Here is a 71,370-nt window from a genome sequence, read left to right as displayed (position 1 = left end):
TCTCCTCTAAGGGTCAGCTGCTCTTTTAGGGCTCTTCTCACCCCTCTCCACCCTCAGTGAAATGGATTTTAAAACAGAAGATATAACCACTCAGTAATTTTTCTTGCTTGTATGAGTAAAATTATCCTCCAACATAAACACACAGGTACGCTAAATACAAGTTGAATGTGGCCAGAAGGGATGAAGACCAAGGAAATAATTAAAATAAAAGCAAATGGAAAAATGGAAAGCTAGCGAACATAACTTTTCAAATAGCTCCTGTGGTGATTGAAAACCACTTGAATACAGCCAGAATGTTTATCACCTCGGAAGAAGCAAGGCTGTGAAACCCAGGTCTGGTAGTTTTTCAATAGCAGATTGCTAAGTTTTTTAAATATCAGTTCAGTAATTAAAGGTCCAGTTGTTTTATATAGGAACAGATTAAGAGCGTTTCCATACTTGTGCTTTGCTTCTAAAGCCAGAAGAATGACAACACTGTCAAAACCAGGTGCTACTGCAACAATCTTCCTAGATTTCACTTTGATTTAAAAATTTACATGTTTATGTTAATATTATGTTAATAATTTCTCAGTTTTGCTAAAGACATGTAAAATTTATACGTGATTTCCCAACACATACAAATGTGTTGAAGTGATCCCAAGGCTGAAATTCTGTGTAATTGCCTTCGCGGCAGAGTTCATCCTTCTTATTTAAGCACTATATCTAATTTATTACGTGTGTCTTATGTCTGAGCTTGTGAGCACTTAATTATATCCTACAGACGGGACGAACTACTGCTCTCCATGTTGCTGTTCTTACTGGGACACAGAACACTTGTAGCTTGACATTATATCACCGGTAATGCTACAACAACCCAGCTGGGGATGGACTGCAGCCTCCCCCAGCCAGAGCTGTGCCATCTAAATGGAGCATGAGGTTTGGTCTCCGCAGCCACCTTCAGCGTTCCCGAATAACAGGAGCAGCTGGGACCGGAACCCCGGGCTTCGGCAACCGCTCAGCTAGCCAGGCAACCTCACCCACCGACCGGCAGCCTGGAAGCTGTATCCACACAGGTATTTACAGGCATGTTTAAAACATTCAGACTCACCACAGCTCACGTAGTTTAAGGCCAGTATATACCTTTAAGTAGCTTTAGGTGATCTTTTAAAACCAGACAGTTATGTTTCAGCCACTTACCTTACATACTTGATCCCAGTAACTTGTGTTTGGCTAAAGCACGTCTTTCCAGAAAGATGAGATTCACAACAAAGGGCCAGCTTTGGGACCTTGAGAATCAGTACAAGGCAACTTCATTGGAACAACGTTCAATTCTCAGTGGCTGCAACAATGCAGTTTAAAATGTATGTGCTGTTTTGCAGAATTATTCTGGTTTGTTTTGTTTAAGCTAATCAACAGTAACTGTTTTACTTCACTTTTGGCAGTTTTGGTTTATACGTAGAGATAGAGTCAGTCTGTCCATTACAAGTGGTTCACTTTAAATTAGACACAGTAAAGCTCTCAGTCCAGGGCAGGACTACTTAAATTATTAATTGCTAAATATATTTTCTCCCATTCACATTTTTTTTTAAACATTTATTAATTTAGCTTTAACAATGTCATGCCACTGCTACTATGGACACTCCACTTTTCCATTTTCATCAGAAACAGACCCACCCTTTGCTTGAAGAGCTGCTCCCTGTAATGCCACATTTTCCATGCCACTGTCTTCCAAAGGAGCAGGCCACGCACATGCAGGAAGAGACACTGCTTTGTCACACAAACTTCTACTCGCAGCAGCACTGAACCTTTGAATAGTTCACACAGCCTGAAAGTGGCTTGGAGAAAGCATTTCTGGAGAGTTTAACGTCTATGCCAATAAAGCCATTGGCTGAGCTGGTCTTTTTAATGCTTTGTGTGCCTTGGAACACACTTTTACTACATGCAGTAGTGTATCTTTGAAGGCAGCAAAGCTTTTGAATTGGCACAGTTATAGCGCTGGGTGAATTGTAACATCCTGGAAAATCCCTTTTAAATGCCAGACTAGGACTTGGAGCATATCCAAGCGTTTGCAGCAGGCACAGCAAAACAGCTTTTGGAATTTAGCTCCCATACTATGCAGACACTTAAAACGGTATAGACACGTTCAGTAAAGCTATGAGCACTTGAAGTCAAGCAGCATGAAATAACCCGAGACACTGGATTAACTGGTGTAAGGTTCTGTATGGGGAAATTAAGTGCTTGCCTTCTGGGTGAACAGGGGAGGGGGAGATCGCTTAGGAAGCTAAGCCTCAGGTTCATAATAAACATACTTACTGCAACACCAATTCTTCTGCAGTGGCTGCACAGGGATTTCTGAAGGAAGACTTTTCAACTAGGAGAAGTTCCAGCTGTTTGCAGGGACTAATGGTCTGAGTATCCCAGGTGCTAATTGGTAATGATCTCATTCCACAATGTGCTGCTTCTCACGCTAGCGAGAGCACCCTCCTTTCTGGCTGCCGTCAGCTGGCTGCTCGGCAGAGGAGCCATTTCAGCTTCAGGCTGCCAGCTGGTAGGAAACTTTCGGATGATCCCCTGCCATCAGCCACGGCCTGGGCAGGAACCCCTACAGCTATGAACTCATTTGGGATCTTCCCCAAAATCAATAAGCCTGTAGATAAACCTATAGCTGTGGATCTCCAGAGCCCTAAACCAGATCTGGCTGCGTATTAGTAGCTCATTTTCTTTTAGGTGAAGAGCAGCTATAAAACTTCAAGTCAAGTCCCTCAATTACCTTTCCAAAATTAGCTTGTTTACAGAAATCAAAACTAATCTGATTTTATATTATATTTCTGGGTTCTGCAAATCAGTGGTCAAGCTGTGGGCACTAAAAAGCAAGCTCAGTTTTCCTTAAGAATAGCTCTACACCTCTGAAGCAGTCTTTGCTCTAGGAATACTTCACCCTTGCTGCTACACACTGAGTTACGCCATCATTAGACAGCTCGGTGCTTTGAAGGGATATGAGCTGGTATGCTTGGGAAACACTGGCAGGTTTTACCAGTGCCTTGCATGTCAGTTTTTGTAAACCTTTCTGAACCTCACTGTTTGAAAAACTGTCTTTGTAAGTGCTAAGGTATGGGATTATAACAAGGAGTGAATCTGAATTTAAAGCACTGCTACTGCCACGCTTATTGCAATGCCAGTTTGGTTGTAAGAATGTGTGCTCTGGTTTCAGACTCTTTCCTGATCTTCTGATGTCTCCTTTACTTGATGTTATCTTTGCAAGATGAGCCAATATTAAAGTGTATTCATGTTCTTTTCATTCCACCATCCCCTCCTCAATAGGTACAGCAGGATCCTCAGGCACATCCCAGTCACTTCTCATTGGTTCCTTTTGGCGACTTAAGGTACCAATTACAGATCATTTTCTAAGTCATCATAGAAAAACTTCCACTTTTTCTCTTCGATTAGACTAACAAATGTTAGACAGGCCTAGAAATATTTGAGAGTGTGTTTCTTTAGATGGCGTAGATCAGAGCTGTTTGTGATTTGAGCCTTTCCCATGCTAAGGACTTCAGCATAGCTCCGAGCCTGTTCACCTGGGGCTCCTGTTGCTCATCTGAGATACCATCAAAAAAGACGGACTGCTTTAAGGTAGGGTGGCACAAACAAACGGACATGAGGAAACCACAGACTTTTACAGAGTTTTGAGAGCTTCGCTTAATACTGATTCACAAGAAGATCACTAGCTAGGAAGCCTTAGTGGTTTGTGATATTGGTACAGGAATACATTTTTTGAAACATCTATTTCATCATCCAGGACAAAGTAACCTAAGAATAACACTACAGAAAAAAGGGAGTAGTTATATAAACTAAAGGACATTGCTGCGCTCACCAGAAGTTTTATGCAAACTGTCTATGGAACATCTAGTATGATGCAAGCTTGTATTTAATGCAGTGTTAACTGATTTAGGGTTGCATCTTGTGCAATTCTCATGTCCCTAAAAGGCTAAAATGCCAGGGTTTCAGCAGCATGTAAGGAAAAAAAAGAAAAGCAAGCATGGATGTGACAATGAGGATGAAAAACTGATGACAAATTGAGTGGTGTAAACCAGATTTTTACTGTGTTCTGAAAAATTTAAAGTTCAGAACAGGAACAACTCTAGTTTTCCCAGCTCCTGGAAGAGTTTGTTTTCCTATATAACTCTAGAACAGTTTTATGCCACTGGGATGGTGAGATTCTGTGATATCCTATAAAGATGATGCCCAGTGGCTAAGGCATAACGTGAGCCATGTTGAATGAGAAAGAAACCTTGGGCTCTTCTAGTGAACCTGGGAAATCAACTCAGCAAGGCAGTGAGATGCTGTCTCGGCAGATAAATGGATGCTTCTTATACACAAGGCATAAACCGAAGGTCACAAATGCATGTGTCAAACCTCCCTTTGTTGTGACACATCCTTTTGCCCACTTGCAACTTAAATTTTTGTGGCATTTATAGCTATTGGTAATGTGAAAGACGAGACAGTAGGCAGAGCAATAGTACTCCAATACACAGAGATGAATCCCAGACTTACAGGAAACCACAGGTCACAAAAGATGAAAAAGAAAACTTGATGTGGTGATACAGTATCCACCTGCTCTCTTTCACCTGGTCCCATGTACAATACTCCTAGGTGGCCTGTTTTGCTACAATTTCTGCTCATGGGGTAGACGTTTTTTAATTAAATATTTACACAGATTGCTCATTATTTCCTTAGGGGATTATGGGAAGCTTGAAGTCCATCAGCATACTACAAAAAAAAAAAAGTGTACATTATTTTTGCCCGCGTGTAGTACTTGACACGTAGCCAAATGAAATTTCATCTACTGCAGTAACGATTGTCCCAGTGATTTACTTATCTTTACATGGACATTACAAGCTCCAGAGCTTTTATCCACAAATTTTGAAAGCTTATGGTCCATTTTTTCCAGGTCATTAATAAATTTAAGATGTTCATCTCAACAGCAAACCCTAGAATGCTCAAATATTATTTTTGTTTCACTTCAAGCTGCAGTCATTCCTAACAACTATTTTCCTTAATACTGCATTTTGTGTTGGAACCACACATTTAACCTTAGTGCTATCATACAGGTGTCATCTTTATGTCAGAACAGTGAAGATTCCAGACAAGGTGTAAATTCGTATTACAGAGTCCTCCTCGGTATTTGTTGAGGTTCTGGCTCCAAGAGGCCATCTGAAGACGATTTCACACAAAACTACCGTTGGTAGTTTTACCGTTGGTAAACCCTGAAATACCGAGGGTTTTATCTAACGAGGGAGGATTAGCAGGAAATTTCTGTGGAAAATAACACATTGAGCGGTTTGCTGTAGCCTTCTTACATCAGAGCATCTCCATTGCATGTGGTTAGAAACAGGATGTTTGCAATTGCTTATGTGACAGGAAAACTCCAAACAACTCTCCGAGGCTGCTTAGCATTCCCTCTGGACCTTGTAAGGGAGCCTTGAACTGAATGTCTGCCAGGGTCAGATTATGCTGCGAAGTCAGAATTAAGGACCTAGTTGGCCACAGAAGAGACAACCTTCCAGACTGGCAGTCTCTCTTGGTTTTATGCCACTGTGCAGCCAATTGATAGTTACTTTACGGGGTTTTTGGCTTTAACTGGAAGCATTTACTTTTGAAGTAACAAAGCAAAGCCTCCAGAGTTTTTCCCCTTTCCATCCAAGAGGATTTTTAGGTCTTGACTAGCATATACAAACAAAAGATGATTGATGAGAATACTCATTCTCTGCTGCTTGTTTCATTTACTAAGCACTTGGGAAGCAGAGTAAAAATGTAAACCAAAACCAATTCCTAATATTTCATGTGCAAGAGAGGAAAATTTTTCTGTAGAATGCTCTGAAAGCCCTATAAAAATGTTGTATCTGGAAAATAACAGCAGCTCTTTGGGAAAGGGATTTGTTGAGATGACTGACTTCCCAAATCCTTCCTCTAAGTTCATGATTCATATCCGTGAGCCCTCAGTCAGACAGCAAAGACGTTCAGACAACTCACTATGTTACCAGCACACCACTAAAAGGACATTATCAAGGTGTTTCGCAGAGCACGCTCGGCCTGCTGATGGCAGAGGTTAGCACGTGCTGACGGACAGTACTTCACTTCTTTCTCCACATCGCTAAGAGAGACATTCCTACTAGGAAACTCTTGATGCCTGATGCCATGCAGACACAAGTAAACAATAACTTTTTACAACCAAAAAAATCAATTTACTTCTCTTATAGTCCATCACCCTAAGCTGTCAATGCTGCCCCATGCACAGGTGCTCTACAGCCACCCACTCACCCAGAAGAGCAGTATCTAAGGCACAGTTTTTGCTGATGGACGGAGTTAACTACCTTAGCAGTAGGACAAAATGTAAACTTATTTCCACCAAATACCACGTCGTTCTGAAAGACGCAATCCTGTTTACTCTTACTGCACTGGCAGCCAAGCTCCAACTGCCCCAGATGGAGCAGATTAATTCTGATGCATTCCTCCTCTCAATGTCATTCACTGATCATAGCTCTGCAGTCCAAAATCTTCACTCGTAACTCTATCAAGTGGCAGATATTACTGTATTTATTAAATCTCATTCTACATTTAAGAATGGTGATAGCCTAAAGAGTAGGGTAATATCTGTCACAAGGTCAAAGAGACTCATAAACCAGTATATACAATAAATGAGGCTGGCTGTGTTAATCATGAATCATGTGCCACCGGGGAAAAAGTGTCCACCAGAAGGGAAGCACAAACCAAGTGTGGGGAAGGCAGAATTGGAAAGACCACCGCAGAACAAGCATATTCCATTTTCCCTTTAGAGGCCTCCCATCTGGAACAGTAAGGGGAAGAGGAACAGCTCATCTTGTTGTGGCCCATTGCTAGCAGTAGTCTGCCATCTGCTGATCCAGGCAGCTGTGTTTATAGCCTTCAAGGTAAAGCAGCCATCCATCTTTTCCCACAGCCTGCTCCGACTCCAGTACACGCCGGTGCATGAGAATACGAAATGCAGTGTCTACTCATCTATGCTAGTCAAGCAGAAGCCAAAGCCAAAACAACAGGATAGCAAAGTGCAGCTGACCATGACATTAAGACGCTTGGATCTCTGTCAAAAAGCCATTCCCTGGACTTGCAGCTTTGAACCACGAGAAAAAAAGAAAACAGACAGTTTACCCTAAAGTAGCTTCCTGCAAGCAAGAGAAAGTGGTTCTTGATACAGGCCAGTAAATTGCTGCCTCTGAGTACTGCTCAAGCTGCTGAGTTCCATAATCCAGCAGAGTTAACCCCTTCTTCCATCGCAGGCAGTCCCTATATTTGTGATGTGCAGTTGTTTACCTCCCCCTGCTCAGAGCCAGCATTCTTCTACCAATTCTTCCTGCGCGCGAGTACTGACAGAGCATGTGGCAACTCCGCTCGCTGCATGTGGCCAGATGTACAATTCCATTATGCAAATGACAGTGTTGATAATTAAAAGTGTTTATCAAGTAACCACAGAGGAACAGGGCTCTCCTCCATGATCAAGCCACACTCTTCATTGTTGTGGGACTATATAATGTGCCTATCTGTTATCTTTGCTACAATTGTCTTAGCAGTTATCCCAGACATTGGCTTACAGTCAGTATTTTTCAAGGAGATGACTGACTTTCACAGGATGTTGACAAAATAAGGGGTCTGGCATTTAACATTTGGAAATTAGCTTTGAAAATCCAGCCTATTTCTCTCTCCTTTTCTAAAGAAATTCACTTCTGAAAGATGAGAGCTTCAGCTGGAAAAAACAGAAGGGCATGCCTGCCCAGGTCATACGCAGAAAAACAGAAGTTTCTATGGGACTTATTGTAATGTTGATGCTTTCTCAGAACTCTTTCAAGAAAAAAAAACAAAACAGAAATCCACAGAAAATCATAAATCAAGATGGCTTTTGAGTACCCACAAGCAATGCAAGTTTTAAAAGGGAGGGAGAATAGAATGAGATACAACTCAAACTGTTTGACTTTCACACAGGAATATGGTATCACAGATTTTTCACTCACAACCACTTTCTATAAATGGAATTCAAGGGCAAAATGATGTGGAACTCATCTGAAAGGAAAAATTGGAGAGAAAAAAGGGAGTGAGTTCAGAAATTTCAGAGCAAAGAGACCAAAGGAGGTCAACAAGCAGGGAAGTCCTGAGAGAGGGGGACCAGCTGAGGAGACTGGAACACGTGTAACCCATTTGCACACACTGCTTGTGCAGCCTGAGCAGTAACACCATCCACTCCACCGACCGAGCGACTTGGTCGTACACTTGAGTAACCAGCCACCTTCAGAAGACGCAGATGTTTTACTTTACGTATCTGTGAAGAGCTAATTCCCATTTCTTTGATTAGCCTTAAGGTTCCAGCTGGATTTGACCAGTTGTTTCCTGGGGATTAAAACTCTAACCTACCAAGTGACTGTCAGGCACACCAAAAAGCTATCAGAGAGTAAAACCTAGTATTTGTGACTCGGACTGCATTTAAGCTGGTACATCTGGAGTTCATCAAAATTACTTTCTCCAAAATGTCCAAACCAAGTGACAATCTGCCAAAACCAAACCAAATTCAGTAATGCTTTTGATGACCCTGATAAAGATCTTTCAAGAAACTGTTATGGTCAACGTTTCCCACATATCCTATCTGCTAGTTGCCAGCATTTGGAAAACAGCAAAGGTCTAGAATTTACTTTTATCATAATGAAGGTCTTTTTTCTTGCTACAAATATGATATGCTATTTCATACATCCATTTTTTTCTACGGGGTAAGAACAGTGACAATATCAGCATAACAACAAACAAGCGGGAACCAACTAGAAACAGATTTAGAGAGAAATTAGGAAAAGATTCTCTAACCATCAGACATATGAGATTCTCTAACAGCTTTCCAGTTCTGCAGTGATGAAAAAAGGGCACAACTGTTTGTTAAAAGTTAGTAAATTTACTGAAGATGTTGTATGACTTTGACATAGAATCGTAGAATGGTTTGGGTTGGAAGGGACCTCAAAGATCATCTAGTTCCAACCCCCCTGCCATGGGCAGGGACATCAGGTCCCTGAACTTGGTGACGAGGGTTCACACGCCTAGAGCAAACACCTGATGATCCTTCTGTACTGCCATGCCATGGGGCTGATATTTGATCCCAGGCAACTCACTCAACTTTTGTACGGTGCCCTGTTTCACAGCAATCTTGGAGAGCTTCCCTGGATAATACTATAAACAGACTAAACTCTTCAGGTATAAGCAAGGTGGGAGAAAAAACAGATTTACGTAGACGTAGGAAGATCCTGGACTGGTGCTGACGGTTGTTAATTGCCACCTCTGTTATTTTTTTTCCCCTCCCATTATAAAGCATGGTCCTCAACAGAATTTAGACAGAATTTATTGAATAATATGGGGGGGGGGAAGGCGGGGGAGGTGAGGAGGAGGGCAAAGAGAGAAAAGGTGACTGAACGCATTGCAGTCACTTGCAACTGTTAAAATGTGTCTTGCTGGCAGCTTCATTTGCAGGAAAAATATAATCTCCAGTAAAAGTGATTTATCACAATGACATATCTCAATACAGAGCTCAGCAAGAGCCACTTAATACACACACAAAAATGAGAATGAGAGGCAGAACACAGAAGAGAATAAAACCCCTGCATTTCTGATACCTTCAGAAACCACAGTCCTCTTCTCCTCTGTTCCCCACAAAAAAGGCAGCTTTATCACCAGGCTCCCAGTCCAACCCTCTGTCAATTGCACATTACCCATTCATCTGAAATTTTTTCATTGAAAATTACTTATTCTTTTATGTTTGTTTTTTTATTCAGAATAAGTTAAAAAAAATTGTATCTTGTAAAAATTTTAAGAAAAGAATACCAAATATTCTAAAGGTTTAGGCTTCTAATTAAATCAAAACAGAAATGTCTGGCTATCATTTTTCCCCCCAAGAAATTAATACTCTTAAACCAAAACTGACTTTTTTCTTTTAGCATTTTCATTTCTACAAAAATCAATTTTCTTTGAAAAAAAAAAAAGTATAGAAAGCTTTTGATGAGACATTTTTATACAAAACAAATGAATTGCTAAGTCCTTACGAACTCCCTGGTTAACACTGTCCTTGCCATGATACCCTTAACAGAATTTTGGTGTATCTGTTCTGAAAACATAAGCTTTGCTCTCCCGTGTAACAGCCAGTTTTCCTGATGTGTCGGCAGAGGAGGGGCAGACACAGCCGGAGAGGCCTGACGGCGTGCAGAGGGCTGAGGCACACGCACCCACAGCCCTGTGCTCCTTCGCACACTGTCTTGCTCACACCAGTCCAGCCACGCTGTCCCTCTTCCCAGCACCCAGCACTTGGACAGAAGGTACAATCTTTGCTTGTGACGCTGTCCAGGCTCACAGAAGATGACACGCTAGGTTAGAGGGCAGCCCAGTTAACGCAGTATCTCCCAGTGCTGTGACCTGCTCAGTGCACAGACGGGACTGGTAGAGTGCTAAAGTGAAGTAAAACTGTGAGATGAAAACATACTCCCAGCTCGTTTCCCCTCTATGAAGAAGTTCATTACAATATTTTTCAATACAAGATGAGAACTGGCCAGACGACGACTCAGAATTAAGTCACCAGATACTGTCAAGGCTTCTTCAGAAGAAAAAACCACAGGTGTAGCACTTACAAGCTCACCATCTTGCCAGCAACGAGATTCACTAGCATCCAACTATCTGCTGAAGAATGGCTCCATTCACTCATCTGCAGCATAATCCTTACAACAAGGCCAGCTATTCAGCCTTGCGCCCTAAGCAAAGTCCTACAGAGGAAGACAGCTGTATTCAGCATTGGTTGCTATGGGTATCAGTGCATCCTGCTTTTCAATTAGCTCAGGTGTGGCTTAAACAGTAGAAATAAGGGATGTTGTGGAATTTTAGAAAGCCTGAAGACACAGTTCCCTTCAGAGATCAAATTATATGATGTTATATTCAACAGTGCTTCCTAAAACAAAAACAACAACAAAAAGGCACAAACTCTGTTACTAGTTGCATGGGGACAAAATTACAGTAATTCCACTACCTTAAAAGTTCTTCTCAATTTAAAGCACCAAAAAGATAGACATGTATGCAGCTTGGTTCCAGACTTTCAGTTCTGTCAAAAAGAGCTGGGGAAAGAACAAAAACAGCAGCAAAGCTATGCAGTGAACACGTTCTTTGTCTACAGAGTACTTCAGTATAAAACAACAGCAACAAGCAATCACAGAGCAGCAGAGTTTGTAGGAATTAAGTGAAACAAAGCACAAGGATTAAATAAGAAAATCAGTGAAGCATCAGAAAAAGATGCCATTTGAATACCGCATTTGGTAACATACCAAACACTTTTAATACAGAAATATACACATACTTCTTCAAATAAATCATAAGTGACCAACAGCAAAGTAGAGGTCAATGAAAACCTCAATTGTAAGCAACTGAAAAGGCCTGCAGTTGTCTCTCTTGCTGCCTGGTATACAAAACACAACAAGAATTGCCCAACAGATGCAAAAATAAACAAACTAACAAACGACTGAACAGCTCCCTGGCTGGGCTTTGTCTGCCAAATCTCTGCCTGGAGAGGACTTTTATGTCCATGTAATAAACCCTCAAAATGATGGACTTACAAAGGAAACAGCTGCTTAACCATAACGGTAATTACCCCGGTCAGCTTGCAGAGCACCCAACCTTGAGGCTGCGGCTCAGGGCACCCGCCTCGTGCAACGCGCGGCGACGCAGAGATGGACCCGAATCAGTGACACCGCACAGCCTGCAGCTGACCCATCTGCACCCTTTGTCGCCAGACAGGTCGAGCAACAGGGTGAAGCAGTGCGTGTGGCTGGCTGTGTGGCAGGTCCTCCCAGGAAGGATTAAAGGCTGAGAGTGTGCCTGATGGCACCATCAGAAGGTGGTGTGGGATATTTGGAAGTGACCCATTGTGGCCCACCTCCTAAAACTTGTGGTGAGAGTTAGTGAGGCCATGTTGAGACATCATCTCAGGCTCCAAAAGCAGAGAGGTACTCCCTAACACCTGCAGCACTAAGGCTGAAATTATCATTACTATTGCACTTGGGTCATCCTAACAGTCCACGGACCTTAAAGCAACTCTGGGTGCACTGCTGTTCATCTTGCTGATGAGCCCACTGATCTCCACAGAAGGTGGTGTGGGCCCAACCGCTTCTGTAGGACTGGTTATATGAAGAGAGAGCAGAGTTTGTCCTACCACAAGTACAATGTGTCCTTCTCTAGCAGACATCACAGCTGAGGCAAACATAGATAAAAACTAGTTGAGTGTCTCTCATGGTCATCTGGCATCTCAGGAGCCATCAAACCTAGCAAGCAGGAATCCTGACTCTCAGTTTTCTATTCTAGCTACCAGAGAAAACACTGCTTCCCACAAGTGCTGTGTTCCATATTTTCCTTGATTGCCTACCTAACTATGAATAGTCACAAATACAACACTCCCTAAATTCTTCTTACGCTCATGTTATCCAATAGATGGAGGCTTGAGACTCCCATTACCACAGATCCTGCCCTGCATGGTGGAAGCCACCAAACTGAAAGGGACAAGCACTCTGGCTTGCACAGAAATTAGTATTTTCACACATATACACCTGAGATAAAATCATCAACTATTTATTCAGCAGCTGACAAAGGGCACCACTTGCTAACAACATCTGCCCTGGAATTCCATACTGGCACGGCCACCTTTGGCGCAGCAATCTGCAGCGTTGACAGTACAGCACTGCCTAGGAAGTGCATCCACAATGCAGAAAGTGTTTACGTATAAACTGCTCATCCCAGCTAAAAGAGTACTCAGGCTGTAAAAGTCGCTTCAATACTCACGTGCACAATAGGACGCTTTCAAACGTGTCATCTGCCAAATACATTTTCTGACAGAAAGCGATTGCTGACATGATATTAGATAATTTCTGTATGAATGGAGTTAAGTACAGCTTGTAAGAGACCAGGAGAGCAATATTTCAAGAAGCAGCCAACAGATTAGAGACAAGCGACAAGGCTGATCTCTACAGCTGCAATTAACTGTCTTTCCTTCAGCCTCTCCTGTGCGGTTCGGGGAAGGGCTACGTTTTCCTCCCGCTGATGAAGGCTGATTAGCAGTCAGGTGGGGAGAGGCTCCGGGGATGGCATGACGCATTAATTAAATCACTTCTACCAGCTAAGTGATGACACTTTGATTTATAGCAGAGCTCATTCAACTAGACACTGGCATTTCCTGGGCACCAAGATGAGGAAAAGCCAAGCTGGGAAGCAGGTGGGAGAAAAGGGGGATGTGCACATAAAGGGAAAAGAACAAACTGTGAAGTAAATACCTGCAGCTGATAGAGATTATTTTTGAAACAGAGTACTTGCACGAGCAGTAGCAATGACCATAAACACAAGCTGAAAATTATTTAATTCATGTTGCTTATACAGAGAGTATTTCCTTTTGTCTGCATCTACAAGAAAAGCTGCTTCAGGATAGAGTCTTGTAAATTAAACGTAATGTGCATTATTTTGTAAGGCACATTTCAACCTGGCATACTCAGTTGGTGACTATAGACACGAGTCAGTGCCGTCTTCAGGCACAACAGCAGCAATCTCGGGAAGAGAAGGTAGAAATCTCCAGAAGGCAGAGCAGGACAGCGACCCAGGAGCCCATTCCAGATGCTATGCCCCAGCCTGCTCCTGCTGCATCATCTGACAAGACTGATGTCTCCTAAACACTGTGTTTCAATTTCTCCCTCTGCCAAAGGGCGATAATGTTATTTCACCAACCTTTGTAAAGGGTTACCTTTACCCAACTTTATCTATTTTGTTTAGGATTTTGACATTTGAAAAGGCTAACTTAAACAGTCTTCCTATTAGAAAGCTTCTTTCAGTGACAAGTCTATATATTCCTCCTCGTGAACTCTGTGGTCAAAATCACAAACCTTCACAAGGGAGAAAATACTTCTACACCCCAGAATACGAAATAGGTCAAAGCATGATTATCATCCCAGTAATATTTCACTCCCTTTTCTGAGGCAACCATGCTTTGGTAATTCTTGGATTACTTTTTTCTTTGAAAGCCTACAGCAAGCATTTAGAACACTCAGGGTCTAAAATATTCCACTTGAAAAATACCACTGGCCTGTACCGTAAGACATATCTTTATATTTTCGAACACAAAGGAGCTCGTTTGCTCACAACTTTGTGTGAGGTCTTTTTTTTTTTTTTTTTTGAGAAAAGCTCTTCAAAATATATGTGAATTTTTAGCAAGAATCATTTTGGACCTCTTAAACTACACCGGGCTTAGTCTAGATTCATATATGAAGAGGTAACATTTAAGGAAAACATCAAACAATAACGTTGGTTCAGAGGATGTATTCCTTTCAGTCGATATTACTACCTTTCTAGTTAACCTGCGTTGCTACAGCAGACAGCAGCCTCAGACAGGACTGAGGCCACATCATGGTAGCTGCTTGGAAGAAGATTTAATAAAAATAGAATTATTCTCCGACTTTTCACTACCGAACGAAAAAAAAAACCCACCGTAAACAAGCCACCTCTACTGATATGGCTTCCCTAGCAGCTCCCAGTAGCAAAACAACTGCTCTTATTGTAAATCCAAATTCTGGTCAGTGAAAGATCTCATGAGCCTCTTTGCTTGGCGCATTATCACATACATTTGTTTTATCTCATTAACTTTGCTTATCTAAATTACATTTCTTCTTTCAGCTCAAAGCCTTTCCGTCTCTTCTATAAACAACCTCCAATACTTTATCTCTCAATACTTCATCTCATTTATAGGTGCGATTACTGTTACACTGGACAATATCTTGAGCTATCCCAGCATATCCTCTAGGACCTCCAAGGGCTTCAGGCTCATTTATTGTGAGAGACAGATCATGAGAAACCCTTTCCAGAAGCAGCGGCAACACAGAAATTTGGGTCATAAAGGAACTCTGTAGCAGACCAGTACATAGATCAGCGTTTAACCGGTATCATTTGTCCTTGTTAACGCTGTATAATGTATTTGGATTCTTTTGCCTCATCAGCTCTTACTAACAAAAGACTTTATTTAACACTGAATTTAGTAGGTAGCTAGCTGGGGATGGGGAAAAAAAAGCCATCTTGCTTTTAAATAGATCCACATGCATTTCCTTTTCATCATTAGAATAAATTTCCAGAGAGGCAAGCAGAGGTTTAGCTGCATGACTCTCATTAATGCTAACTTTATTTCAGTAATGAGGTGAAAGTACAATCACTGGAGCTAAGATAATCAGAGAGATGAGACAAAAGTCTGCTGCCGTAAATACGACTGAAGAAGATGACACTGACAATACTGATAAGTACGGAAAAATAGGTGTCAGTAGTGAAATGATGCGGTGAGGGTGAAGACCTTGCCTTTAGGTATAGTAGTAAAACTTAAAACTGTCAGGAACTGCTGCACTGATGCGAATGCACTGACATTGGTCAGAGGACCATCTGGCAAAACACTGAGCATGCCAATACCCAGCTTTGCTAGCTCCTAGGAAAAAGTCTGGAAGCAGGGGGCTAACAGTCCTGTGCCCTTAAAAGTCATTTAGGAAAGATAAGGAGGATTAATGTAGAAGCAAAAAAGGAATGTTGAGATTAAAAAACCCAGCAGGTATAGAAAAATCAAAAGCTATTGGTGACAGCCCCAGAAGACGACCCCAGTAACACACTGCACCAGAAAGACCTTATATAATGAAAAGTGTGAGAGTCATCATGCCATTGCACTCCATTACTTTAGCTAACAGAATGATCTGCAGAGAACAAGGCTGGGAAGAATTTTATAGCAATTAGCAAACCTGTTAGTGCCCATTTTTCTTTTGCACAACACATGAACAAAAGAAAAGCAGACACAGCTATTCAGGAAAACTGACAGGAAGGAAAAGTGGGAAGACAGACAATGAGTTGGGTATCTCTGCAGAAATAAAAATAATAATTGCATTTTTTTATTACAAAACCAGTATATGAGGATTTTTAGCTTTGCACTAAAGAAATACACTGCAATAGTCTACTAAATATATAGCCCATAATCATCCACATCTAAGTACTACAAGTGGAGAAGGAACAGAGGAAACGTAACATATACATTCGCTCCATATAATTCTTCCAACATTCAGTACCTCCGTAAGCAGCTCTGGATATAGCTTTATCCAGACACCGTAAACACAGGGGTTTTTTAAACCACGTGGAACTGATCCATTGCAAGCTGTCTGTACTGAACCCAGGATTTTACCTTTATAGCTACAGATGAATTGTATTTATAATGACACGAACAAGCTGTGCCCTTTTCACTTGAGTTCGACCCTTTGAAGACCAAAGCAGAATTGATCTGAAATTGTTGATGTTCAGCAGCAAATTTAGGTGGTAAACTCTCTCACTTTCTGGATTAAGACAAAGCATATTTGGTTTTGCCATCCTGGCTTGCTGCACTGTCCCTAGACATTGTTATTGCTGATATCCAACCACAGCAAGAAGAGCCCTGATCAATATGTCTTTGTTGTGTAGACCTGAATTAACTACATCTCACTTTCCTTTGACAGCGACACAGATCACATGCAGCTGCTCCTTCCACTATGAGAAACACGAATTCTGGAAAGCATATTCATTATCTGGCTGTTAAAAGCAATGGAGCATGCAAGCCTCACCCTGCCTGGGCTACCTGAGAAATCAACATCTCTGTTTGATTAAGTGACTGCCAGCTAGTCACCTTCTCACTCTAACCTTGATGTGGCAGGTCTGTGACAAGTGCATACAGTGTAACATCACAAAACGTTTCACTGATGCTCACAAACGGATAGCTTAATTTGTTTTAATAGCCTGGTCCCTTGCAGCGTTTCCACTGCAAACTCTAGTTTTGAGGACAGAATATATCAGCTCTTTATAGGGAACCTACCTGAACGCCAGCTGGCAGAAAGCCAGGGAGAATCCTGATGAGGTCCAAAGCTCTCAGTCTTCACCCAACTTACAACACTTCATAAATTCTAAAGGAATTCCACCCTCTCCTCATGACCTTTTTTTTTTTTAATTGTAGGACTCAGGATCAGAAGAATTGACTTTAAAAAATTACAGCTCCTTAACAGATAGATCTTCTGTAGCTGAGTATTACTTGCGTACCAAAAAAAACCCACCTTGAATAAATTTCTATTTCATATGAAGAAGCAACTAAAGGTGACATTTGATTTTTATTTCACTCGTCTTGCAGAAATAACAGGGCTGTCAGTCGCCAACTCCCACAACGTTTTCATAGTATTTGTTGCTTTTTTCCCAGTTGCAGCTGCGGGAGTAAGGTGGCCACACAGAAACCTCAGTTTTTACACAAGAAGGAAAAAATGAAATTGCTACAGTTGTAGACAGCAGCTCAGAACTTTGAAGCTTCATTAGTCCATCTTCAGATGATAAACAAGCAAAGTTCTCACTTATTTTTGAATTTATTATGGTGTTAGGAGCAGACCTGGCTTGTTATTGCTGAACATTTAAGAGTCAGAACTCTCAGCATTCAACACTGCTGTTTGGGTTCAAGTATCACCAGTAAATCATCTCACTTCCAACTGCAAAGCTTTTATAAATAGGAATAAGCCTGAATAGAACTCAGCCTGAATTTGCAAACTATCAGGACAGGAAAAAAAGCATATTGAACACTGAGAACTAGTCTTCCCAGGTGGCACTGAGCAAAGGAGGAGATCATTGTTCACATATTTTTTTTAGAATTATTTTCCAGCATAGGGCTCAGCTTCCATACAGTGAGATGAAGGTTCACGAGTAAAACTCATCTGGGCTTATTTTGAGACAATAAAATTTTAAGTAACTAATCAAAAAAAACCCCACCAAACTTTAACTGATGCTGATGCTATTTTGGCATTACAACGAATTCTAAATAGAAAATTTCACAATGAAAGATTGAGATCAGATAGCATGTACACCTTTCTTTTTCATAGGTCATATTTCTCCTGCAAGCAAGCCTCACCTGCTGTTGGCAGCAAGCTAGGACATCGTAATTAAGACAAATGCTTTCTTCAGCAGCGTAGAGGTTTTCAGTAACTTTCAAATGGATTTAGAGCTCTTGTTGCTGAAAAAGTAAACATACAGTTATCAAAGAAAAACCCATGTATTTAAGATGCATTTGCCTAGTGGAATCCAGGGCCAAGATCTGATTTCTTAGGGACAAATGCAACATAAATGGGAAAATTCACACTCTGCTTCCTAGCCCAGCTGACAGCACAGGTGCTGAGAACACTAGCTTTGTCTCCTGAAACTTTGGGTGGGTATGGCTTTTGACACACGCTGCAAAACCATGATAGCACGGAATTTTGCATAGATGCTCAACGCAAAGGTGGTCTGAGACAGCGGAAAGCTACAGCTGGCACCAAAGTGGCACTGAAGAGAAACTGAGAAGGGGAGAAAAGAGTAGAGATGCCCTCTTATCATTAAAAACAAAAAAAAAAAAAAAAAAGAGGGAGTGCTGCACTACCTCTCCCTGTTTAGAAAAACAACATTTCCTCTAGGGGGAGAATTCTCACTATTGTGTTTCAACCTTCAATAACTACAGCTGAGACAGATCCAAGGCGAAACGGGAAGGGAGGAAAGATGTAAGGGCCTGAGGAGAGGAAGGAAAAAAAAATAACCAAAACCACAAACCACACCGCAGAGCGGCAGAGAGGTTAAGACTTAATTACACGTTAAAATATGGCCTTGTGCGTGCTCGTTTTAACCAAAAGAAACCCAAAAAACAACCCGCAGCAGGCTCGCTCGGCTGCAGTCGGCGAGGGAAGCGTCCACACGAATGAAATTTCAATTACTGCTGGAACAAAGCAGCACCCCGGCGCCGACACGCCTCACCCCGAGAGCTCCGCTACCGACACGCCGCCTTACCTCGGTGTTCCCAGCCAGCGCCACCGCCGCGCGGCGCGGGACAGGGCGCCCCAGGCGAAGGCCGCGCTCCAGCCGCCGTTATGGAGCTCCGGGAACGGCAGGAGACCGGTCTGAGCGCCTCGGGCCTCTGAGTTCGCCCCGTCGTGCCCGAGAGGCTCCTTCCCAGCGCCCCGTGCCTCGCGGCAGCGGCCGCCTCGCTCAGGGCTTTCCCCTCGGCCCGGGCCGGGCGGCAGCGGAGCGCGGCTGTGCGGAGAAAAGGGCGGGAAGCGGCGCCGAGCGGGGATCGCCCCGTGCCGGCCATCCGCAGCGAGCCGCGGCCTCGACCGCAGGGCCGTCCCTTCACACCTCCGGCGGCGAGGAGCCTTTTCCACTGCCGTGTCGCAGCGAGCTGCCCTGTGGAGGGAGAGCCGCCATGACAGACCCCCACACCGCAGCACTTGAGCAGATCTCTCACATTACTGTGACAGCCAGATTTTTTTTATTTTTTTTTTTAAGTTACTACAACATCTGTCAGCCAGGTTGCCCCAGCACCACGGCTATTTTCCCGCATTAGCACCCATGACTGCTCAACAGGTTGCACGCCCAGGCAGCCCGCAAAGGTCCGTTTCTTTGGTGGGTTTGGGCGGCCGGGCCAAAGACGCAGGAGTGATTCCAGACAGACACTCCACACGTTCTCCTCGAGCAAGGTACTGACTCGCGTCCCGCGCTTGCAGGTTTGCCGCCCTTCGGAGCGAAACGCGGCTGCGAGGGCCCTCTGCCCGCCCGGCGCCGCGGGCGGGAGCAGCCGGTCTCCCAGTGCTGTGGTAACCTCTGCTGGCCGCTCCCCGCCGTTACACCGCTCGGGGCGCGCTACCGGAGCTCGTAGGCTGACACGAGAAGTCGAGCAGACAAAAAGACATCGCAAGAGGTATAGTACGTTTGCTCACTCATACTTTTGTATGCATTTGCTGCTACAGAGGATTGGGGGTTTTTAATTTGATGTGTATTTTTAAGGCATCAGCGATTTAGATAAATTAGAATCATTAGGGTTGGAAGGGACCTCAAAGATCATCCAGTTCCAGCCCCCCTGCCATGGGCAGGGACACCCTCCACTACACCAGGCTGCCCAAAGCCTCATCCAACCTGGCCTTGAACACTCCCAGGGATGGGGCATCCACAACTTCTCTGGGAAACCTGTTCCAGTGCCTCACCACCCTCAGAGTGAAAGATTTCTTCCTTAGATCTAATCTAAATCTCCCCTCTTTCAGTTTAAATCCATTGCCCCTTGTCCTGTCACTACACGCCCTTGTAAAAAGTCCCTCTCCACTTTCCTGTAGGCCCCCTTTAGGTACTGGAAGGCTGCAACAAGATCACCCCGCAGCCTTCTCTTCTCCAGGCTGAACAGCCCCAACTCTCTCAGCCTGTCTTCATAGGAGAGGTGCTCCAGCATTTGGATCATCTTCGTGGCCTCCCGTGGACCCGCTCCAGCAGCTCCAGCTCCTTCTTGTTCATCCATGTATGAACATGTTTATTTCCTCTGATAGCACAACTTTTATTACTAAGCAGTTCTGTAACTGTAGTTTGTAAATAATCTACATTTTTCAGTTTGAAGATGTGGATACAGCATACCCAGTGTCATCTTGCACAGCTGATAGATGTGTTTTTATGCATATGAATGTCAGTAGCTTAGGATGCTGCTTTTTTTTTGGTGTTAAAACAAATGTGTCACACCTGTGACTTATACCCAACCTCATCCCACCTCTTTAAATGGTGATATTTTCTATCTGTGTAAAACAGGTGTTATTCATATCAATAGGTACATTAAAGGCTCCAGGTGAGGCCATGGTCAGAAGTCATAGGAACTACAAATGTAGAGTTGTCTTTTTGTCTGAGGAGTTTAAAATCTAAACTGATTTTGTGCAGGACAATTGACGCATAATTCTCATTCACCTTGATTTCTATTAGTGTGCCTTACTCTGTAGGTGCATGCAGAGAGACAGAAAACATATGGAATAAATGAGAGCTGGATTTTATTGGAAGCTTCCATTCGATTGGCAAGAAACCAGGTGCTAGTCCTCTCTTCAACCATGAACACTGTCAACAGATTAATTGTAATCTCATCCGTGGAAAACCTAACACTTGCCTCTCATTCCATTTACAACTATAGCTTGTGGTCTTCTATCCACTTAATTGAAATACATACTAGAAAAGCTTCTACAAGGCAAGCTTTTCAGCCAGAATTAGCTTATTCATTTTCTCTGCTCTGCAACTTTGTGTTATTTTACCATAGGCAAAACAGCAGACCACAGCAACAAACATGCTTCAGTTTGAAGGCATCTTGAGAATTCTCGTTTAAGACCTATCCTTCTAATGTATTAAGAACCATGATTTCTAAGAAAAATCTGTGGCCATATGACTGCATTGAAAATGGAAAGCATCCTGTAGACAGTATGCATGTTGCTACAAGTAAGCCCTTATTTGACCAAAAGTATTAGATAGAACTGCCTGTTTAATTAGACACGGATCAAAAATGAAGAACTAAGTACTTTCCCATCATTCCCTGCAGGTTTTGAAGTTGGCATTTTTCCCCCTCTGCATATAGTTAGTTGTTTGCCTCAGGTTGTAAAAAAAAAAAAAAATAAAAAATGCGGAGGGCTCTTATTAAAGCACCAATAATTTGCTGAACTCCATCTTTTGTGGAACTTGCTGAGTTAGAAAATTCCTTTTCTCCTCCTCCCCCACCCCTCCTTGACTAGAATAACTGGAGAACAAACATCACATTATGGTGCTAGGTTAAAGGATCTAGCATGTTTGCAGTTTAAGTGACTAGCACAAGACAGAACAAATCCTAAAGCTTAAAGCCTGTCCAGCTAAATGACAAGGGAAGTAAAAAAAGCCTTTGCTTTTTAAAAGCATATCAGAACAAAGACTCATGTTTAGGGTTTGCTGTGCTCAGTGCTTTATATTCTGAAACTGACTCCTAACATGGTTTGTTAGAAAGTTCTCCAAGCCATTAGAGCCCGAACATATACAGGAGATAAGAGTGAAGAATTGCCACTACAACGAGTGATATTCTGAGAACGCAGAACTGGGGTCTCAACTCATCGACTGTTTAGTGATGGACTCAAGCCAGAAGCCTGCTTTTGCCTTTTCAGAACTCCAGCCCATCACAGTAAGACTTTTTATCCAGCTCTTCACATACCATCTCAATGGAGCAGTACAGCAGGTTCTTTCAAGGCCAATGGCTCAAGTTTAAATTCAGTGAAGATGGCAGTTACACTGCTTTGCCCTTCTGCCACAGATTACTGTTTCCAAATTGGTACAGCCAAATACTATACCTGTTCCTCATTAGATGTCAGCTGCTCCCATTTTTCACTAGCATTAATATTCTTGTAAACTGCAGAAATCACAGAGTACACAACCCAGTCAATTATCCCCAGCACTGACCTCAGCGCAGATAAGCAGAGCTAGTCGCTCTATCAAGTCCCCTCATTAAATCTGCTGCCAAACACAAGTCAACAACCCGAGTCTCTCAGCTGACAAACAGAAAGGATATGTCAGCCAGCCCCTGATGGGCACAGAATCACCAGGCTTTTTTGCAAGAGGGATGGACACCACTTAAACCCCCCAGAAGTATTACCAGGCAGCACAGTTTTGACATTTCTCATTGTATCTTCACAACATGAAGCAATCATTTTCGTTCCTTCCCCTGCTCAAACCACTTTTGCAAAGGGCCAGATCCTTCTGTGCACCAGAAAGAAGCATGCTCTTTTCTTAGATTGACATGTAATAGATTTCCTGTTTGCCTCTACCCGCCTGCCTTTATTACACATACTCGTTAGTGGCCCTCTCTGCTCCACTGCATTCTTCAAACTTACATTTTGGTACAGTTTCCTTGTAGTTCAAGGAAAGACATGAGAACAACAGTATTTTGGAACACAGATACATTTTTAATGATCTAACATATAGTATAGACACTCATTGAACAGCTCAACAACCAGGGAGGGAGGATGCAGTTTCTGTCCCATTGAATGGACAATGGTCCCAATGCACTTCTGATCACATCATGTTTTTCTAGGAGAGAAAGGGGCCAGGAATTCCCACTAGTGTTGTCCGAATTAGATTGGTTCTTATGATTTCTAACAGTTACTGCTTCAAGCGGTGCCATCACCTGCTAAGGAGTTAATACCAAGTTGGAAAAGAAAGGAAGAACAAGCCATCAGTATCTTGATCTCATCAGTTGTGGTGCAAAAACACGAAATACTGGAACACATCTCAGCAGGAATCATTTAACAGATCAACCTGATGGCTTTCCCTGAGGAAAACAGTTATGAAGTGCTGGAACAGGGGTGAAGAATCTCTTTAACACTGAAGAGAGAAGTGACCTCTGCTACCCTCTGAAGACAGCATTTCACACTGCATCTTCACACTGTATCATGTCTGCTGCAGCAAGTTGCCATAGGATGGCAGCAAAGGGGAGACATTTTCAGATAGATAAACTGCTAATGCTAAAGCTTTTAAGCTTTTGGAAAAAACAAGATTTTCAAGAGAATCTGCTGATGAAACCATTATATCACTTGATGACTTCTGGGAAAGCACAAGGAAAATAATACAAGTGCATCTTATCAGATGGCAGGTAACTACTTGTTCTCGTTTCTATCATATGTAATTACAATAGCATTCTAGAGATATTTTGCACCAGGGTACTGCATCACTGTGCTTGTTTTGGTTGTTGTTTTTTTTTTTTTTTAAAGCCTCTGTAGATTGTTTTCAGTCAGGGAATAGGAAGTATCAGTTTAAACAAACATACACAAAGTCAAAATCACAGTGGAAGTGGATGGAGTAAAAACAAGAGAGATGAGGCTCTGCACATAGAAAAGAACAGACCGATTTTGTGACTTGCAGAGGCAGCACAAATTGAGTCAGCATTTACAGGTTCCCTACCCATCTTTTCTGCGTTGTTTGGCCTTAAGAGGGAGACAGTCTAAATTGCAACTTTAGAGAGCAAGGAGAAATTGCGGGAGAACCAACCCTGTTCCAGTGCCATTCTGATCAGACTGAAATTCCAGAGTAGCAAGTATGTCAAACAGCAAATCCAAAGCATCATGATTGTTTAACTGAACTCATGCAACAGTTGTCCTCAGACGAGGGCTTGCGCCATGTTCTGACATTCTAATTACTTAATTACATTAATTACACACAAGGACATCATTAAACTGAAATCCTAGAACGACTCCACCCTTCTGCCTCCTGCGCAACCAGGAGCGAAGTACATTTGAATTACTAAGGCCTGAACAAGTTCAAGCAAACAAATCTTCAGTGCTCCCTGTCAGAAAGTGGACTAGCAGAGAGCTGTTTACAAGACTAAGACTCCTCTTCGAGGAAACTGTTGCAGAGTAACAAGGACAGTGTTTACAGACAATAAACATCCCATCCTAGGCAGATCCCTGCTCTTCTCTTGTGCTATGGGACTTCAACAGAATAACAACTCCATTGGAGTTCTGAATGCTTTAAACTCACTAAGAGGAACATAAGCACTACAGCAACAAATCCCAATACAATTCCTTTAGACTAAGGAGGAAAAATCCCAACCAATTTTAGTCAGGATCTAAAATCTCCTTTTCTGCCTGACATAACAAAACGGGGACTGAAAGGCATCAACAACTAACTGTGCAAAGCATCAGTACTTTCAGCTAGTAATCCTTATAAAATGAATAAATAATTCATAATTACGTATGTAGTGTACACCATGCACGCCAAGAAGTGCTCCAGAGAGAGAAGCACATCAGGCATGCTGCATGCTTTACTCTCTAAAAGCAAAACACCTCCAATTACTACTGTCACTCTGGAAAGTCTCTGGACTGCAGAGACACAATTGAAGCTCCGTGTACAGCTGCAAAGCTGCATTAGATATTTTTCCTATGATGTTTTTTAGCCTAGATCAACTCTGCACATCCTAAAATTTAGAGGAAGTCTTCAAAGAATGTACTAGTACTCCAGTACAGTACTAGTACTCCAGTACTCTCGAGTAGGTGCATACCAAACTGAAGAAAGCAAGATTCAATCCGGAGAACTTAAGTCCCTCGCTTACACTGTGCACCTCTGGGTTTGTCCCCAGAAACAGCATCAGCCATTTACACACTTCTGCAAAGCAACAGCTGTTTTCTTGCTCTTTGGGATTCTAGTCTCCAGTTCGTTCCCCTTGTTGCTCAGATCACGCAGCTTTCAAACAGGCAGAAGCTCTGGGGGGTACTCGCCATAGCAGTATTTTGCAATTGGATCTCTATAGGTGTTTTCATGCTGCACGCTCTGTCAGGAAGAGGAGGAGAAGCTCTAAGAATACACACATATTGAAACAATACATCCCTTCGCTAAGGGCCAAAACCCAGAGTGTTTATATGCATGCAAAAATTTCCCAAATTATTCTACGCATAAGAGTATCACCTGGAGTCAAACACTCCCAACATAAAAAAGACAGTTACTATATTATAGCAGTTTAATGTTGAACCATACCCAGAACCTCCTTTTCAGGAAACTACCCGAGTAGGTGGGAACAGATTCAATATTTTAAAAGAATTATATATGCTTAGGTAGTATTGTAACAAAGCTGCTACTTGAAATGTGTGCATTTTTCTTGATAAAGCTCAAGTTCGGATACGATGGATTAAAAAAAATAAAAAATCAAAACTTTGGAGACATTTGGAACTATGTCCTTTGTTTGCAATCCATCCCTATTGCTACATTAAATACTCGAGCTGCATGACATCTCCAACAGCACTTTCTAAGAGGGGCAATGCTTGCTTAGACCAAAACTTCTAATAAAATCAGATGGGTAACAGAAGTTCACTTCTCTTCTTAAAAAGCAAAAAAATTACAGCATAATTTCTGAGTTACTATGCAGATGATTGTGAGCATATGGTAAGCCTAAAAAAGTACCATAAAGTAAATAGCATTGAGCTACTGGGAACAACTCTCACTGTTCTCATGCTTACAAGATCTTCCCTAGAACTCATCCGAGACCTTCACCATCATCCAACTCAGCTAGTCTCTTTTTAGTTAAGTACCTCTTTTCTAAAGAGTGTACAACTCGTGCTGCTCTAAAGATGCACTTTGCCCTTCGTTTACTGCTGGTGTTACTGTTTCACCTTACAGATCAGGGGACTGCTTTCGGATTAGCTCTCAGCCATAGCTTCAGCATTTATAAAAATGCCCGTGTGCATGCAAGCGCAACAGACTAGTCGTTCATAGGACCAAGCCTCATTTTTCAAAAGGCTCTTTTTGGGTATTTTTCCATTTTTGAGCCCTGGATATGTACTTATCTCTTACCTGTGATGAAGTCCTGCATTTCGCCAGACACAACTCAAAGCGATCTTCCACTGCCATGAAGAGGTTTTGGAAGGCAATAGCTGCCCGGTTCAAGAAACGTTCCAGAAGATGTTGCTGAAGTGGTTAGCAAAAGAGAAGAGAAAACAAAACAAGAAAACAAACACTGTACTTCAACAAGGAGTAATCAAAGTCCACCTTAACCTACAAAGCTCAAGTATCAGAGGAATAGTAAGCAACTCCACTTAGAATTTTTATCAAGCACTGAAAGGTTAAGGAACCCCAGCAGTAGGAAGAGAACCTGGAGAAGCTAACAGAATTCAGGGAGGTGCTAATTGCAAAACTGATACTAGCTAGAATAGCTTTTCTGCAATTATTTCCCCTCGGCAAACGCAATTCCTCTGAAGCTGAAACATTTTGCAAGGCTCCCAGTATTGCCTCTCAAAGGTGGGAAGGATGAATTTTTTTAAAGCTTTCTTTATAGCTTGCCATATGGTCCTTGCAGGCTTTCCTCATCCTTCCAAGAAAAAGAACTGCCTCCCTTAAGAAAAGAGCTCCTCACAAACAAGCACTTGTTGTCACAGAGGAACCTGAGCAGATGAGAACACCTGAAAAGCAGGAGAAAGTCAGAGCACCTTGCTGGGCTGCAGGCAGCAGGAAACGCAGTACTCGTACACGCTGCAGCAGCCGTTGGGAAGGCAGCTGTCACAGCTGTACAGCTTCGTACTGGGCACGTTGACATTACAACAGCCATTTACCAGCAGATCTTTCCTCTCACAGATGTAGCCTGAAAAACAAAAACAGTACTAACACCTGGCAAGACAGATTCCTTTTTACCATCTACAGAAACCTACAGTAAAAATCACATTACTAAAGAACAGGGCTTTTTATCATTTAGTAGATTATGATCCCCCTCAATTTGACTTAAGTCCTAACTAGCAATTCTTTGAACATAGAGCTGAGTTTCACAACAGCCTGGTGTTACCTGCAGAACTATTAATATGCTGTATATACAGGATGAGTATTTAAATGCAGAAAATTCAAGTTCTCATTTCTTTTTGGCATAATTCATCGTTGTGATTGGTGATGATTGTACTGAAAAAAAAACTATGACGTATGTTCTTTCAATGGGCCTACGTCTGGATAGCTCTCTTTACAGTTCAATATGGAGAGACTTAGATTTATCCATACAGGATAGCTCTGATGTTCACTGCTGAGCGGAATCCTTAGGAGTACAGAAGCAGAGTGTACGTCCTTACGGAAACTGTACTACCACAGTGTCAGACTGTGAAGATATGTGTGATTTGAGAGACCTTAGTGAATCAGCAGTAAGCATAATGCAGGCAGTGCTAAATTTAACATTGATGCAAATCACAGAAAACGCGGTGGTTTTTCTACAGTCTTGATTTCTGGTCAAGAAAGGTCCAGTGCCTGAGCAACAAGCACACTGGGGAAGCATATGTGCAGGGCAGGAAAGGCTCCATACACTTAAAACAAGCGGTTCATTGGAGAACCTGCAAGAGATATCCTTAGGTTTACAGGGTCAAATGAGCTTGTTAATTGTGACTGAGCACTAATTATACCAGTCCTGAGCTGCCTCTATACAAGGCCAATCCGGTTTCCCTGATTACTCTCCCTAACACACCCGACAGTAGGGATACGCAGCACGAAGATCCAAATAGCTCCGCAAGCAACCACACTAAATTGAGCAGGACTCAATGTCTGAGTTCCATGCAAAGGCAACTGGAATTCTGAATCCAAGATGGGCCTGGAAACAGTGCAGCCGCACTCATGAGGTGCCGAGTCCGGCTGGACCCAAGCCTGCTGTGCACAGAATCAGAGCAGCAGCGCCTGCAGCCACAGCAAAACTCATCTGGTCTGGGGGTAAAACACCACCCGCTGAGGTGCTGCAGTAAGAACGCCTTATGAACGAGGAGCAGTTGTTACTTGGAAGTGCCATCACCAACCAGACAGGCAAAGCAGCGCTGGACACTGCGATACGCAGAATAAATTCGTAGTATCAAGTATACCCAGTTCGTCTGTAATGAGGAGCTTCCCCTGCACAGAATTCCTGCACTGGTTACTCAGCTGACTGCTGTTTCCTGAACTGAACTTCACCTTCCACACGATCGGCTGCTCGTGCTCTTGCACTTGGAGGAGATTCCGATCTCTCACTGTCCTCTCTTCCTGCAAGGAGAAACAGTAAGGCAACCAAACATACCAGTTCCTTCTGCCATTCCAATCCGCACGCGTTTCCCACAGTTCAAAACACTTCGGAGTCGTAGACTCCACAGCACAGGAAATTAAAGTGTCGATGGAGTAAGCAACACATGACTTGTAGTAGCTTACTTTTTGCTATACGCAGCACGAAAGCAACATAATCCAGTAAAACAGGGAAGCAAGTTCTCCACAGGATCAGCTAACACGGCTGGACTCAGTTACAACCACGAGCAGCACGTACTACACGAAATAACCACACTCATGAGCTCTTTGCCACTGAAATTACACGTCACAACAGATACTACAACAGAATAACCAAGTCCCTTCGAGATTTTTTTTTTTCCAGTTTTGGTTCAAAACACTGTTGCTTGCAAACACAGACATGCCTTTTTTAACTCGTCTTTAACAGCTGTGATGCAATTCCATCCCGGGAGTTCAGTGACAACACTCCAGGAAGAAAAGTAACCCCGGGATGAGGGTTAACATTTTCCCAACCCCCGCAGCGTGCCGGGCGGCGGGACGGGGCTCCGCGGAGGGCGCTGGACACTGACCTGCTTGAAGGTGCTGCTGAGGAAGTAGACGAGGGAGAGCCCGAAGACGACGCCGAGGACCCAGCGCTTCCTCAGCAGCCGCCGCCACAGCACGGCTCCCCAGGGCACCATGGCGGCGGCGGCAGCGCTGATCCGGGACCGGCATCACCGGCTCCGGCGGAGGGAAGGCGGCGAGCCCCGGGCCTCCCTCCCCGGCAGCGCGGCCCGAGCGCTTCCGCCAGCCGCGGGGCGGAGGCGGCGGAAGCCGCGGATGTGCGTGCGCGGAGGGGCGGGGGCGGGGCCGGGCACCGCGGCCTGCACCGGTAGGTACCGGGGGTCGCGGCCTCCGGGGGTGGGCAGCGCCGGGCCGGGCTCGCTGCTCCGTAGGGCCGGCTTGCTCGCACCCCAGCTGGGGCGTTCAGCCACGTGCTGCAGCGGGAAGCTCCTTCTCCGAGCTAATCGGGAAAAAAAGACCTCATCTGTGTCTCTCTGCGTCTGTACATATGTGTGTGTGTGTGTATATGGCTGTATCTATAGCTGTATGGATGTGCGTGTGCATATAAATACGTTTATGTATACATTTGTTTATTACCCAGGCACACGTGTGTGATGCAGAGGTTGAAGCACAAAGGGTTCCTGCTTCGCTCTCTTTGCCAGGGAGATGGAGAGGTGAAACTCGCCGTGCTATGGTGAAAGTGACTCTATGCGTGTGCTTCTTACAGGTGCGCCTGTTTGAGCACTGCCATCCAGGTGCCTTACAATCGCCCAGCTCGAAGGACCTGTGATGAGTTTGAAATTTGGACCGTCGGGGATTATCTGAAGGACTCCATGTATGAGATGTTTGCACCCTCTTGAGCTTCCCTCTGTCCCACTGTGGCACCTTGCTCCTCTGGTTAAACCTGTTGGTCAGGTACTGTTAAAAAACATCCAAGTGTTGCAAGATGAAAACCCCTAATCCGGAAGAGGCAGGACCAATCAGTATTGGAGCAGAGTGCCTTTTGGAACAAACTCTATTTAAGTTCTCTCTGATCTTAAATGTGTAGGACTCTGGGCAGCACAGATTATTGCATCTCATAAAGCCCTACATCTTCAGTACTTAGCATTCATGTCACTGTCCCCTTCATGGCTGATGCTAAAAGAAAAAATGTCTCCCCATAGAGCTCCATGTCATTTGGGAACATGATTTCACCCCACATTACAATCTAGTAGACTTTTAATGGTCTAGAAGAGAGTGAGGGATTTTCTAAGTTTTAGAGTTATCTCCACACTGACTAGCTCTCAGCTTGCAGCATGGGAAGATGGACAGATTTCTTTATAAGCAGTGACCCCAAAACTGTTCGCAGGTAGGACAGCTCTGCCTGCATGGGTCAGCCTGTCTTGGCCTTTTCATCATATTTTAATTACTGTTTTGGTTAAAAAGAGGATAATATTATATATTAAGTCAACAGAGATACTGTTGGGTTAGGATTAAATAACATTTGCTGCAGGGAAAGCATAAAAGATTGCTGGAGTACTAAGTGTTGTTACTACAAATACAACTTTAAAAAAATCGGGGGAAAAAAGTATGCAATACGGTTTTTTTTACTGCATAAAACTTATGGATCCTTCTGAAATGGATTTTGGCCCTGAAAACGCAACGCAAAGTGGAACATATAACTAGAGATTTAAAAACTGCTGGGAGTTATGAGATCATAATTTGTAGTTAAGAGAGTGTTGGTAACCTCGGGTGTCAGAAAACTTTAGTTAGAATTAGATTTCTTGTACTCGTGATGGTTTCCTGCAGCATCCTCTCCATAAAATGTGTTAAAAGCTGTGTTTTTCCTCCTATATATGATTATGCCAAATTTTATTTACATAGATAAGTAAATACTAGATATATCAAGGGAATGTCCAAAATTGGCATCTCATTTTAAAACCATCATGTTCTCTGCCCGCAATGACTCAAATTCAGGGTTGTCTCAGCTCAGGTTCTTCAAGACTGGATGTTACAAACCAAGAGTCTTTCTCTTTTTTGTGAATGTTAACTTTTTTTTTGTTCATCCTTTCACAAATTCAATACAGCTACCTGTGTGATTTAACTGCAATACCCTTTCTTTCACTGTTTTGTAACTTATCTTTAGGACTGAGCAAACTACATGTACGTTTACTGCAGGTACACGTGGTAAACACAACTGTTTATACACCATGAACTGCATGATTTGGGCTTTATTAAGGGATAAAATTTGAATTTAATGCAATTTTACATGACTTAGTGGGACACTGAAAGTAAAGAATATGAATGAAAATGTGCAAATATACAGGGAAAAAAAAAATATTTCAGATATGCTTCTTCTCAGCTTCCATACCTCTGCTTATGGATAGCTAGGAAATGTTCTCAACCATTGTGCCTTTAAAGAATACAGGCAGAGGGCTACACATTTCTTTACACATATTCATGCCGTTTGAAATGTTTTTAATAATGTTATAACTTTTTATATTAAAATGTATTTAGAGCCTTTTACGTTTTATTCAGTAGCATTGTAGTCTAGGGCTGAGTGCTCAAGGATCAGACTTGAGTACTTAACGTCTCTCCAAATCTTCTATGAAATGCCTGTGGGAACCTGGACAAATCACTTGCAAAACCAGCACATTCCTCAGGTTTCATGTAACTATTATAACATGAAGCAATGTGAGACTGTTTGCCAGGTGCTCTGTGCTGTGCCTTGATGACGATGACGATTCTGTGTTCTTTGTTTTTGAATTAACTGTGACATTTGTCATGCGTTTGAGGTTGTTGCCTTAAAATTAGACACTTGAAAGCAGAGATTTACATAACTAAATAAAGAACTTCTCTCCTTGCTCTAGAAAAAGTTCCTGAATTAATACAATTTCAATGCCTTTTCATTTCCCATTCCAGACCTTTATTTACGCTGACAATTCCAGAATGAGTGGAGCAGGAACATGTGGTCTTTTGCATATGTGCATATTATTTATGACCATTGTGCGGAGTTTGCTAATGGCTTTTTTGTGGTTTAAAAGGAGTGAGTTGCTTCTTTAAAAGAATAGTGTCATGACCTGATTGTATTTTTTCATAAAAAATACTTACACATTTTCTTTTCTTCCTTCAGTTTTGCTTTACAAAGCAAGTTTCTTCAGAAGACGAAGAAGGGATTTCATTTCCAAAGAGCATATGCCAATTCACTCGTCACATCAAGAACAACTGTTAGTTGTCCTCAAGTTCTTCACCAGAACATGTCACCACGCAGCTGTACACTCCCTGTGACTGCCATGTCCTGCAAAAGGGAATCTAACTAGTTCCTGCCCTGCTTGGAGATGCGTTTTTCCGTGCTTCCATTTGCCAGTTGAAAGGTGTTTCTTCACAAGTGTACTGTGAAACAAACACAAGCTTGAGGTGCTCTTTCAGAGAAGCAAATGGTTTGTGCCAGCCATGTTGCTAACTGAAGGGGTTTCTCAGTCCTCTGACTCCGTGGGCCTTTGTTAGTAGTCACACTGGGAATTGTTGACCTTCAACGTTAATGTTGAGCGTGTTGTGTTTTAAGGTTTTGAGGAAAATGCAGAGACGGCACAGCAGCAACACTGACAACGTTCCTCCTGAAAGGTAAATATTTTTCCTTCTCTTTTCCTCCATTTTCCTCTCCAGAGAAGAATGTTGCAATTTAAGTGTATGGTATGTTTTAGAAGATGAAAGCTCAAATTTGATAAAGGCATTTACTTCCTGTGCATGTGGTGTGGCCAGGCTTTCTGCTCGAGTTTAGAGGATTTGGAAACAGATTTACTTTTCTCCTTCATGTCAGTTATTGACTGCTACCAACTACAGTGTTTCAGGTTTCATGATCCAGTATGGCACATATGGAGGCAGTTGGCTTAGCATAGGCAGGACGTTTTGGAGCTCTAGAAGAGCGATCCCTGGCACAGTCCTGTGGGGATCCTGAGCACTCTCAATCTGAAAGGACCAATCTGTGTGAACAGAGGCTATTTATACTTCAGTTGCTAAGGTATTCAAAAAGTCTGCTGGTCTGAAGCTGCAAACTGACTATGACTTAGTGTTTTATAAAGATTTTGCATGATCTTTTACATCATCCCAGAATCTGTATCTAGCTTCATGTATGTGAATATTTAGATGTAATTCTAAGTGTAACTAATTCTAATGTAACTAATTCATTGCTGTAATTATAACATCAGCAAGGGAGGCTTGCCACTGTTGTTGTTCTGGTACTAAGTATTCCCTTGTGCTTTCCCAGGGTTAGAGCTTGACTTTTCTTTTTTTTTTTTCCTCTGAAGAAGAAACTAATATAATTACTCTAAGACAAAGTGAAATATCGTGATCACAAGCAGTCACTAAGTATTTCTTAGTGATTTTACAGGTAGAGATGAAGCTTGACGTCATGACCACTTCTAGCATGGCACCATTCTTAATTTCAGGGGAAAAGAAAGCCATTTTCAACTTTTCCTGCATGATGCTGCCCAGGCCTCAGTGCAGTCTGTGGGTTTTATATCAGCAGGCAAGCCTGGGGCTTGAGAGGCACATGAGATGTTGTATGGGCCCTCTCATCTGCAATGTAGAGCTCTCTTGAGTCTGTACAAATATGTAAGACACTTTGGGATCTGTGTAAATGGTTAACAAATATTCAGGATAGGTGTCTGTCGTTGACTGCAAAAGGTAAGCTGAGTAATGTCAACTGGTTTTTATAAATGCTTCTTTTTTTTAACAGGTAAATACATTGTCAGCAACATAGACTGAAGGTTTTCTAACTGTAGAAAGAAATGCTGTTGCCACTGGTCTTCACTTCTCTTAACTTCAGCAGACTCAGAATTTCATCTTTGTATATTTGTTTTTAAGTATGTCCCTGATTAATTCCTTCCTGCTGAAAGCATACTCATGTATGCCAGTAGTATTGATCCAAACAATACTTAGGTCTTTATCTGTAACACTGGGTTCTACCCAAGTTGGGTTTTAAGTTCCCAAACATAAGTACTGTCATGTTATGTCCCTGTCTTGTGTGTACATCCCTGAATTGTAATGTTAGGTGTAAAATGCAGGATCTTGTTGACAAATATTTTGAACCAAAAAGAGGTGTGCCATATCTTGTTGACTTGATTCCCTGCTGGAGCCTGTGGAGAGACATTGGGAATGGGGTGTGGCCATAAAAAGCCTTATTAGAAGTTTACTGAGTGGGAAGGTGTGCCCAGAGAGGTTTGAAGCTGTCTCCAGAGTGAGTTGAAAGGCAGTGCTCTGTGCCCTGTAAGATGCCTGGGGAGGCTTTTGAACCCGGGAGAGAGAGAGGGTTAAGGGCCCTGTATGTGCCTGCGTGTGCTGTCTCAGCTTGTGACCGCTATTTCTAAAGTTAGAGATCTCCAAGGATGAAAATCAAGAGAGCTCTGCAACATGCCTTATTTGTGGGCTTTGCCTCTCGCCGAGCTTTATTTATTCTTTACTCTCCTTTTGCAAGTCAGAGAGGTATTTGCTGTCTGCCGAGCGTTTTCTGCGTAATGATTGTTCTACTTGTTACCTGGATTGTTCCCTGTCATCTGAACTTTGCATGTAGTCATTTCAGTACCACAGTACCGAGTTCAGGCAAAGAAAGCTTGCTTTCTTTTGGTATCAGGATGAAGATATTTAAGACTTCCTGTTTGGAATCTGGCTATAATCCAGCAAGCTCAGGAAAGAATCAGTGCCAGGTCTAATTCTGTCCAGTGCCCAGTAATTTGGGTATGTCCATGCCCAATTTGCTGAGAATATAAAAATAAAACAATTTCTCCTGACCCAGGAGCACGTCTTTCACTTATAATATTTGTTGGGCCAGGGACACACAAGCAGCTCTCAACACTTCTCTTCCACAGTTGACTCTGTCTCTTGTTTGTGTTATTCATCAGTGGGCAAGTAGCGATCATCCCTAAATAAAGACAGAAGATTTTGAGGATAGGTCATTTTTTTTCAGTTAGCTTGATTAATTTGCTTGTGCATAATGTGACCTGTCTTGGTTGCGCTGTGTGAAGTTATATGGGTTTTTACATGTTTTTCTTTAAATGTTAAAATCATTATAGAAGATGTTGAGTTTGGTACTGGATGTGTTATTTCTTTGGTTCCTTTGATTCCTCCAAAAGTAAAGGGGGTGTTTGGGAACTCTGTTCCATATATGAAAGAACTGGTGCATTTTGATCAGTTCTTTAGAAGTACTCCGATCTTATCTTAGGAGTCTGGTTACTGGCCTCTAGTTCTGCAACTGGGGCTTTCCAACAGCAAACAGAAGGAAACGCATCTGTCATCTGGAGACCTTTGTGTTCTGATAGTGTGTGTGGAACTCTTAAATGGGCTATAAGACTGACAAGTTCTGTGGCACTCATTTTTGTTTCATCACTTTTCTCTAATCTCCATTCACTGCAGAAACCGGAGCCAAACAGTCAGTTCTGAAACCAGCGTGGATGAAAGTGGAGTTTTTGAAAGTCTGAAGGCTGAAGCTTCCTCACCACAACAGCTGTTCTCAGGCCTGGCAGGTATCCCGTCGGGCACCATCACAGCCACGCCGTTCCAGTCAGGTTTGGTTCTGGGCTCTTCAGCAGGAGGTGGGGAAGTATTCATTCAGATGCCAGCCCCGAGGGAGGAGGGGACCAGTCGTACAGAAGGAGCCCCGTTTCACCACCGGCAATCGTCCCATCATTTCCACCATGGCCATCACCGGGGTTCGTCTCTACTGCACATGGCAGGAGGAGACCGCCATGGGCACGCTGAGGAAGGCAGTGACGAACAGGCTGGGACTCCAGCCCCAGCTCTTTCAGAGTTAAAAGCTGTGATCGGTTGGCTGCAGAAGGGACTTCCCTTCATATTGATCCTCCTGGCCAAAGTTTGTTTCCAGCATAAGCTTGGTAAGCATCTATCCTTTTTGGATTTTTAGTATATTATAGGCTGGTTTGGAAGCTTTATCATGCTGTGGAGTCTGATATATTTATCCACGTGACAGTATCTAGAGGTAGTCTAGAATGAAGGGGGCATACTCAAATGCATGGGATAGTGCATTTGATAAATTCACCCTTCTTTCAGTCCAAGCTGTTCTCATCTGTGTCGGTCCCTTCTGTTTCCTGCCCTGACCTGTGGGAGATCAATTCTGTTCCTTTTCCTAATCTCTCCTTCATATTCCTGTAGGGGCTGAGGATGTGACCAAGGCTTCTCTCTCACACCTCTCTCTAAGAGAGATGGGGAGAGCTTGCACTAGTGATTAGCAAAGGCTTCTGTGTAGCACAGAAGGGGTCAGAGGCATGAGACACTTGTATGGGTGTAAAGGTTGGTAAAATCAAGCAGTTATGTACAGTCGAGAGCTTCAGAGTTCCCTAAAGAATATGTCTATCCAGGTTTCTTTAATGGTACCTGAGTATTTCAGACCCTCGGTGGTCGTGTAAAATTTATTAATCCAATCCTCCTCTTACTACAAAATTGTATGCGTGGCATGGCTGAGGATCCTTACTCATTCTGGGAGTAGTATGCTGAGATTATCGTCTCAGGAAAGCCAGAAATGCTTGAGTTTAGTCCACTTACAGCTCTGCCAGTATTCCCAAAACCACGTATTGATTAATATCTGCAACATCTTGCTCTTTGGACTCAGTTTCCTATATGGTTTTGGTAGTGGGCCCTGTGCCCTGTCCTCCTTGAGCTGCTGAGCTGCTATTGTAATGCTGTCACGTAGCTGAGCTCCGTTTGCACAATGCAGCTGCAACTTGCAGCACTTCTGTTCTCCTTCAGCACAGAACTGACATTAGGACAGCGAGTTGGGCTGAGTGGCAAGTTCTCACTGCAGTCGCTTCATTTTCATATAGAGTCCAGACTACCCTGTTTTAGTTGGCTATATATTTTCATTCTCAGTGCATCCAGAATATCACCCAGTAAATTTTTTCCTAAGCTTGGGATGCTGACATCAAGTAGCTTAGGACTGAAGATCCTCCTGCCCAGCCTTGTATACTTAGGCCGTGTCTTTCCCTGCAGGGATTGCTGTGTGCATTGGTATGGCCAGCACGTTCGCGTACGCCAACTCAACGCTCCGAGAACAGGTAGCTCTGAAGGTGAGTACAGCATCACACTCTCTGATGTTCCCAAGCATCATTGCTCTTTGTGTACAAAACAATGTCTGTGTTGAACCTTCTTTTGCACTGTAGGGATGAATGCCATTATATTAATAGAGAATAATGAATACTGTGCCGTAATCCTCATTTCCTCTTCCTACTTCTCCCCATTGATGCTCTACAACAGTTTCCATCCTGCTCTTTTGTGAAAGTGTGGTGAGGTAAAACAAAGAGAGGAAAAGTCAGGGAGATGGTAATCTGCTTCTGGCTCTGCCGCTGACTGGCAGCGCATCTTCTCTGCACCTTATCTTCCTGTTATGTACAGCAGAGGTGCTGAAACCTATTTCACTAGTCAATGATGAGATTTAATTTATTAGCATTTAGATAATGTTTTGAGATGTTCAGCTGAAGGATTTTGTAGATCATAGAATCATAGAGTCATAGAATGGTTTGGGTTGAAAGGGACCTCAAAGATCATCTAGTTCCAACCCCCCTGCCACGGGCAGGGACACCTTCCCCTACACCAGATTGCTCGAAGCCTCATCCAACCTGGCCTTGAACACCTCCAGGGATGGGCAGCCACAACTTCTCTGGGCAACCTGTTGCAGTACCTCACCACTCTCAAAGTGAAGAATTTCTTACTTATATCTAATCTAAATGTGCCCTCTTTCAGTTTAAAGCCTTTGCCCCTTGTCTTGTCACTACACACCCTTGTAAAAAGTCCCTCTCCAGCTTTCCTGTAGGCCCCCTTTAAGTACTGGAAGGCTAAGATGTATTAGATGTGTTAGATGTGAAGACGTGTTGCTCATTAGTGTCTTTATAATGCTCTGTTGATAAATAAAGAAACCAGCAGATTTTTTCAGGCCTTATGATCTTCATTATTAGCAGAATACTCCAACAGCACTAAAAGCACAAGACTAGAATTGGTTTTTGGTAAAAATGACATGGGTGGCACAAGTGTATACTTATATCTATCAGCAGCGTGGAAAAAATGTGAAACAATGCTGAATGAACAGATAAATTGCACAATCATGTAACAGATTGCTGTTGCCTTGCCCTTTGCACCTCTGTCTTTCCAGCGGTGTCCCCATTAATCCACCTGCTTTAAATCTCAGTCTAACATCCCTGGCTGTTGAATAGCTACAAAGAGTTATTTTCTTAATAAATCAGCTCACAAGAAAAATGCTGGTGTTTTTCTTCTCAGGAGTAAAATTTACTCTCCAGAATTACACTGGGCCAAGACCTTCTGCCATCCAGCTTCTGTCTATAATGTTCCACGTCTTTTGAAATTCGAAATTTGCCCTTCGTTTGACCTTTAATTATTTCTTCAATCAAAAATGCATGTTCTAGAGCCTCCATGCATTCAGATAACACTCACATGTGCTGCATGTAGTGTTATATTTGAGTTAGCTAACCCTTCTTCTAAGTCACTTTGGAGCTATTTGTAAAACGCTGCTTTGATGAAGCATCATTTTACAAATGTCAGGTGACAGCTCAGAATTATAGTACAATATATGGAGCTGACTTTTTTTTCATCTTCTTGTCAAACTGCATTTTAAATATCAGGAGAATTTATATATCTCAGGAAAGATCCGAACTTTGAAAACTGTGTTCTGCAAGTAAGGCTGTCATTTTCACCAGTATACTCTGATTAATTTCTCTGAAGTTACTTTATTTGTAAAGGTGAGGTGAGTGAGAGTCATTTCTGCTTGTGTTTATATATGTCTTCACCTGGCAGCCTTCCCCGAGCCTTAGTCCAACGTAAATAAACTAATTACTGAATACTTAGTCGCGTGTTTGTGTCCCCTGGGTCGGCCTTGCATTTTTCAGTAGTTGAAGGCTCAGTGCAACCCTTGAGACTTTGAATTTATCTTCTCTGCTTCTTTTTCTTGCTCAGGAGAAGAGATCGGTGTTGGTTGTCTTCTGGATCCTGGCCTTCCTCACTGGAAACACCTTGTACTTGCTTTACACATTCAGCTCTCAGCAGCTGTACAACAGGTGGGCAAAATTTACATCGTGCATGATAGAAGCAGGTGATAATTGCCAGGGAGGAAAAGAGAGAAGCCTGCTTTTCCCCACACTTTGGGAGGAAGTGTGCATACTTAAGGTATCTGCTGTCTTTGTTCCATCTTTGTAATACCTTTCAAAGGAGGAAAAGAATGCGTGCATCACTTCTAGCAGTGGACTGTGCTCGTGTCAATAAATGACATCACCAGGGTCTAAATGGGCCAGAGTGTGATGCAACACTACAGTGTTGCTGCCTGAAACATGTACACTTGCAGTTTTCTTATGTATTGAAGCAGGGTGGATACTTTTTTATAGTGAGACTTCCAAATTTCCATTTCGACTGCTGTGACTGAACGTAAAGAACAGATAAGAAATTGACCCACTGATTTTCCTCTTCCTAGAATGTTTTCTTTTCTCTTCAGTCTCTCAAGCTTTGAGTCTATTACAGGAGATAAACTGGAGATGAAATAGTAGTGTTTTACTTCAGCGTCCTCAGGGCTTGGAGCCGTTTGGATCTGAGGTAGTTATGACAGCCTCCTCTTTCAAATTCTGACTAAAGCAGTTCTCAAATACAGAAAAGTTAGTATCCAAGCATTTGGTTCAGTACCATCCCTGCGTATTATAAAGCAGGGGTTAAACAACAGATCATAGAATCACAGAACGGTTTGGGTTGGAAGGGACCTTCAAGACCATCCAGTTCCAACCCCCCTGCCATGGGCACGGACACCTTCCACTACACCAGGTTGCCCAAAGCCCCATCCAACCTGGCCTTGAACATCCTGGCCAAGGATGAGACAGCCACAGCTTCTCTGGGCAACCTGTTCCAGTGCCTCACCACCCTCAGAGTGAAAAATTTCTTCCTTAGATCTAAAGGAAATCTCCCCTCTTTCAGTTTAAAGCCATTGCCCCCGTGTCCTATCACTACACGCCCTTGTCCAAAGCCCCTCTCCAGCTTTCCTGTAGGCCCTTTAGGCCCTGGAAGATACAGAACTTAAGCAAGGGGATATTAGTACAGTAAATAGGAAGAAACAGAGCAATATCAAACCTAGCTACTTGAGAAAGTAGTTTTGATATCAGTGGCTTGAACTGTGAGTTATCTTCCCAGTGAAAATTTTATTTGTCCCACTGAAGGAGACTTAGAACTTCAGACTGAAAATATGGTGTAACATGCATCGGTTGGGTTATGCCTAGATGGCTCTGGGGTGTGTTTCTTCTGTAATTTATTTCATTGCTTCCCTGCTTCTTCTCACCAATACTGTCCATGCAGTGGAAGAGTCAAGGTCTGCCCAAAACCCCGGTATCCTTTGGAATTGCCCCTAATGTATTTGGGTTTGATCATTGGAAAGCTGTGTGTGTAAATGCTGCTGTAAAGGGGGAGACATGAGAAGGCTTTTGTGTGTGGGTCGGAATGAGAGATGGCAAGCCACGGGATACTCTCTATAGGACTTGTGGGAGCGAGTGGACGAGAAGAAACAGGTATGGCCTAAAGGTGTGAAAGCATTAAAAAGAAATTTGTTTGCACCACAGGGAAACAGCGTGTCTCTAAGGAGAAGGTTAAAAGTTAAAAGCATGAATGGGACTTGTTTAAAATGAAGGATAGATCATCTAAAATGAAAGGGTTTCAGCAAATTGGGGCCATCCTACACGCTGTTCAGGGCTTGGTTTGTTAACAGTGAGCAGACTGGGCAGGGGCTTCGCTGAACAGCCCTGTTCCTGCGAGCGTTGTGGTGGTGGCTGCTAGGTCATGCTTGGGCCAGTGTATCTATTGCTTGGTGTGTGGAGACCTGTAACTATTCATGAGGCAGGCCTGTGAAATAAGCAATAGCTGCTTTGGGTTTCTTTCTTTCTGGCTTATTTTTCATTTCTAAATTTATTTGCTTTTTGCTTGTTTCTAGTGCATGAATAGTAGTAAAGTCTCTGATTCTGTTTCTGTTTTTAGGGTGTAATTTTACCTGTTGTGCTGTGCCAATGTTGTGAGTATTTTAAATTCATGTTCAGGCTTTACATTCTGGGTTTATTGTTGTTTTGAGTTTTTTTGCCTTTTTTTTTTTTTTTGCTTTCTACCATGAGGATTTAGTAGGTAAATATCCTGAAGAGGAATCTTGTTTTTTCAGTCTGAGTAGGGTCCAGTCCTCATTGCTGCTCAGGTCAGTAGCCTCCTGCCCATTGCTATATGAAGTTCTGCTGTCCTGGTCTCCCCTTCTTTAAGGAGCAAATGTTCAGCCCAGTCAATAACATTATGTAAGGGGAACTACCTTTTTGGATCTTTGTTTCAGGTAAGAGTTGCTAATTAGCACAGCCCAGCTCTTGGTTGTCTTCTGACAGTGGCAAGTTACTGTCAGAGCTTAACATGCCTGAAGTTCTGACCTTTCTGCCATGTCTAATACATTGCTTCCTTTGTCACCAGTTTGTTTCTGATGCACAAGTAGCTTTAGAGACTGCTGTCCCTGCAGTAGTTCTACCTGTTGCAAGCCAGCCTCAGAGGAGTAAGACATAGCGGTCTTGACTTGGCCATGACTTCCTCAAGGAATCATAACTACTGATGACTTGGACTTCAAAGGATAAGCTTTTACAACGAGATCTGATAGAGCAAGCCTGTGGACTAAAGGCACTGTCATTAGACCAAAGGCTTTTTTACAGCGTCGATTGCAGTTTATGGAGATTGCAGTCTTCCAAAACAGTTTCTGTACTGTTTTTTGACAGTGGGCAAACCTGCTGACCTCAGTAGAAATGGACAGGTCAGTAGGCCCAGAGGAACCGTGAGACTAATTTGCATGTCTTATTCCTATTGACCTTGAGAACATCACTGAAGCTCAGTGGCGTTTCTAGGCTCTCTCTAGCCAGCAGTGGATGTAGCTGGTATCAAGAAGCTTAAGTGAGGTTCTCCTCATCGGTGTTTGAGCCTTGTTGTCATGCCTTTCAGCCTTATATTTCTGAAACCCAACCTTGAGAGGCTGGACTTCTTTGATCTCATGTGGATTGTGGGGACTGCAGACTTTGTGCTGAAGTACCTCACCATAGCATTGAAATGCCTGATTGTTGCCCTGCCTAAGATCATCCTAGCTGTCAAGTCAAAGGTAAGTCTCTTTTCTTCTTGACATACGCATGTTTCTCTAATCTAATACCTTTACAACATGTTTGCAGCATGAAATTTGAATGGAAGAAGAAAAATAATAAAATCTCTGATTAAACATTGGCAGAAAGCCACCCAGGTAGTGAGTTTTGGTTTTTGAGCCATTGCAAGCCTGAAGGGTTTGGTAATGCCAGCAAATAACTGAAATCGGGGGGAAGGTGCACGGTGAATATTGCTTGAGAAGGAATGGGTACTAGCGGTGAGATAACTTTTTTCCTGGTTCTAAGTCTTGTTTTCTGAGCAATCTCTGTAAAAAGATGTTTCTGAAGCACAAATCTCTTAATTCAATGGAAAGAAATTGAGAGTACTTGTCTCTTCAGCTTTCCACTTGGGTCAAAAAAGTAACAGTATTAAATTGAAGCTACTGATGCCACAAAAGACAGCAGCAGTTCTAACCATGGGTGAAGAAATATTTGAACATACTTAAATGTTTATAAAATCGTATGTAGACTACGCCTAACTATTGAAACTTTCTCACTATAGTCTCTTGAAATAGCTTTTCCTGTGTTTTTGCTCTTACAGATCTTATGCTGCTCCTTCCTCCACCTAGTAGTGTCCATGTTTCAGTGGCAAATGTGTAAATGTGTATTATTTGCGTCTGGTAAAGAAACTTTCTGGTAGCTAAAGGGATGAAAGACACTGTATAGATGCAAGATCTTATCATTAATCGCTGCAAATCTCAGGCAGGGCACTTAAGGGGATATCTAAACTGGGAATAGTTTTGCTTACAAATGACATGGGTGGCAGGGGAGATGAGCAGTTTGTTCCTGCACAGCAGGGCTATTTGAAATGGTTATTAATTTATTTCTGGCCATTGTCCAGCTCTTTTTTTTTTTTCCTGCTTCTATTATTATTATTTTATTTTGGGAGATTAATGTGCTAGGTCAGAGCATAATCCAGCCTGGGGAGGGAGGGAAAAGTGATGTGAATAGTCTTCCCAAGATAAATTGCAGTGTTGGAAAAGGTTCACAGCCTTTGCTTGCTTGTCTGAGAGCTATCCCAAGTACTCATTAATCCTTGTCGGGAGAGAAGAAAGAGAAGGAGTCTTTATTTGCAGCTACAGGGGGAGGCTGGTAAGATCACATCTGTCAAGGGCCTATAATGACTCAGAGCACAGATGCTTCATTTTTAATACCTTTTTCTGGATAGCAATATTTCTCACTTTTTTAAAGTCTGTTTTTTGTCTTAGGATGTTGTTGATCGTCTCACTGTCCCTTGACATCTGAGACTGCTGTTACCTACCACTGTGGATCTGGGTTTTTTTAATCCTCCTCTCTACACTACATCCATTAAGCCAACCAGGGATGAGATCTAGTGTAACAAATTAAACAAGATCAAACTGGGATGGGAGAGCTCCAAGAGAACCCCAGGATGCCATAGAAATTGTAATTGGTAGCCACATAGCTGAGCTCTTTCCCTGAGCCTGATGACCCAGCTTACTTCTACAGGCCAGCTACAGATTTTTTGGATGATTTTTTTTAAATGTAAGCTTTTTCTGAGTTAGAACAGTTCTATTGCACTTCAGGCACATTAACTTTGACCAAATTCTTATCAAGTTATTATCTATCTGCTATCTTAATACTTGCCTTTTCCTCCCTGTCTGCTTGAAGCCTTGCTTGTGGTTTATGAACTTCTGGATGCTGTCACTTAATGGTGGCAAGTAGTAAGCTGCTGGAGAAATATAAATTAAACTCACAGAGTAGAACTAGAAGATTTTTCTCAAGATATATACAGAGAATTTTCCTGCCAATATAATGAGTCAGAACAGCAGCCTCTAGCTCCCCATAATACAGGGCCTGAAGTGGAGATTGCTGCACTGTCAGGGATGAAGTTCAGCACAGCTGTCAATGGGACAGAGGTATTTCATCTGGAGCTTCCTTGCAGTACCTTCTTGCTGACAGTCAGTAATAGATAAAACTTGCCCATGGATGGGATATCAGGGACTTTGATCATTCTGCGTTCAGCCTCTGAGCACACTCTTCAGATTTTCCTCATTTTGGACATTCAAAGGCACTTCCAAAGCTAGTCTGGCTTTTCATGCAGCTCCTTGAGATTCTAGTCTTCTCTAAATATTGTGTGGTCTCCACTGGTACTTGCATAGCCTTTCTGGAATGAGGCATCTCCTCTGAAAGTCCTTTTTTTCAGTCTCCTACCTCTCCATATCCATTGTGATTGGAGCAAATCAGATTCTTTTTCTTTTGCACATCAAAGTCTTCAGGTACTCCCCTCAATCTTCTCTGTAGACTGAATATTGCCAGTTTTTTGAGTCTTTTATCAAGAGATCATTCATTCCAGATCTTATTGTTCTTTTCTGGACTGTCTTCAGTCCCTCCTGTTTTCCAGACTATTTCTCCAGTCTGTCTGTCAAGATGAGTTTGGATTATAATCCTTTCCAGTGCATTTACAGCTTTTCCCAGTTTGTCAGCTGCACATTTGATAAGTCTACTCTGTTCCATCAAGATCATTAATGAAAACAGGGAGTAGTACTAAACTCTGCTTACCTCAGATGCATCTTTTCATTTGGACAGTGAATACATTAAAACTTTAAGCTAGAGCACTTAGTTCTCCTAGCCTAAAGTACCTGGGTCATGTATTCCTAGTATAACCCCATCACAGGAAGGGCAATATTTGGTTTAAGATGACATCAAGAACCATCTTGGATTTGTAGTATCAGTTTATGCTTTAACTGACAAAAAGCAAACTAAAATTGAAAGGCAGAAAAAGAAGTTTGTCTTTGCAATCAGAATACAGAGAGCAGTAAACATGATCATGAGTGAAGTATGAAGCATGAAGACTACTATGTTATGGAGATACAACTAGCCAGAGTTCTCCAAGCTTGAATACCTCAGAAATAGAATGTCTCTGCAGAGAGATATCTCCCCCAAAGAATGAGGGAAGATTGAAAATTTGACAAAATAATCCCAGACTTTTCCAGGTTCCAACCCAGCCCAGGAATTTTCATTAGCTATAAGGAAGAAATTCTTCTCTGAGGGTGGTGAGGCACTGGAACAGGTTGCCCAGAGAAGCTGTGGCTGCCCCATCCTTGGAAGTGTTCAAGGCCAGGCTGGATGAGGCTTTGAGCAACCTGGTGTAGTGGAAGGTGTCCCTGCCTATGGCAGGGGGGTTGGAACTGGATGGTCTTGAAGGTCCCTTCCCACCCAAACCATTCTGTGATTCTATGAAAACAGAGATGCCAAGAGAGTCTGTGAGACTATAATCAGGCTAAAAGGCAGGGAAAGAAGAGCTTATGGATAGGGGGAAAAAGCAGAAAGCAGAAGGTAACCCCAACATCAGACTCCGACCTTACACCTCTGCTGTCAGTGGGAGAAGGAGCATACCTGTGGCTAAAGATGTCCCCTCCTCCCCCATGAGCTGTGATGGGCACATCAAGCTGAGTACAAGTTTTAATAGCAGCTGGGCTCATAATTTCTTTGGAAGGGGGGCTTGGCTCCCACCCTGCATGTTGAAGGCTCCCCATTAAAAAAGGCAAATAAGATCATTTGGTTCAATATAAAATGAATTAAAGTAAATTAAACTGCAGGAGCCATGTGGCCTGCAGAGGCCTCCATTGTTGTCCGCACATAAATGGCAGCTTTTCATTTTCACTGCTAAGGAATGACAGCTTGAAGGGGGTGGAATTAAAAATAAGGAAATAAATAATAAAAAGACACAGTTGCCAAAGATTTCGTTTAGGAAATCCCAGGTGCCTGCAAGCCTCCCATCCCCGCCTCGTGCTGTTGTCAGCAATCTACACTGATATTCTGGGGAATGGAGGGAAGCGTGGAGGGGCAGGGGAGGAAGAAAACACAAAAAGAACTGTGAGAAACTGATATCCCAGGTTCTTTTTTATATATCTCCCCCTGTCTCTACAGGAGAGAAAGATACCAGGAACACTTTTTTCCAGCGGTCTTAATGGCTGGTACCTAAGGCCCTAAGGGAGAATTTTCTTTGCACGCTCAATGCAGATGTGCAGCCAAGTTACAAGGGGCTGCATTTCCAGAAGATTGCAAATTCAAAAGGAAAACACTAATGTTTGTTGAAAAGATAGTATGAAATTACTATGGAATGAATACTTGCCAGTTTTGTTTGAAGGCTAGATCTAGCCATTGCAAATGTGTTTTTTGTGGCAAGACTGGCATTACTCCTGGGAAGTTTTTTATTTACACTGTTCAAGTGTACAAATACTAGCCCACACTAGCACTATGGACTGCTCACTGCATCTTTGAAAATATTTGCTTGAGAGTTTTTTGATTAGTTGGGGTTTTTTGGTGCTTTTTTTAAAAAAAAAAGATATAATCTCATCAAATCTGGTTGGAGAAGACTTGCCCTGCCCTTGCCATTCTTCACAGTTTTGCACTTTGGACCAGATACCTTTTTCAGATGCATACCGTGTTTCCTAGCATAGGTGGTTTCAGCTCTGCCATGTAAGCTGGGACATGAAGCTTTCCATATTCCTTCTGAAGCTGCACCTTGGACATGAAAGAAGTATCAGAGTGTCTTTTGCACGAAGTAGAATGCTTTGAATCATTCAGCTGAAGCAAACTGTCTCAAAGCAAAGTATTAGTGTCAGCTGATCTGTGATAACTGTGTGTCCTGTGAGTCTGAATCTAGTAAGACTTGATTTTGAGTAGCCCCAGTGCTCAAGGGGGCCTACAGGAAAGATGGGGAGAGGCTGCTCAGGAGGGCCTGTTGTGATAGGACAAGGGGTAATGGTTTTAAAATAGAGGGAGGTAGATTCAGGTTGGATATTAGGAAGAAATTTTTTACCATGAGAGTTGTAGAACACTGGAACAGGTTGCCCAGAGAGGTGGTGGATGCTCCATCCCTGGAGACGTTCAAGGCCAGGTTGGATGAGGCCCTGAGCAACCTGATCTAGTTGGAGATATCCCTGTTCCTTGCAGGGGGGTTGGACTAGATGACCTTTGAAGGTCCCTTCCAGCCCTAACCATTCTATGATTCTTCCATGTTCTAATGGAGTACAAGCATGTCCACAGTTGCTTTGGTTATCATGTCACCACCTGTTTCTGTTCCTGTGCACAGCCATGCATAAACAGTTTTGTAAGGAAAAAGAGCACATACCTTATAACAATTAGAATTGTTCTGCAACCTGCCTCTATCATGTGTCAGAGCTCAGCTCCATGGAATACCATGGTCCAAAATCCTGGTGCCCACCTTTCTCACTGGGCAGACTGACCCTTCCTCCATCGCATGACTAGTTGCACAAATAACTTGCATGTGCAGAAGTTTGATGCTCTGTGAGCACCAAGCTCTTCTTGCACTAGGCATTCATGTAGAACAACCAATGACATAGGACAAAGTCCACCCTTCTGCGCCAGGGGAAAGAGGGCAAGCTGGAGCACTTTGCTGCTGCCAAAGCACTTTCTCTAGGCCACAGCCTCTTGCAGAAGGCTCACTTTAGGAGAGAAGTGCCAGAGGAAAATTGTGTTAATTGTGATAGCAATGGCAGCAGGCTGCCTAATGTCCCTGCAGCCTCTCTTTCATCATGGGACCAGATATTTGTCAATCCTTTAAAATGAAGTTTGTGTACTTTTTTCCCATCCTGAGAAAACCAAGGTCTCTTGGAGCATTTAAGTCTTCTAGATGCTGGTCAAAAAATACGGAAGCATTAAAACAAGCACTGGGAGCAGCACATAGATGTATTGCAAAAAATATCCAGGTAAAGATCTTCCTGTTCCTTGTCTGTTCTCTCTTGTACTGTGCCATATGCAGGTCAATCCTCATCTTCTCCAGTAGTGTGGCTAAAGTGCTGATCCAGATAAGTGATAGCCTATCCTCTCATTACCCTCTCCTTGATGGCCTTGGATGCTCTTTGGGGAAACTCACTCAGAATTAGGTTCACTCTTCTTGAACAACAATCTGAGCTTTGATCCTCTAGAGCCACAGGAACTACCTGATAGTTCTGCAGAGACATTTCCCTCTTGCAGCCTGGGACAGATGTGGTGTTCCAGAGCCAGAAATGGAATTTCCTTACTTATGAAAGAAAAAGACTTACTAAAGCGTAAGACTAGGTACTGAGGAACTGGGACTCTTTTCTGTCCCTCTCCTTAGCACACTTTGAAAGTCACTGCTACTAAACTTTTTAAAGGAACCATTGGTCTTAGGTGCCTTCCAAGTTTAAATTCCCAGTTTAAGATATCCAAGATGTGACTTTCAGAAGTGCTGTGCACTAACAAAAAGATCTCATTTTCCCCTCTAGTCCCACCTTGGAATTACTCCTCATTAGTCTTGCATGGATTTTCACCAGCATCCTCTGTGCCACAATCCTGTTTACTGCTCCTGCCCAACACTTCCTTATATTGGCAATATGATGTGCAATCTCAGCAGAGCCTGCTCTCCTCTGATCCAAATTGCCAGCAGGTCTCAAAACTTTTTTCTAGCATCTTCCTGTTTCAGAATATGTCCTAATGCTGCTGGCAGCAGAACAAGTGAGACTTGGAACTTCCCCTGAGTGCTAATCACAACTTACAGTTGCCTCATTGCAATTTGTCTCACTTCTCTTGCATCCCATTTTAATTCTGCCGTGTAAAACCTTAGCGTGCCTCTGTTTCCTTCTGTGGAGGCACACATGCACACTTATGCAATGCCTTATGTCAAAGAGACTACAGAGTCAATGCTCAGTTACGCTATGTGAGAATTAGCATTGCTTCTGCAGCTGTAATTTGCCCCCTTTGGTGTGTATATATTATGATTCAATTTTTAATTATGTGATTCCATGTTATTTTTCTGTAAGATTTCTTCCATCCATCACCAGTGTATACTGTGCCCCACAGATGAAGCAGGGTGAGGTATTGAAAGAAGCTGTTATAAAAACTGGAAAGTGCATAGAGAACAAAGAGACCATTGGAAGAAGAAGAATGTTCTACAAGTTCAAAGTTGAACGCTACACTGGAGAATTAAATTCCATCCTTTTCTTTGCCAAATAATTCCTGTGTGATTCTAGAAAAGCCGCGTACAGCTGCAAACTGAAGTCAGTGGTTTAGCTTTTGATGGTAATGTGATCTATAAAATTAAGTGCTTTATGAAAGTTCTAATCCCAGACATCTCAGCTTGGACACCAAAACAACCTAACCTTAACCTAAGTCTTTCCTTATGTCAAGTTTTCATTTAGCAAACACAGAATAGCTGCTCCTTATGTCAGTCAGCAATGTGAAAAGTAGTTTTTTTTAAAAAAAGTCTTTTACTGTAGTGGTGATGTCATAAAAGGACTGAAGAAATTTTAGTAATTTTCTACACTGAGCAGAGCTCAAATAGCATGAAGTGATAGGATGCAGATCTGCCGTCAGGTAACGAGGATATAACAAAATACTAAAAAGTCACATGCTTAATGAGTACCACTCACCCTCTGAAAAAATGTGTTCACGTAATTATGGACTGTATGATACTGCATGTACAGAAGGAAAATTGCAGCTGTATGAAAATGCTGAATTCTGCTTTCAAAATAAGTGCTTGATTGAAAGTATAAAAGTGATCTTTATGTGGAAAAGGAGGTAGAGGAAAACGGAGGGTTATACATAAGTCGTTGACTTAGTTTTTAACAAAGCATTCTGGAAAAAAAAGGAATCAAAATTTCATCAGTTGGTATCACAAGGCTCATCAGCAGAGTTGCTCTAATTAGATCCACAGCACAGTCCTCTGCCACTTGTGCTAACGAAGTGTTTGATAAGAGCTGACAACCCACTCCTGCCATTACGCTGACCGGCCCTACAGAGGAAGCAGGGTTAGCTCTGTGCTGCTTGCCTTTGAGTCAGGCTTAACCAACCTGTTGCAAGGGCTTGATGAGAGCAGAGCCCCTTTTCGGGTGTCTGACTGTACCCTAACCAGGAGCTGTAATTTCGGGTAATGACCTATTTCATCTCTGCAGTCTAGCAAGGTGACATGCTTGCTCTGGAGGGCTGGCTCCTGCACAGTCCAGCCATGCATTGAGTCTGGCTCACAGGCTCACCCAAAATAGCTTTCCCTGATCTTAGAGAGCTGTTCAATCTCTATGTATTCAAGAGAAGGTTCCCAGATTTACATGGATTTTTATGAAATAGGAAAAGTCACTTAACAGAGGCAGGCCTCCCCTTATTTCAAGCTGCTGTTCCAAGTCACGCGCACAGGAGAAATAATTGTATTTGTGCTTCATATAACACACTTCTTCCTAATCTTGATGAGAAATAGCTGAAATACTTCTGCTGAAGTTTTCAGACAAAATACAGCTTGAGATTTGGCTTTGAAAACTTCACCCTAGATAGTCAAGATATAGCACAGCTGAAAAGTAGAAGACAGAAAGGTATATTGAGTGTGCTTAGAATTGCTATCAGAAGGGTAAATTTTGCTGCTGAAATTACAGGGAACGACCGTTGTTTCCTAAGCTCCTGGCTCAAAAGGAAGACCCCACTTCTGCTGCAGCCCTTTGTAGAATTACTTCTGATTTTCCAGGCACTTTCCCTGGTTTAAAAAAGGGCTGGTGTGTTGCACTGAGGACTGAGATGCCTGACAAGACTTCACGTTTCTGTAAGCATTTACTACTGTAGCACTAGTTCTCTTCTCAGTGATGCTCAGCTTCCTTCCTCCTAGCTGTAATCACGCCAAGCTCTAAGCTTATCAACAGGCCTCTCTTAAATGGTCAAGTGAGTGGTGTTCAGAGGCTGAACAGGGAGATGCATCCATTTAAAAGTTAACTGCACTCCTGCAAGAGTGTTAACAAGTATCTAGCTGCTAAGATACCCTGATACCCTGCAGTTACCTTTGAAAACTGAAAATCCACATTAGATAAAGGAATGATTAAAGCTTTGTAAAGGGTGGAGATTTTGTGGTTAGAAAAATTGAAATTTGTTGCTTGCTGCTGTTCATTTTAGAGTCACCCTCTGCCACTTCTAATTCCCCAGCCTGTCTGGACCCCTAAGGATGCCTGTGACCCATCTTTCCTTACATCTTGCTGTGGGCTGTAGTGGTTTTAGTGCCTCAAACTTGTGTTGTAGAAGAATTTCAGCTTTGATGCCCCAAAAGCTGAATCCGAAGCTTCCACCTGATGCAATGAGAAAGTAAGCAGTGACCTGTCCCTGCCCAGCCCGCTAGGGGAGCAAGGCTAAATAAAAGAAGATGAGGATAAACCTGGTGGGGGGGACAAGTCAGAGGAAGCAGTTTGCTGCCTTCAGCTTGCTGGTGGCTTTCATCAGAGCTGGCTGAGGAGGGAGAGGCGGAGAGCTGCCTGTGAGAAGGGGAGGAAGGCACAGCGTAGTCATTAGCAGACTGCGACCCTCTGTCACAGAGGCTCCTGAAATAAACGATGATTGGATGGAAGCACGAGGCTGGATAGAGACCTCTGTGCTAATTTAATTAATTGCTTGCATTTAGGACCCCAGATTGTTGCCGTTACATTTTTGCTATGTGATGCCACCTGGGATTAACAAGGAGGAGGGGATGGGGGGAGAGGAAGAAAGCAGCCCAGGTCCGTTAGCAACAACCACTGGTGTGACCTCACTCCTTGTCCCCGGGGGGATATGAGATCATGAGAATGCCAGAGCTCTCTGAAGGATTCGATTTGTTCGGTGCAGCAGGACGGCCTGCCGAGTGATCTCATCTCTCAGACCCTAGGGACGGGCGCTAGCTGTTGCTAGCCTGTGGACTGCGGAGGACTTAATCCCCACTCTGAATCTCACCAATTAACGAGTGACCTGCGATGACATCACTGATGACAAAGCTAACTGGGACAACACAGCAAAATTCCAGGGGAATTTCCCCTTCTCCGTGATCTTATCAAGTAAAAGAATTTTGACATGTCAAAGCCAAATCTTTCAGTCTAGATAATGTCATTGCAGATGAAGCATAGTTCTGGGCTCACAGCTCACCCTGACCTACTGCCCTGTCACCAGTTCTCCCTTTTAAACAGGGTGAGACGGAACATAAACAAGCCCTCATTAAAACTGGGGGGCCCCAGGTTAGATAGCCTTACTTAGGCAGCTTCTTAGCCCTATTGTTGAGTGCTTTAGATAGAATAGAAATTAAATTGTAAGAAAAATCCATTTCAGTTGTTCCACCTTCATGGTTTTGGTAAGCCAGGAGGGAGTTTATGTTACCTTGCAGGTGTCCCTCAAGGAAGGAAAGCTTTCTAATTGGAGTAAATGCCAGAACGGCAAGGACAGCTTTGGTGAAGGTTTACGAAGGACATTGCCCATTCTTTGTCTCTTTTAACAGAGAAGTGCTTCAACCAGCATGCTTTGCCCCTCCCCTCCTTTTCTTCCTTAAGGTCCTCAGGAAGATTTGGTATCTCTGAGTTTAAAATGCCTTGAGGGTTTTTTTTTTTCAGAGCCAACCTTTTTGTCTGTACACTGTACAAGATCCAACACACCTCTCAGTGGAAGGATACTGGCAAATAGGTAATTGATTTGATACTTTGGGATGATGTAGAGAGTTGTCAGGAAGACTGAAGTCACCTTACATTTAAATAAAATGTAAAATTCTAAATACTTTCAGAAGGGGGTATAGGATCAGGGAGACTTACCTTGCATTCCTTTTCTTATTATTAATAGTATCTACAGTTTACATCATATTCATCCCTGTAAGTCTTAGCCTCTGCTGCTAGTGTTCTGTCACATTGTACAGATATGCAATAAGGTGTATATTCATAATCTGCTCTAAAAGTTTAAGATTCAAAAGTGTAGAACAGCTGGGTAAGTGACAGAGCAAGAGGAACACTAAGAAACAGTGAAGTGATAGTTATTCTTTCTAGGCACCAAGCTGAGCAACTGCAAAGCAAGCTGCATCTCACGAATACTGGTCTTCACACTGTTTCATAGTGTGTAGGTTGACAGTGACCACAAGTCCTATAAGCTTCAAGCCCTGCACCTATTAAGTGCTCTTTTGACTTCCTGATAGTAATCACATATCACTTGTTTGTTTTGCAGGGAAAGTTTTATCTGGTTATTGAGGAGCTGAGCCAGCTGTTCCGCTCACTTGTGCCCATCCAGCTATGGTATAAATACATCATGGGAGATGATCCGTCCAGCAGCTACTTCCTAGGTGGGATCCTCATCATCCTGTATAGCCTCTGCAAAGTGAGTACCACTTTATTAATAACCTCTATGGGAGCTGTAGCAAGAGCAGAGAAATAAGCACAGCTGAGGGGAACAAATACACCTTTTGGTTGTTACTATCACTACCCAGGAAGGGAAGCTGCAGCAACTGTGAACACCATGTGCTTTAGTTGCCAAAAGCTTTTTACTTCACCAGTCTGTGGACACTGGTGAGCTAGAGGAAGATCTGTGACTGCTCATGTAGTGTTGCATCAGGCTTATGAAGTCATTGCTGCTTTCTAATACCTCTCCATAAGGCTAGAGGAGAATGGGGACGAGTACTGGAAGAGATGTTAACCGTCTCCAGACTTGTAGATGCAACACTGAAAGGAAGGTGGCAGACAGTTAAATGTTTCTTTATAAGCCTTTCTCTGTCTTTCAAGGCAGGATAGGTTTTCAGTCACTCAGTGCTGAATGCAGCAGGGAGAGAGAGGGTCATACAAGTCCTTCCTAGATAAGACAGCTAGTTCTGGCTCCTTTCTAGGTCCTGGTCTGGATCTCAGTGATGGACAAGAGTAATTAATGTTTCCTCAAAAATAAGAATGTTAAGAGCACAAAGTCTTCCTGTACAGTTGTAAATGAATGGATGTGACTTATTTTGAAGAGTCCCAAGTCTGAGGTCTAAAAATAGTTGTATTTCTAATTGTGCGTATTGAACCCTGCCTAGGGGGAGAGCAGTAGCTGAAGCAAACAATGATACACCTGTGTTATCCATCCCTCTGAGAAAGGCCAAGTGAGTCAAGCTTCCTGCAGCCCTGATGTTTGTCTCTGCCTAGGAGAAAGGAGCTATGGCTTTGCAGAAGCAGACTGAAGAATACAGAAGCAATAACATATCTCAGCTGAAAACAGCTCAAAGAGGCTGAGCAATGGACTGCTAAGCAATACAGAATCATACTGTAGCTCTTATGTGAGATGTGGCTGCAGTTGCAGCCATATGTTGGAATGGGACAATGCCACCCCTGCTGTCAAGGAATCCACAGGGTTCATAGCCAAGGTAGGCAGAGGTCACAGGAAGTGACTTGGTCATGGCAGGTCTGCAATCAAACCAGAAACAGAGCAAGCATGCCAGAATAGAAGGCACATGAGACCAGTGTAGTTCCATGCACACCCACCCATTCTCTGAGCTGTGTGTTTCCTACTCTTTACTCCATGCTATGAGAGAGGATTGTTGTCTCTTTCAAAGATATGTCATTATCTGAATCCTCTCTAGACAACAGCATCCAACCCTTCCATGCCTTTCTGGCTTGTGAGGTCAGGTATACAGATCACAGTTACAAGGACAGATTTCAAGGGATCTTTCTGGTGTCACTTCTTGCAAAAGTTACTCAGCACTTAGAGAAGGGATGCTTACCTGCAGTTCTGTATGCCATTTCTTACCTCTGAAGAAGTTTCCATAGTGTGAAGAAGCAGTGGAGGCCATTTGCTCTGTGGAGGAAGGGGAGCCAAGCACAGAAACGCAACTGGCAGGGCAAAGGCCTCACCAGCCAGGGCCCAGCCCTGCAGCACCCAAACAAGACAAGCAGGGCAGGCCTAGAGGTGATAGCCAGGTTCAAAGAGTCAAGATCTTCCAGTAGTGAGGCAGGTCCAAGATAAAGCCTCAACGTCAGTTCACAGGTCAGGATCAGGCCTGGTGGAGGTAACAAGGGTCACATACACAGTCCAGCAATTGCAGGGCATAGCCATAGCAATGAGACAGGCTCAAGGTGAAGATGGGAAGTCACTCCATGCACTGGGGTGTCCCCATCAGAGGGATCTGTAGCCAGACATAGCTATAATTGAGCTGGAAACTAACACCAGCACAGCTCAGACATGAGCAGAGGCTTCCAGGGCTGAGCTTATATAGAGCTCCTGGGCTCATGGGCAGGGATTGTGGGTGGAGACCCCAGGTGAGTCTCATCAGGACCATGAGGCCTATTAATGCACTCAGGGCCCTGATACATGGGTGCAAGCAGTCCTTTATAGGCTGGCTTGATAGTTCTCTGCTATAAAGCCTTTGTAGGTGATGTTGTGATAATCTAGATTGGAAAAGCAACTTTGTTTTTAAACATTCTGCTGATCTGTTGTTTAGAAGCTGTATGAGGAGAGAAAGACAGCTATTTACTGGTCTTGACTATAACTTAGGACTAGGACTGTGGGGCATGCTTGTGTGAAAGTGCCTCGGCTACAGCCTGGGGCTTTAACATTCATGTTTCTTCCTTAATTCTTCTAGTTTATCAGAGGTGTAAGTGGATGGATAGGCCAACTGAAGTGGGATAGGTCCCAGAGCATGTCCCAGGTCAACATGTGGCGACTACTTATTACCCCAGGTGTGTCCAGGTTAGGATGAGACTTCTGCATGTTAGAGACTTTGCTTGGAAGTGACAGAAAAGTGGGAGCACGCTCTTCCAATACAGATCGTGAAATACTGGGTGCATGCGTCCCATTTACAATCACAGGAGTTGCAGGTCTGATTCCTTGCTTGAGACACTGAAAATATACCCAAAGGAGTCCACATTAGCAAAGCCACAAACCACATTAGAAAAACCACAGAAGCCAATTTGGCACTCAGACCTTCTGTGCTCCTGGCAAAAATCCAGGACTCAGCTAGGGCTGCAGCCCCTGTCCCTATCCAAAGGGCAGGCTCAGCTTTCAGCAGGTTGTATGCAGTGCAGCTGATGGGAGCTGTCTTGGTGTCTCTGTCTGGACTGTGTAAACATCAGCCTCTGATTTTGGCAAAGAAATCCCGGATGTTCATAAGTAAGGGCATCCAAGTCTTATTTTTTCCCTGTCCTCAACAGAAGCACTCACTGTCTCTGAACCCAACTGTTGCAATCCTGTTGCTAGAAAGGTGGCTGATGCAACATAGACTTCAGTGCATGGGGTGATAAATGGGTGTTAGAGACTACTGAAACATGCATCTTTTGGGGGTACAGGAAACTCCAGAGGAAAAAAAAAACCTGAAGCGGGTAAATGGACTGGGAGAAGAGGGGCCATCAGAGCCAGAGCAAAGGCATTAGAAGTCACTCTATAAGCAAAGCAACCCGAAAAAGCTGTCAGTTGGACTGTGGGAAAGAGCTGATCTCTGTCCTTGTTAGAAGATAAAAGTCTGTAGTAGTGGGCAGCCTCAAGTGCTAGTTTCTGACTGGAAGCATTACTGGAAGGACCCTGGGAGCCTTTTGACGTGCTGACTGGAAGCATTATTGGTGCCTTCATTTGATTCCACATCTATTGCATGATGATCTCATTGGCATTCCCTGCAGTGAGCCCACTTAATCATGCTAACCAAAAAAAAAATAGAAAGCCAGCTCCAGGCATTCTGGTGCCTTTGTACTGCTGGTCCACTACAGCGCTGCATATTCTACACCGCATATTCCCCTGCCCTCACTCAGACAGATTAGAAATGGAAAGGTCCTGTTGTGTCACCTGGCCCTTCTCCCAGCTAATGCAGGGCTGTTCTTTGCACAATCATTTCTTCATATCTTGTCTAGTTCATCGTGCCTTTCTCCCCGAGTCCTGCCAGGTAGGGAAGATGAAGCTGGCATACATACAGGTAGCTGTTTTCCCTCTTATTAGTAGTACCATGTTTTCACTTTAAGAATGCGGAGGGTGTTCAGCCCCTTGATATTTGTAGGCAGTTTATCATCCTTTCCCCCCACTTTTGTACTGCTCAGCCAAGCTGTAAATATTTATGTCTTTTCAGAAATCATTTTCTGCAGGCTCATTTTCTGCCCTTTTCTGAACTGCTTTTAGTCTTTAATGAGGAGCCCAGAATGAGAGCTGCTCTCCAGATGCAGTTACATCATGTTTGCTGGTGGAGCAATGGAGGGAGGGGGGAAGAAAAGGACCTGGTGTTGCCCCTGCTGTTGGCCATTGTTGGACGTCTCCAAAGCACCAAGCTGCTGGAAACTCACTCCCTTCCTGGCATTTGAAGTTTCTCACTCTTCAGGCGGATGGGAGCAACTCAGCTTCAGTCCTGCTTCTCATTCCTCAGACGGTTCTTCTCTTGGTAGCATTTAATCACTGACTCCACTCACTCACTCTCTGCAGCAGGACAGGCAATTCCCACTCCTTTTTTCCTAATATCATCTGGGCCCTGATGTTTCGAGCTGTGTGGCAGAGCTGAACAGCCCTGGCAATCCCCTTTCCCCAGAGGCTGAGGAAAACAGTTTTCTGCCTTTTTCATGTGAATAGAGCACCCTTTCTTCCCTCTTTTTCAAGCTAGCCACAATATTTTCTAACCTCATTTCTGGGCTTTTCAGGTACTCAGTTCTCAGAGTGGGAATGGGTCCGGTTTAGCCTTTTCCCGCCTAGTGGGGCTGGGCAATTTACCCAGCCAAAACCCCCTAATGTCTGCTCCTCTTTCTGTCCTGTAAAGTCCCACTGATTTGCAGTCCATTGTTACCAGAGCTTTTTTGGCTACCCTTCTGCACTGTCAATTCACAGTTATTACATATTTCATGATCACCATGAAATCTTTTTTGGCACTGTTGTCACTTAGGATCTTTGTTCCTTCCAAGTATCCATCTGGAGAAACTGTTTCCTGAGTTTCTGGACTGTGCACACACAGACACAGGTGCACACACAAACACACATTTTGTGAAAAGTATCTAAAATGGAATATCTTTATTGCAGTCTTTTGACATCTGTGGTCGTGTGGGAAGTGTCCGGAAGGCGCTGAAGGTCCTTTGCACCCCACAGGTAAGGAGTCGTGTATTAGGCCAGTTTCCTAGGTGGAACCTTGTTACTATTGAATGATGGAGTTGAACATTGCGCAGTGTATCAGGATCATAGAATAAAATATTTTTTCATCCCATGGCTGGATAAGTTGTTATCTCATGTCAGGGATGTTAGGAACCTTTCCAGCGATCTGCCCCGTCCCAGCTGTGGTAAGGGATTGTTGCTAGTCTGGCCTGTTTTGTCTGATCGAAAGCCTTGTGTAATATGGATTAATCCATTGAGGCCAAAAGCGCAAGAAGCTGACAAAACTTTGTAGTGCAGAGGGTGAGAGAGACTTTAAATAGAGGTCTATAGTGCCTGATGTGCAGTGACATTAAAAGAGATCCTACAGCGCACAGAAATGATCCCAGGCATCGCATTATACAGTACTGATATTTAGATCTGTTGCGGTGAGGTACTGTGACTTCTGTTTGAAAATGGTGAAATCAAAGGCTGTAGAGGAAAGGAACATAATATCCTAGAAGTTTGTTAGAGCTTGCCTTGCTTATTCTGTGGGCTTGGGCTGGTGGTTTTTCCTCAGCATGTTCCTGTTGTCCCTATTACTGTTACAACAGGAGAAGCAACATTTTCATTTCACGTATTTAAAAAGTGGGAAGCCTGTGGGTGCTGCCCCTGTTATTCTTTCTTCTATTGTCTAACTTGCTAATAATAATACCTCCCACTATCTAAACACCTCTGCAAATGATGCTGAATTAATCCTTTCAGCTCCCTGTTGAGCTCATTAAATTTCATTATCATTGCTCCACAAGTGAAGGCACTAAAAGATGGAGTCAGCTCGAGGGGAAAACAAAACAGAGAACACAGAGCTCCAGACTCCCTGTTCGGTGTGCTGGTCCCCAAATCTCCCTTCCCCATACACAGTGACATAGCACTAGTGTCCTTCCCAGGTCATGCAGGGAATCTGGGTGTGAAAACCAGCATCTGTGTGTATGCTTAGCCACAAACCGGATTATCTTGAAACCCTTTGACACTGAGATTTTTTTCCACCTCTCTCTAACAGACCTATGGAGTTCGTGCTACCAGCCAGCAGTGCAGTGAGGCAGGTGACATCTGTGCCATTTGCCAAGCAGAATTCAGGGAACCTTTGATCCTTATGTGCCAGGTAAGACCCCAAGCTTACCATGTCAGATTCCCCCATTGGCATTCATTTGGTTAACTTCTGCAGCTGAGGAGAGGCTGAGATACTTCTAAAATCATTTGCTGGGTCTTGATCTAGGTCCTAGTGGATATTTATGACCCTCTTCCAGATAGCCAGTGATTCATGATAGCTGAGCCACTCTTTAGGGGCTGGTCATAGCTATCGAGATGGAAAAGACCAGCCTCGTAGTCCAGGGACTGCCAGTTGGCAATCCAGACTTTGGTTCTAGAATGCACGACATATTTATCTGACCCTTGTGGAAACTTGCTAGTCAATAGGCCAACTGAATTACGAGCAAGTGCTGTGAGAGGGGCATAGATCCAGGATGAGCCTGATAGGGTGCATGAAAACTGGTGCAGCACTGTGTGATCATGGTCTGGCCTCTGAACACCTGGCCAGGAATAAAAGTAGTTCTGCATATAGAAGTTGGTCAATGCTGCCAGCACCTGGGAATTGTTTCTCCTTTGGTAAACAGTGGCAAAACCTAGAGCTGAAGAGTGGCATGCTCTGAGCCCTAATCTGGTGCTGGTGAAAACTCCTTTGAACACACCATGCTGCCATGGGCTCCGTTAATATGTCAGGGGCCAGCTGAAGGTATTTCCTCGTGGCAAGACTGGTGATGCTTCCCCAAGATTTTCTCTTCAGTTGCTTGTAACTCGGTCAAGCTCTGTCTTTTGGGGTTGAAATTCGGCATCCTGGAGGCTGTCTCTGGCTGTCTGGGTGCGTGCAGGAAAACCTTAGGCAGAATGATTCAGCCATTTTGGGGAATGGAATTGGAGCTCTCTTGTGGTATCAAAATAAAGCTCAAGAGTTTTTTTTGGAGAGCTTTAACATTCCCTTGCTTTGTAACAGGGTTATCAAATTAAAGCAAGTAGGTCACCTGTGCATCAGAAGTGCCTCTTACTATTTCTGTGAACATCTGTGTAGATGTTATCAAGCTGTAAGTCCCAGAGAAGCTATCTTCGTATGTGCTTATCAGAGTGGAGATTTTGATGAGTAACATTTCTGCTGACACCACGTGTTGAGGAGGTCTCCGCTTCTTACAGCTTCCAATACTCCCTTCTTGCCCTATTCCTGCTCTTCCAGTCTGGGGCTAGTTGGGGTTGTGTGCTGGACAGCTGCCCCTCCTGACCTCTGTTTATGCTCAAGGCAGAGTGGAGGCAGAATCCTGTGGTGGCTCACTGTAGAAATGAGAGAAGATAAGGGGTGAAAACTGACATTCATAGAGAAAGGGAAACTGGGACTGTAGAAGGTCCTGACGAGGTCTGAGTGATGTGAGCAGAGAAAAGCAAATGCAGTAATGAGTAGGGGGAAGAAAGGTGGGTGTCTGAGCTAAGTAAAGACTTGTAAAATAACCCAGGGAATTGAGGACGGAAACATGGTAGAGAAAACCCTCTCGACTGCTTTGTTAGCCCACGTGTCCTGGGCCTTTTTCATGTTTCTGTTGCTATATTAAGAAGCAGAGTAACATATCATTAGCTTTGGCAAACTGATGCCCTAGTAGTGCTGGGATTTATTTTTCACATCGTGTGAGTGCTGCTAATTAGCTGCACTGTCCGCCTGAACTGGGATCGTTACACTACTGAGTGTGCACACGTAGTGAGAAGAGGGACCCCCTGCCCGCATCGTGATGATGCCCTTTTGTCTCCACAGCATGTGTTTTGTGAAGAGTGCCTCTGCCTCTGGTTTGACAGGGAGAAGACCTGTCCTCTTTGCCGTTCTGTCACAGTAGAAACCCTGCGTTGCTGGAAAGATGGCACCACTTCTGCTCATTTCCAAGTGTATTAAAACCAATACATCCCACCAAATGGAATAGCGTGTGCGGAGAGAAGAAAAAGCTGGAAAATCTGGTGATCCCATGCCCCTATTTAGTTGCCTGTGGATTTGTTGTCTTAGTCTTTCTTCCAGCTCTGTTCCTCCAGGAGCCAACAGAACAACGCTTGTTACTAGCCAGAAACTTTATCCTCCAAGGCAAGAAAGATGGTTTTTATGTTATGGCAAACTCCATGGCTAAGCTACAGCCAAGATTTTTTTCTTGGTTATAAACTGCCTGGGATGTTTCCTTTTTTTCTATCCTTTTAGTGTAGATAAATATTGTGTGTATAAGGAAAGCATACTGTGAATTGCATGTGTGTAATCTGGTATACTGGAAAAAAGCTGTCCTCCTCTGGCTCAGACCACTGGTGAGATTTTTCACATTAAATGGCCCTCGCTTCCCTGAATCTGTGACTTTGTAGAATTACACTGTTGCTGTTATACTACCTTTGAGAGCTCTTCCAAAACAGTGCTTGAGAACCACGTGCCCAAAGTTTGATTGGGGTTGGAGAAACATGGGTTCCCAGCAGCTGTGTTTTTGCAATTGATTCCACAAATTGCACGTATCGTCATCTTAATAAAATCTTAAGGAACTTGGGAAAGACCATGCTAGTGAAGCTGGAAACGACACTTGCTTTTATTGGGAATGTTTTTCCTCTTTAGCTTTCATGATCAGACTTTCTAATTTGCTAGCATATGGGGAGAACAGTGGGAGGCAGGGAGAGATTAAAGTCAAGTGTGATTTGCTAGGTGAAAAGTTAAGGTCCTAACCAAGAGCATCTCACAAATCCAGTGTCTCTGCAATATGTGCCTCAGCGCAGCTGCTTGAGGCAAGGCTTACCGCCTTTGAAAACCAGCACCACGCAGCATCCAGAACCTGCCTGGGTCCAAAACCAGAAAAAAATGTGCTCTCACACAGCACTGAGCCCATCCAGCACGGCTGATACCAGAAATGCTGGGGCATCAGGATACAGGGTCCCCTGGAGAGACCGGGTTTAGTAAGACTCACTTGCTTACTCGAGGGCAGAATTACACAGAGGCAGTGCATTGCTTGGGGAGCCAGCCTGCTTTATACACAAGCTGGATAATCCACCTGTGATGGTGGAGACTTGACTGTAACACCTCTGCTTCAGAACAGGCTCTTCGAGGAGATACCCTGTGTTGTTGCCAGGCGAATTGCCGTACTCTGCATTGCTGCAATCTCCATCTCTGCCCAGGGTGCTGCAGGGGCACTTGCGTGGAAATGGAGTTGCTGTTTGTTCGCTGGAGCTTTCTCTTTCCCTAAACAACCCCTGCTTTTTGCTGCACGCCCAGAGAAAGAGCCTCATTAGGCAATCGGGGCATCTTCCGTGCTCATTACTCTGGAAATGGCCGTAAGGTTACAATCCCACTTGAGTGGATAATCAGGAAGAAGCGTACCTGGGGGAAATGAGCCTCTGTGTATGTACTGACTGCCGCCTTCCCCTCCTGCTGTGAAACTCCACAGGGAGAAGAATTAAAGCAAACAGGAGGTAATGGTAACAGGATTAAGGCTCAACATTTCTTTGGAAATAATAGTTCAGTATGGCCAGAGGAGAAATTATGAGAGGCAGAGCCTGAGCAGGGAAGATAGTCCAAATCTGGCTTGAGAGATACAGGGAAGCAGAAGAGGAAAAGCTTTGCTTTTCAAAACAGTGATTTGATTCTTGTCAGATGGATCTCATGAAAGTGGAGAACTAAGCCAAAGAATCCAGTAGCTATCTCCAATGGGAATAGCCTTACCAAAAGACAGTTCGGTAAGGAAGCAAGCAAGGTTTTCAGTGGGCTTAAAATATTGTTATGTACGACAGTCTGGTGTGTTCTCCAGGAAAAGGGAAAATTACTGATTCTGTGGGCAGGCAATTTATGAAAGGTTTCAGCATCAGCTTTCAGTGCCATGCCAATTCATTAAAGGGTTGGTGGTATCTGCTTTCAAAGTGTGTGAAAAACCACTTCTGAGTTTTCTTCTAAAAGCTCCTGGAAAATGTATTTGGAGAAGTGTCTGAAAAGGTCAGTATGAGCCTAACAGTACAGATAGCATTTGATACACTGTTTGGAAATTACTAGTTTTTATTTGGTGATAAGGAAGGCAGGCAATCAAAGGGAAAGGAAGGGAAATATTTCTTGCTATTCTTACAGTCCTTTTTCTTTACTTTTTTTTTTTCTGTATTGAATGATCTTTCCCAGTTGTCAGTGTAAGAAAAAGGGGAGTATCATCATCATATACTTGAAACACTTTGCTACAGCCCAGGGACTCAGAAAGACACGGTAAGACTTCACACCAGCACACAGTGGAAGAATCACCACATACCTCAGATGTTTTTGGTACCAATGTAAGAACCTCTGCGCCGCCATCATAATTTTATATAGAATTTCTTATGATTAATTTTTCTTTTGCTTCATCTCTGTGATTTCTTCTTGATTTTTGCTTTCTGTCACTATTACAAGGCAGCATTCTGACCCCTGTACAGAAGTCTGGCTCCTCTGATGATGTGCTTCAGTGGTATCTGACACCTGTGTGCTGGTAACCCGTTCTGATTCTCCTTTATCTCAATAGAAATCCAAGAAAATTGCTGTTTGGTTAACCTTTGAGACAAAAGGCTGCTGTTGCCATTCAAACAGATAGCTCAGTGACAAGCTGCAGCACTGTCATCTGTATCTGAGACCTTCACTATGGAAGAGCCTGTATCTGAGAGGGCTTGGGTGCCTGAGACTCGCTGGGCCATCCAGTGCTCCACTTCTCTGTTAAAATTAAGTAGTGCTAAATGGAAGGTGAAATTTTGTGCTGAGGATATTTATTCTACTGGAAGCATAACAAAGATCAGCTTAATTCATGCAAGATTAAAGAATTTACTTCAGCCCACTATTACACAGCTGTTAAATTAAACCAACTGGCCTGGGCACTGTGGAATAAACAGCTCTGTGCTGTTAACAGTTTGTCAAACTCTCCCCCCTCGGGTGTCTTATGGTGCTGGTTTTGTGAGGCAGGACAATTCTACCCTCTCCTAGAACATGACATTTGGACCAGAAAACATACAGGGGAAACTTCCTAATGACAACCGATGAGAAACTTCTGTTGATTTCCATGGGAAGACAGATGGGGTTGTGGAGAAAAAAAAAAAAAATCCGCTTAAATTTCAGAGAGGAAATAAAAACTGGAGCCTTTTTTTGCCATTGAACAGTTGTTTTTCTTTTTTTTAATAAAGTCATTATAAATATGTACAAAGAGTCTCAGCATATGAAATTCCTTTTACAAAAGAGAGAAGCCACATCCAACCATAAAGAGGAGCCTTCACGAACTCCTACCAGCAGTGAGCATATGCTTTGCTCTTGCTTTGGTGAGGGTGGAAACTTGCACAGTGACTCTGCAAGAGTTTACATCCAAATAGTACTAAATTGGTAATGTGCAAGGAATTGTGTATCCACTGCATTTCGTCTGTTTTATTCTGTTAGCAATGCATCTGGGAGCAGACTGAAAAATTTGCAAATGTCCTAAGGACTAAAGATGATGGGAAGATTTTTTTTTTTTGTGATAAACTGTGTCTTCAAATTGATTGGAAAGGTTATGCTGTGAATACCCATGAAAACTAAATCCCATTGTAGTTGGTTTTGCTCTCTACTTAGGTGGCATCTGTAACTAATAATATATGTAACTAATAATGGCAGTTCAATACCCAGATGCTTTCAGTGAATACTTGAAAAGCTCCAAATTCACTTCCTGTAAATATTAAAAAACTTGTGAAATTCAAGTACTCAAGTATTCATGCAGAGTGAACACTGAAGAAGTGTGATCGGAGCTACATGAAAATTCACTCTTGCATTCAAATAAATATTGTCAGAAAAAATATTCACGTCTTTTGTATTTCGTAGTTTTAAATTTCTCTTGCAGATGGGGAATGGAAATTCTGCAGCTTTGACTGGAACAGTCAGCGTTTTCCCACAACTGCTAAGGGCAGAGCTGTTTGGAAGACCTGAGTTTGGGAGTGCCGTTGGGGTATGTGCTGATGGAGATTCTTGCTACGCAGATGGCGCGTGACTCAAGCCAGTAGGATTGGCAGAGGAAGCAGCACAGAAGTGTCTTATGCTGGGAGCAGGGATATACCTGTACTGTGAGCAAAGACAGAACGAAAAGGGCTTGCGGGTTCGCAGCAGGACAGAATTAAAGACCAAGGTAGGAGCAACATGCAAGGATTCCTCTCCTCCATCCAGAGTAGCTGATACACTGGTGTCTTCCTAAAGAAGATCAAGTCTCACGTTATTTCGCTTTTGGATTTTGAATTAACATGGCCGCTGTCTCCTAACCTTTTGCACTGAGAGACAAACCAGTTCAGCTCAGCGTACAGCAAGCAGTGCCTTGCAAAGCGTTCTACAAGAATGAGGCTGATTTTGAAGCTTGGATTCAAAATCAAATCTGCTGTAAGTAGATTTAGAATGGAATCATAGAATCACAGAACGGTTAGGGTTAGGGTTGGAAGGGACCTCAAAGATCATCTAGTTCCAACCCCCCTGCCATGGGCAGGGACAGCCTCCGCTACACCAGGTTGCCCAAAGCCTCATCCAACCTGGCCTGGAACACTGCCAGGGATGGGGCAGCCACAACTTCTCTTTTGCTCTAAGAAAAGTTGTGACGATATCGTTCACGTGTTGCGGAGGTAGAATATAGCCAGGAGGTTTTGACATGGACAAAATATGTTGTGGGTCCAGCATTTAACTTGGAGCCACAGGTAGTTTGTTATATATAACTCAGACTTCCATGGACAGACGTTTTAAGACCGTTTGTAGGAAAATTCAATATTAAGGTAGACGTACTATGCTGTCCTCATCATAAGCCATTTTGTACACGGTAATGCAGTTTTTCAGAAGCGAAAGATCTCCTGCAGTTTTGCTTCCCGATTCTCCGTTTCCCCCCCTCCAAGTGAGATTCTCCTTTGCCTGCTACAGCGATAGCAATATTTAACCAAATTGTTTCCTCTTGTGAAGCAGCAGGGAAAAGTGCCTGATTCCAAGGTGTGTGTGGACATAGAAACTTCACTGCTTTAACCGAATCTGGTTTTAAACAATTCCATGAGAAGGTACTGTTTCTGCTTTTGCAATGGAGTTAAGACCCTTTAATTTTAGCATGATATAGAAACAAAGCAAATTCACAAATCAGACTAAACTGATTTAACAAGCGTTTCTGATTTAAGTAAATGGCTTTAGTAGTGGGCTTGGCTTAGCTAAAATAGGGTAATTTCTGCATGCCAACGTGTTCTAAAACAGAAGTATGTTGGGTTTCTCGTTCCTCATCACTGGCAACTCACTGATTTTGGTGATTTGCTGTATGTTTTTATGGGGTGATGCCTCTCCTGGGCACATGACAGTGGTACGATACAGGAGGCATTGCTGTTCCTGTACCTACCTGTTTAGGAGGTAGAACTGGTCCCATCCCGTATTTTTTAACCTGCTGAAAATAGTTCTAAGAAAGAAGAGGAAGGAATCTGGAATTAATGAGCTAAATTCTGTCCTGGGTGTACCCCAGCTGTCTGCAACCAGACAGCAGTGCTACCCTAGAGTTAATTTGGCCAAAGGACTTACTTTAACAGGCAGGGGGAGAGAAGCTGATTAGTAGTCCACACTAGGCTGCTTTTTTAACTTGAAATATGAAGTTCCAATATGTGATGGGAGCTATCTTGGTGGAGTGCTGCTTTAAAAATTAATAAAGACTTTCCTCACAGCCACATTATGCGGTGTTCTATATAGACTATGATCTCATAACCTCCTCCTCTGGCTTGCACACGCACCGTCTGCTGAAACCTAAGATGAGGTCTTTTTTTTCATTTAGAGAGCACTCCCCGGTCTTCACGGAGGCGCAACTGCGAAGCTAATCAAAATCAATGACTTCTTGGCTGCTGTAAAAAAAAAAAAGGAGTGAGAGAGAGGAACTGTGCTGGTTTCCTACCCATTAGTACGGTACAGCAACCCCCCACCACCTCACACAGCTGTTGCAATACAGTAAGAACAGCACTAGGGGAGTATACAGCATGCTTTCTTTTCCAATACAAACATCAACCAGGGTTAAATCAGAGATTTTAAAAAGGATAAAAACACCCCTTGTCAAAAAATGGAGGCATTCAAGAATAGCAATTACACCAGAAAATGTAAGGCTTTGACAAATACATACCCTCTAGTAATTCGATTTATGTACAGTGAATGCTGGCTATAAAGTCCTGGGAAGCTGTTTCTCTACCAAAGCTTGCTTGACCCAGCAACTAAGAGATGAAAGTCTCCAAAACTTAACCCTCGGTTCACACTCAACATCTGAATTAGAACTACAAAAGTGAAGCAGATCAGGATTAAAGCAGGATTTGGTGTACTGGACCTGCTCTTGTTTACACTTGGAAAGCACCACAGATGTTGTTTCATGACAATAACAAGAGGCAGCACGTGTCTTCTAACATTTTTGCTGAATGTTGAGAACCACCAAGGAGGAGACTGATCCCCTGGGAGTTCTGGGGTTTTGTGTTTTTAACAGAAAAGCCTGTTCACGGTGGTTGGGACTGAGGGACGTTAGACAATCACTTTGCTACTGAGGTTGATCATTCATTCAAGAGGCTCTCCCAAGGTGGGGACGCTACGGTAAGGACAGAACTTTCCTTCCTTTTCCTTCGCTGTGCTGTAATGTTTCAGGGGAAACGACTCTTTGGGAAAAATGCTACGAGGAGTCTCAAGGCTGCAGACCCAAATAGCCAGTGTGGCAGGAAAACCAACGGCAGTGCAAACTGCATGCACTGAAGATGGGAGGGAAAATGGCATAATGCATATTCCAGGTGAGGAGTTTATTAAACATTCAGAACTCGGGAGCTAATAATTGTTAAAGGTGAGGAAGATGTGGGAGAGCCCTCTCTCTTGCACTGGGAGATGTAAGGCAGCCCCTACGCCAGATGGGCTGTCCCAAGGCTGCCTCTGTGCACCCAGGGAGCACACACAGGGTGAGGGATGATCACGTAGGGGTGGAGGGAAGACTGCAGGCTGCGTGTCCTGTACAGCACTGTGACGTGTTCAGTCTTCCCGATCAATTATTTTCTGTTCAAATTTGACTTGTGCAATACCGTAACCACAATTTCACATCGTCATTTGAGTGATTTGCAGAAAAGTTGTATTTTTTAAGACTATGACCGACCCAGCAGTCACTAATCCAGCACTTGCAACACTGCTGAAACCAGCTGAGGCTCCTCCTTTTGCTAGAAGAATTCTTATTTCAGTAGGAGACTGAGCCAGGAAGGAGTACAGGATGCTGAGTATGACTGAGCACCAGGCCAAAAATGGCAGGAAAATGTTTTATCGGTCCCTGTGGTTCTGAGACCATCCAAACTCTATCAATAGACAAACTACACTTAGCTACATGATCCCTCCCAACACTGCACATAATATAAAGTAGGGCAAGGTTATTAATTAGGAACAGTTTGCTCTTTCAGCATTGCCCTTTCTGCTGTTTGTGAATTGACTTGGATCAATAATACGCACGAATATCTATGCAGGGGCCCAAAACACATCGGCGAGTATTCGATAAGGGGAGAATTTAGCTTTTCGGTTGCTTAGAAACATTTCTTCTGCAGTAGTGAAAAATGCAATGTTTGACTGGGACGTAGTGACCGCTCGGCTTGGTCCTTGACTGGGCGAGGGTTAGGAAGTATTTTTAAAAGACAAGGAGCCAAACTTCCTTTGGAAATTGGGTTCTTAACATTCCTTTATACCTTTGAAAATTCCCACCTGCCGTGGGAGGGTCAATTTTCTGGTGCAAATATCTGAAGCTGGGAAAAATGTTTTTGAAGAAATGTGCATAATAATTACTGTAAATAGCATCTGGAAGGTATCCTGAATCTGACAGGTAGTTTTGGCTGCAAGAAAAAAAGCGCTCAGTACTAGACCGAAAAAAGCCCTTTGATGAAGGACAAATTCTCCTGTTATCCCCTAGTCTATTGATTAGTCTAGATATAGTTCTCTTCCCTGGATTCAAATCCTGGGATTTCAGACTGCTTAAATCATCATCCAGGAGAATACCCAGCTCCAGAGCTGTAGGAGATTCCGCACCGGCAGACTGGGACATGTACACTGCAGTGAAAAGAGCTGGTGTGTCTTTGCCACCTCAGGGAATGCTGCTTCCTAAGCTCCGAACCGTTAAAAGAAAAAGAAGTGCCCCAAAGAAAATTAGTTTTATAAAGTTCTGGGCTAGATCATTTGTTTTGTCTTAATTTATGCAGAGATTGAAAGAAAGAAAAAAATAGCACCTTCTCAACAAGTAGTATTTTTTTGCTATCTTGTGTATAAATATTAATAACCAAAATAGATTTCTCCTTGTTCCATGTTTCAGAACATCCTCTTGGGGAAACTGTAGCACCACAGAGAGGCAGTTTAGCCCCAGACAAATATTAAATGTAGCACCAGAGAAACTAGAGTCATAAGAAAAGCTCATCTCACCTGGTGCTATAGCGCTTAATATATACACACACAAACTGTCTGTTGTCCAAGCTGCTAAGCACCTGTTGCCCCACCACCACGGCTAGGACATGCCCATTTTGCAGCAAGTTTGGTCTCGCAAGATACTACTTAACTCTGGACGGACAGATTATTTTTCATCCTGCTGCATTGACAGGAATGTTTATGTTGCCATAAACACGGTGCAGTGGAGAAAATGCTAGCATGACAGCAAGGACATCACTAATCTTTTGACTCAGACTGCAGGAGCATGAATGCTCAGACCACCATCATCTACAAGGAATGTTGCTTACGTTCTCAACAAGGCATGCACGTTTTAACGTATGCATACAGGAGGGTTTACATTCTTCTATATATAAGCATGTATGTGTCTCTGTTTTGCTGCTGGGCCCTTGAACAGCTCCTTCCGTGCAAATCCTTCTTCACGTTGCCCAAAGCACTTCCAACATCTTCCACTTCTTTATCTCCACTCTTCACAGCTGCTGCTCAGGCTCTGGATTCCCTGTAGGAAAAGGGGAAACAATTTTCTCCAAGGGCACAGGGTTTTCTCCAGCCTAAGAAAGCAAAAGAATTGTGTTTGGGTTTAATTATATTGATGCATTGGTTACAATAAAAGCTTCTTTTAAATTTATGCTTGAACCCTCCTGCTAAATTTACTGACGAGAAGAGGTATATAATTTATGGGGATGCTGGTTTTGTGGTTCAACACAAGAGATTACGCCTTTATCCCTGCGCTGCGGCAGGATTTGTGGTGTGCCCTCTTTCGCAAGGCTCGTTCTTTTGGATGCTCCATCTTCATTTACATCACGTTAACGAAAACGTTAACTTTTAGGGAAGCCATTAATTTTGTTACAGGTAGGCGATGGGGTGCACTGAGTATCACAGGAGACCAGAAGAACTCACTCATTCCTGGTTCTGCCACTGATTAGATTTGTGGCCTTGGGCAAACCACTTCTTTCAGTTGCTGCTGTAAAATGGGGGCAGTAATAACTTATTTCCCTCATAGGTGGGCTGCAAGCCTTAATTAATAAAGTGCTCACAGAAAGGCACCCATCTAAGTGCAAATTAGCAGGAGAGGTGCCCAAGGGGCATCTACTATGAAATTCCCGTTTCCCGCACTGGTGTGTTGATACCAGCGTTTGCTGGGGTAGGTCCCATCTTCCAGACTGTGTTGTCGAGCTCGCACAGACTGTGACAATGAGCGATCTTACAAAAACCTCAGTGGAGACATCTCTGCTGGCCCCTCCCTCAGTTTACAGTCTTGCTTTCCAGTTTCGAGGCATCTGAAGCAACAGTGAAAATGGCTTGAAGGCCTAAAGCCAGAATGAATCATCTAGACTTGAAGCACATTTTCCTTTCTCCTGCTGTGATCAAGGCTACCGGCTAGCCACACGCCTTCTGTGGCTTCTGCATCTGCGTGCACGCGGACTTTCACACACACCCCCGCTCGCTGGGAGTACTGGAGGTATTATAAAGGTTCTTTATAATACCTCCAGTATGGTTGAAGGTAAATAGGAAAGCTGTTCAGAAAGTATGAATATGGTAATACTGGCTACACAAAACCAGCCAACAGAGCACAGACAGTCAATAAACAGCTGTCGGTAAGTAGCCCAGAGTTTGAAATGCGTCCCCGTTCGGTCTCCTGGCCTGCACACGTGGGAGACAGCCCTTCCTGCAGCCCTTCCCGCAGCCCCGCGCTCCCACACAGGCCTCCTGGGATCTCAGCCCGCACTGGCACAACTGCACGCTTGGGTCTCGGCCGATGCCGAGCACAGACAGACAGACAGACAGCACCATGGCTTCCTCTAGACCTGTGAAACGTCAGAAGGAGGCGATTCTGGGCACCTGCATTTCTCATGCAAGATGTTCTTCCAGAGAGGTCTTCATAATTAACCACGTGGGCACTGCTGGGGTGGGACAGCCGGGCACAACCCAACCCGAGCGTAGGGTACGGAGGAACGCGGCTGGCGATACGGGAAGAGCCTGTGGTGC

General features: G+C 43.3%; 2 protein-coding genes across 2 annotated transcripts; one reads left to right on the top strand and one right to left on the bottom strand.

The window, feature by feature from the left end:
• Positions 1–23,773: 23,773 nt before the first annotated feature.
• Positions 23,774–29,105, bottom strand: SPRING1 (SREBF pathway regulator in golgi 1). Its single transcript, XM_009982284.2, has 5 exons — positions 28,968–29,105; positions 28,227–28,383; positions 26,832–26,983; positions 26,200–26,313; positions 23,774–25,182 (listed from the first exon to the last, which is right to left on the bottom strand). Exons 1-5 carry the CDS (start codon positions 29,076–29,078, stop codon positions 25,099–25,101), a joined length of 618 nt encoding a protein of 205 aa, XP_009980586.2. The 5' UTR covers positions 29,079–29,105; the 3' UTR covers positions 23,774–25,098.
• Positions 29,106–29,241: 136 nt separating this feature from the next.
• Positions 29,242–64,101, top strand: RNFT2 (ring finger protein, transmembrane 2). Its single transcript, XM_086623236.1, has 11 exons — positions 29,242–29,269; positions 29,669–29,856; positions 32,054–32,544; positions 35,332–35,810; positions 36,922–36,998; positions 38,896–38,996; positions 41,929–42,082; positions 53,049–53,198; positions 57,828–57,893; positions 58,933–59,034; positions 60,724–64,101. Exons 3-11 carry the CDS (start codon positions 32,462–32,464, stop codon positions 60,856–60,858), a joined length of 1,347 nt encoding a protein of 448 aa, XP_086479362.1. The 5' UTR covers positions 29,242–29,269; positions 29,669–29,856; positions 32,054–32,461; the 3' UTR covers positions 60,859–64,101.
• The last annotated feature ends 7,269 nt before the right edge of the window (positions 64,102–71,370 follow it).

Source organism: Tauraco erythrolophus, chromosome 19 (assembly GCF_009769465.1).
Source record: "Tauraco erythrolophus isolate bTauEry1 chromosome 19, bTauEry1.pri, whole genome shotgun sequence".
In the NCBI taxonomy this organism is placed as follows: Eukaryota; Metazoa; Chordata; class Aves; order Musophagiformes; family Musophagidae; genus Tauraco; species Tauraco erythrolophus.
The sequence above is the reverse complement of the archived record's forward strand: the minus strand, read 5'-3'. Positions and strand labels throughout refer to the sequence as shown.

What these genes read in the sequence shown, in the direction of transcription:
- RNFT2 (XM_086623236.1), top strand. Translation starts at nt 32,462, where the DNA reads ATGTTGAGCGTGTTGTGTTTTAAGGTTTTGAGGAAAATGCAGAGACGG. An exon ending in TCCTAGCTGTCAAGTCAAAG is followed by an intron (nt 42,083 to 53,048) that starts GTAAGTCTCTTT and finishes TTTGTTTTGCAG; the next exon opens with GGAAAGTTTTATCTGGTTAT. An exon ending in TCCTGTATAGCCTCTGCAAA is followed by an intron (nt 53,199 to 57,827) that starts GTGAGTACCACT and finishes TCTTTATTGCAG; the next exon opens with TCTTTTGACATCTGTGGTCG.
- SPRING1 (XM_009982284.2), bottom strand. Translation starts at nt 29,078, where the DNA reads ATGGTGCCCTGGGGAGCCGTGCTGTGGCGGCGGCTGCTGAGGAAGCGC. An exon ending in CCTCATTACAGACGAACTGG is followed by an intron (nt 26,984 to 28,226) that starts GTATACTTGATA and finishes TTTGTTTTTCAG; the next exon opens with GCTACATCTGTGAGAGGAAA. An exon ending in AATGCAGGACTTCATCACAG is followed by an intron (nt 25,183 to 26,199) that starts GTAAGAGATAAG and finishes TCTTCCTGACAG; the next exon opens with AGCGTGCAGCATGAAAACAC.